This window comes from Myodes glareolus, chromosome 27 (assembly GCF_982192425.1).
Source record: "Myodes glareolus chromosome 27, mMyoGla1.1, whole genome shotgun sequence".
Taxonomy (NCBI): Eukaryota; Metazoa; Chordata; class Mammalia; order Rodentia; family Cricetidae; genus Myodes; species Myodes glareolus.
The window spans coordinates 28,224,453-28,277,769 of record NC_142052.1 but is presented as its reverse complement, the minus strand read 5'-3'; the positions used below and the strand labels follow the sequence as shown (position 1 = coordinate 28,277,769).

Here is a 53,317-nt window from a genome sequence, read left to right as displayed (position 1 = left end):
GATTTCCTGAATGTTTTGTGAAGAGAATTTGTTGGATTTGCCGTTTTCTTTGACCAGAGCATTTATTTTCTCTATGGTATCTTCAGATTTCGAGATTCGTTCTTCTATCTCTTGTATTCTATTGGTTATGCTTGATTCTGTAATCTCCGTTCGTTTACCTAGGTTTTCCATATCCAGCCGGTTCTCCGTTTGTGTTTTCTTCATTGCCTCCATTTCAGTTTTCAATTCTTGCACTGTTTCCTTTACTTGTTTGATTGTTTTTTCTTGGTTTCTCAGGGTCTCATTCATGGATTTACTTATTTCTTCAAACTTTTTGTTATATTTCTCATCAATTTCTATACTCATTTCTTCAAACTTTTTGTTATATTTCTCATCCAATTCTTTAAGGGAGTTATTCATATCCTGTTTAAGGGACTCTATTGCTTTCATAATGGCACTTTTTTCCACTTCTTCTGGGTTAAGGTGTTCAAACCCTTCTGTTGTAGGGTCCTTGGGATCTGGTGTTTTCATGTTGTTTTTCAGATAGTTGGATGAGGTCTTGCCTTGGCGTCTGCCCATCTCTTACTTCAAATGTTCTCTATTGGAACTTCTGTTACCGGGTCAGGTTCCCTTCTTGGGCAGGGACTTCACTGACAGAATGCCCACCTTTCCTCAGGCAGGCTATTGAAGTACAGGCACTCCCTCTTTCCTGGATGCGCTTACAATGCAGGCTCAGCTTGCAAGGCAGCTGAGCTGGGGAAAATTTTATGGCCCCAGGGGGAAGGGAGAAATATAGGAATTTGTACCTGGATGGGAGCTGGGATGGTAGGCGGGAGGGGGTAGCCAGCACTGCAGGGCGACCTGGGCGACTGTGGGGTCGGGGAACGCCAAAGCTCTTCCTCACCAGGACCCTGTCAAGGTCCGAAGCAAACTCACCCCTCCGATGGCCCTCTGCTAGAAGTCAGGGCCCCTGCTGGTCAGGAATGTGGCTGAGCTGGCACCTGGTCCACCTGTCCTCAGGCAGGCCTTTAAGACCCAGGAACTGCCTCCAGCCGGGCTGCGCCTACAGCCAAGGCCCAGCTCGCAAGGCAGCTGAGCTGGGGGAATTTTATGGCCCCAGGGGGAAGAGAGAAATATAGGAATTCGTACCTGGATGGGAGCTGGGATGGCAGGCGTGAGGGGGTAGCCAGCACTGCAGGGCGACCTGGGCGTCTATGGGGTCGGGGAACACCCAAGCTCCTCCTCACCGGGACCCTGCCACCCGAAGGAAACTCACCCCACCGATGGTCCTCTGCTAGAAGTCAGGGCCCCTGCTGAATGGGAGCCGGGATGGCAGGCGGGAGGGGGTAGCCAGCACTGCAGGGCGACCTGGGCGTCTATGGGGTCAGGGAACGCCCAAGCTCCTCCACGCCGGGACCCTGCCACGGGCCCGAAGCCAGCTCACCCCACAGAAGACCCTCTGCTAGAAGTCAGGGCCCCTGCTGCTCAGGAATGTGGCTGAGCTGTCACCTGGTCCACCTGTCCTCAGGGAGGCCTTTAAGACCCCGCAAACCTCTTTCAAAGAACAATTAGAAGAGAAGTCCCCATATAGAGTATACTTGTTGAATTTGGTTCAAGTATACCCATAATTGGCTTTCTACTATCATTGTTTAGATATGAACAAAGTCACACTGCAAAAAAAGCCCTATGAGTTCTAGAACTGTGCATGTTCATGCTAGGTATCAATGTTAGGCCCTGTGGATGAGTCACCAATGTTCTAAGTGCTGAGTCTTCTATTCAGCCTCATGAACACATCATTTATAACAGTGAGGTGGGAAAGAATGATATAATAAGTCCATCTATTCCTCAGCCTTGATGACTCAGAAGAAATAAAAGACTGACAGTACCAGAAACTAACTTATACTTGGTTCTATTTGAATTTCTTATCATCATACATGATCAAAAAGATAGTTTTGCTCTATAAATCGCCATCTGCCTAAGTGATAAGGTGTGCCTTCTTTTGTCCTTTTTGTATGTTTATTTGTTTTTTGTTTTGTTTTGTATTTTGAGACAGAATTTCTCTGTAGCTTTAGTTCCTGCCCTGATCTAGCTCTTGTAGACCAGGCTGGTCTTGAAGTCACAGAGATCCAACTGCCTCTGCCTCCTGGGTGCTGGGATTAAAGACATGTGCCACCACTGTCTGGGTTCTCCCATCCCTTTTTTTAAAAATTTACTTATTTATTTATTTATAAAAATTTCCACTTTCTCCCCTCCTCCCAATACCCTCCCATTCCCCCCACTCCCTTTTTAAAATTGTTTACAGTATAGCCTTGGGCCTGAACTCAAAAGAGACTTCAAGATGACAGCTTATGTGGAATGAAAATCTTTTCCAGGATGACTCATCTTTTTAAAATTAACCACCCCATATGCATGCTGTAGTTACAGAGTTTTTGTTTGTTAAACTTAAGTTTGTGGAATGATTTATGCATAAAAAAATCTCCAGTTTGTAGGAAAATATTTCTGAATCCAAATTGCTTACATTGGATCATGTAGCCTTGATCTCACTCTGTAGAAGGCCGCAGCCACATTCTCCATTATCAAGATGGCGCTGACATCCGGCTTCACTGCCAGGTGAACGCACATGTGCTCGGTAATTTCCCACTGAGTCCCCGCCTACTCCCGAGGCATTCACCTGGGATTATGGACAATTGACCTATCCAAGAGTGACACGTCCGAAGCAGGGTCTGTTTCCTTTATAAGGGATGGGTTCCATCTTATCTGGGTCCCCGGCCATGTTGGCTTATGCTCTAGCTCCCAAGAGACATAAAGCTTTACTACAGAAGGATCCTATGTGTACCGCGTGGTTCTTGCTGGCGAGACGGTAGCGCGGGACATCTGGTGCCGAAACCCGGGAAGAAGAAGAAAAAGAAGAACTTTGCACCGCCGGAGACCCCTTGGACACAAGGAGGATTCAGAACTGTAGGCATGCGTGCTCAGAGAGGTACGTTCTAAAGTCCAGAGAGCATATCAGAAACTGAGCAGCAATGGGAGGTTGTGCGCGCACACTCAGATAAGTTAAAAAGGACCCTCCGGTAAAGAATGGGGGAGACAGAAAAGAAAATAAGTTAAAAAGGACCTCCCAGTGATTTTAAAAAAAGTAAAAATGGGGGAGAAGGCTGATTTACAAGGTCAAAAGCTTTATGTTATGTTATATGTGTTGTCTTTTGTGTACTGGATAGGAGAAAGATATTTAAATTTAAAAACTGCTAAGGATATGATGTTTTGGAAAAGAGGTTCTGTTTTCGTCTCCACAGAAAAGGAGAGCCTAAGGGTGTGCTTGAGATCCACGTGGTTTAAATCACCGAGACCTCCTGAAATGTTGTAGTGTATACCCCTGAAATTCAGCGGCCCAATAACAGCAGGAAGCAGCCAAAGAGACTAAACGACGCCCAAATTCCCTAAAAGATTAAATGAGGTCCTTCAGTGATCGCAGATCTGCAAACCTGCTTCTCTGAGTTCCGCTTTGCTCCGTACACCGGTTTGGGCGCGGAGTGGGTGCAGCTGGGGCTGGAGGGCGGCTGAAACGGAGCTTTGCTCTGTGGCTATGGTGGGGAGCACTTTGCGCCGGCTCAATTGGTGCGGCTTGGTTGGTGCCTGGCCTGGAGGATGTCACAGCGGTGCCACAGGCAGCCGGGCCAGAAGGCTTACAATGTACCTAAAACTGTGCTGGTCTCTGAGGGTAAAATGACTCTGATTCCATTTGGCTATGCTAAACAATGCTAACTTCAGGCAGGGCTGGTCGTATTTATCATAATAAAAGCGCAATTAAGGTTTAAATGCAGTAAACAGGCAGTACCGTATTACATCTACATAATGTGACTTAAGTTTTTAAGAACTGCTTAGCATTTTAAGAACTCAAGTCCTCCTAAAAGATTGCTATGTATACGCTTGGCTTGTCTGGTGTTTCAGGATCCGCAGGGAGGTGGATGCGAAGGGCCCTTGGATTTTGGGGTGATTGGGTCGTTGGCTGGATCTGTGAGAGTTTACAGCCACTTTTGCTGTGGCACAGGTGTTGAGAGTTTGCTAGTAGGGAAGCGGCCCTGTTCGCCGCCTCTCCCATCAGCCCCTTGAGCCACAGCGGCTCTGGCACGGACCTTGAGATGTTGCCGCCTGTGCCGCCTTGGTCTGGGTGTCGGCTCCCGCCACACTCCGCCACCAACACAGCCTCAGACCTCAGAAAACGAGGCTAGCCCCGCGGGGAAGGCAGGGGCGCCTGGGTGTGGAGCCACCACTTCCTGGCTTGGGACACAGGGAGCTGCGCAGCGAACAGGCCCAGGGCCGCACACAGCCCTTGGATGACGGGCGGGCTCTGGAGCCCGAGGCCACCGTACCGACAAGAAATACAGGAGCCAATAAATCTTAAATCTAATATCAACAAACAGGTCCTGGGTTTTTCCTAGGCGCCACTGGGGCAACACGGCCCATACCGTAAAAAACAGAGATCCCCATATGGGTTCCCCAATGGCCACGTCATCTTAGGACTCCAGGCTAAAAACAGGAAAACGGTTTTCTCATATTTTTAAAACAATAATCTCATCTGTGCCAGATTTAAAATGGTTTAATTCTAAGGCCTACTATAATGACACAGACAAACAAGATTGCTCTTTAGAACAGAGACCTATAGGTCTCTAAGTTCAAGACCAGCCTACTTCCAGTACTGACTATGCTAAATTTTTACACTGAGTTTTTTAATACTCTTAAATGTTATTTTGGGAGATGTTTTTTTCTAGAAATGCTGACATACATCTACTGACATTCATGCTATGGATTCATCTGTCCAAAGGCCTAAGGACAAAGCCTCTACTATGGAGCTGTCTGGCCTGATTGCTGCGGAGCTGACGGGTTCCTGAGGGATGGTCCAGCTCCTGCCCTTGGTCTGTCAGTTATTGCTGTGCTGTTGTTGCGGTACATTGCTGTGCTGCTGGATTTCCCCTTGTTTTGTCAGTTATTGCTTGCTATCAGTTTCCCTTATCCTGTCAATTATTTCTGCTAAACACTATGGGTATCTTCAAGACAGGTTACAAAATGCCATGGTTATTTAAATTAAAAATTAAATAAATATCTATTTAAACAAAAAGGGGGGGAATAATAAAGGAACTGCCCCCGATGCCAAGAATGGCCATCGCCATGGCTCTGTTCACCATAAATTTTTTAAATCTGGATGATAATGGCCAAAATGCTACAACACGACATTGTTCGGATCCGCAGCGGCCCAAAGATTTGGTTAAGTGGAAAGATGTGCTTTCTAATGAATGGAAAGGCCCGGATCCCATCTTATTGAGATCCAGGGGAGCTGTTTATGTTTTCCCACAGGATCAAAAAAGCCCATTCTGGCTGCCAGAGCGATTAACCCGAACAGTGAAGAATGATCCACAACACACGGATTCGCCTGAGGACCTGGCTACTGTTCCTCCTGCCATTTTGCGGATGGATGACAGAGCACCGATGGAGGACACTCTTAGCCTTCCTGAAGTTGTTACCAGTCAACCATAGGATGGCGGTGTCTCCCCGATTTTTTACAACCAATAAGACTCTGGGCCCCCTCCCTACCATCCTAGAGATGATTTATAAGCTTGGCCGTAGGACTTCAGTCCTGGGCCATGTCTCTCATTCTCCTACTTCAAAGAATGGGTGGGGGTGGAAATGTTTTGGAACAGTCCTATGCTATGGATTAGTGTTTCTCCTCTGGATGGTCTGCTGACTCAAATCCCAAAATCGTAGGGACAAAATGGTTATTACACAAGCGCTGGCTGCCCTGGAACAGGGGGCCTCTACTGATGTATGGTTATTTATGTTAAAGCAGTAAGGTTTAAGCCAACCAGCTCCTGCACCCCTAGGACTGTGGTCCATTGCACAGGGTGGAATGCTTGGCTTAGCTAGCCCTGAAGGTTGTCGAGCTGAAAAGCATCGCACAGAGAATGGCCCTCTCTGAGAGATAAGTCACTCTGCATAAGGGTTTCCTGCCATATATTCCCTTTCCCAGAAAAATTGGCAGAGGGCAGGCCGGATAGGTTCCAGGTGTCATGAGCCTAGGGACAGATTCCGTGTAAGCCCATTTTAATGTTTTCATTTTGGGAAGTGCGACCTCTATCTTTACCTTCCTAGGGAGTTGCCTTTCTGCAAAGAAGTAAAATTAGGGGGAGATGTAGAAGGCCGCAGCCACATTCTCCATTATCAAGATGGCGCTGACATCCGGCTTCACCGCCAGGTGAACGCACATGTGCTCGGTAATTTCCCACTGAGTCCCCGCCTACTCCCGAGGCATTCACCTGGGATTATGGACAATTGACCTATCCAAGAGTGACACGTCCGAAGCAGGGTCTGTTTCCTTTATAAGGGATGGGTTCCATCTTATCTGGGTCCCCGGCCATGTTGGCTTATGCTCTAGCTCCCAAGAGACATAAAGCTTTACTACAAAAGGATTATTAATTTTTAATCTAATGAATTATTAGATTAAACAACTCAATTACCATTCAGTGATAAAATTACAAATTTCAGTCATGTAGTCAACTGTCCATTTCAGTAATAAAAAAAGAATTCGTGTGTGGAGCAAATATGGTCTAAAGGTTTTTTGCCTTTAGACCATATTAGGTGGAATAGTTTACTTTGTAGACTATAGTGGAAACACTGTAGGCAACAGTTGAGGAGTCAACATTATGAAATAAGGCAAGATTGTAGATGGATAAGTGATTTTGTTGTTTCCCAGCATATATTGATCCATGTCATGTAAATGAAGTCAGGCCAGATTTCTGTATACAATGTGGGAAGGCTTATTGAGCCAATGAATATGGAATTTCCAAAAATTTGCCCTCATATACAGATATGTTCAATCTTTCTGTCATTATATCCATTAGCTGTAACAGCGTGTGTCAGGTGACAGGTTGCAACAGCTAATATTACATATAAGTGCAGGGTGAAGTAATACCTTATTAATGCCATTCCCTCTGCCAGGGAATGATTTTCTCTTTGGCAAAGTCAATGTAGCTGTGTGGTTTTTTTTTCCAGTTATACTTGCTTTAAAAAAAAACAATTATCAATTATGAGTTTCAATTTTTAATGTCAGGGTAGCACTGAGAAAAAGAAATGAGTCATGAGTAACTGTCTGCCTTCAGTAGCTTCTGGATCTAAGTTTGTATATTGTAACAGGGCTTTAGTGAGGCATTCAAAAACTGCAGAAGGATTTTTTTCTTCATATCCTGAATGACCTTTGAGAGCTTATTATAATTTATTGGCTTGAGGGCAATCTTGTGGAAACCTGCCAGGAGGCAAGTAAAAAACCGGTCTCTAGCTAAAATCCCACCTGGATTGTTATAGTCCCAGTGAGGTTCCTGCGCGGGGACTGCCTCTGCCCCTGGAGGGCGTGTTGCACATGTTTGGAGAATCTCCTCTGCATGCAGTCTGGCCTGCTCCCAAACTCACCTGCACTATTCAAGAACTAGGTTATTAGATGGAATCACATAGATGTCAGGAAAAGTGAGATTATAAGACAGGGTAACATATTGGAATTGTTTCATGAAAGTTTTATAATTAGACATATAGGACCCCAGTTTTTGTTCTATATGGGAAAGTTCTGAGAATGAGAAAGGAATGTGTATCTTAATCAATCCATCTATGCTGGCCACCTCTCACAATGGGAGAACTGCAGCTGGCGTGGCTTGGTCAGGGTTAGGTTCCATAGCAGCACCATGAGCGTGTGAGAAGAGGGGTAAAGGTGGGTGCCAGAGCTGGGTGGCTGCTGCATACAGGCACTGGAGAGGAAGAATGATCCAGTGGGGCTGATGGAGTAGTTCCTGGGAGCAGAGAGAGAGAGAGCTGAAGAGCGAGTGGAGGGAAGTGGTAAGGCAGCAGAAAGTAAATGAGTGGTAGTACCTGTCTGTTGAGATTGGGAAGGTGTGAATTCCTTAGCATGGTTCAGAGCAGTAGCTGAAAGATCAGGGGTAGGAGCTGAAGATATGGTGATAGAAACTAAATGAACAGGAGGAATGGTGGTAGGAGCTGAAGGAACAGGGCTGACCTACAAAGTATTGGTACAGAATGGGCTATTGAGTGTTCCTTGTGGGAAGATAGTCTATTAATTTCTCCTAGAGGGCTGAGAATTATTATAAGTAGGCACTGTGAAGGCAAATTTCTACCACAATTAAAATATTTTTCATTTTGATGTCTCCTTATTCCTTTGGGGATTGCTTCTCCTACCCAAGATTTAGTATTATAGTCAAATGTCTCAGTGCTCATTGCATGTCGGATCCATTCATCCATAGGTGCTGATCTAACCTTTAAAGGCCCAAGTATCTTTTTGAATTCTATTTTGGCATTTTCAAAAGCCAGAGATTCAATAAGTACTCATTGAGCATCTCTGTCTGTTACTCCTATTTGTACAGCTTAAGTTAATCTTTGTATAAAAAAAGTCACTAAAGGGTTCTCTCTGACCCTGTTAACTCAGTATATGATTCAATTAGTTTTGCTGGTTCTGGAATTCTTAAATCCTTGAAGCATTTAAGGCTGTTTTGTGACATAGGAACAAGAGTTGTTCATCATAAAGAACTTGAACCTGTGGGTCAGCATAAGTACCCTCCCAAAAATTTGATCTTGGGAAGTCTCAAGTCCTTTTGCTTTTCCCTGTTGTTCTAAAAGTTTTGCCTCTTCCCTGAAATAGCATTTAAATATCAACTGGGGCCTATCATCCAGGACTGCTGAAACTGTGTAAATCCAGTCATGCAGTGTTGTCTTGATGCTAGAAGCCCATGTCTTTATCATCTTCTTAACAAATGAGGAGTGCAAGCCATAAGTTACAACAGTTTGCTTAATTGTTTTAGATCATTCATTCCTATAGGTATCCATCTACCTTCTTTGGATCCTTTGGGCCTTTAGAACTTGATTCTTATCAGAGTAGATTACAGGGTAGGAAGCTAGAACCCTGGGTAAGTCATCTCTGTCAGCTACTGGAAATGTCAAACCCTGTCCTTGTGCCTTCTTTCCCTGTTCATCAGCTCCAATAATTTTCTCAGTCATTTCAAATCTTTTTACTACTATCTTTTGTAAAGCCTGAATCTTCTGGCCTGTGATTTCATTGAGGCACCTAGCCTCTGGTCCTCATTCTGCACACATGATTCCAAGGTCTGATATTTCTCCTTTAAAGATAACAACTCATCCTTGGACATTACTTGGATAGTGTGCCTTTTGTTCTTTTAAAAGAATATGATGATGGGATGACCCGGGCAGCTCGCGGAGTCCGGCAAGGCTGGCCGGGAGTCCCTGCAATGCCATGCGGCTGGGGGAGTCAGGCGGGGTGTTACAGCGGATAAAAGGCTCACAAGACATAGTAAATAAACATAAGGGAAAACATTTATTACTTAAAAAGAAATAGAAAAACAGAGAGACAGAGATAGACAAATATAAAGACATAAAGACACAGAGACAGAGAAAAACGTGTGCACACGACAGGGGACAACCACACAAGAGAGAGAGAAAGATGGTGAAGCGGGAGGTCAGAAGTGGCTGGGTGGGCGTGGTTAGTTCTTAAAGTGGCAGCAGAAGACTAACAGTGCCAATTTCCATCCTGGAGAAATACACTATCTGCTAACCTATCATAACTTTTTAGCAAATTTTGATTGTCAAATTTAGCAGTATGAAGTCTTTTAGATAATTTCTCAGTACCCATACATACGGATTCAATTTTGTCTGTCAAATTAATGTTACTCTTTTTAATAGTATTAATTTTTTCAGGTAATTTTTCATTTTCAATGGTATTAATCCTGTCAACTAGCTGTTCATTATTAGTCTGTAAGACTGTACTATTCCTAAAAGTGTCACATTCTTTCTTAATGATATAATATGAAGAAAAATACTGAGTCCCAATATCCAATAAATTGAAATATTGCCATAACCATAGAAATCTCGCAGAATACAATCCATAGTATTAGCAAAAAAGTTACTAAAAGTTTCGATACTAATGTAGTCTGCCATATTGATTTATTAATTACCGGCTATGAGATCCATTAAATTGTTTTAGGTGTAATAATCTTTATTGTCCAGCAGATGTCGTGGTTGCAGAGTCGTGACGACAGAAACAGTCCTGAGCCTCTTTAGTTTCCTGCATTGGTACTGGTTAAATTTGGAGAAATATGCTTTGCTTGACAAATTGAAAGCAATGAAATCAATTCTACACATTGAGGAAGAAATCCAGAACTCACAGGCAGAGAGTACAAACCAGACGCTGCATAAGTGGCCATGCGGCAATGAAACACACCAGGGAACTGCACCTGGGAACAATGCAGTTGTGTTTGCTTCTGGGAAATTTTCAAGTTGCTGCACACAGTAAGCTCTGCTGTGGTGGGAGTTGTACAAAACACCACTTAGGTAAAAGCAAACCAAGCGGGCAGGGTTGGGAGACTTTCTGGGCCATTGTTCACCTAGGCATTTAGGTTGTTCATCTGGTAAGTGTGGAGTCTGAATCCATGTGGGCACCAGAGGAAGAAGGATGTTTAAAGAAAATCCCACACTAGCTCAGAATTGAGACTATTAGATGGTTATTTATTTAAGAGTAGACTCACAAATCAGTATCCGCTGCTGGAACAGAGAACAACTGAATCCTGCAGTGGGGAAAGAGCTGGATGCACTCTTTACATCAGCATAAATAGTATAAGAGGCCACACCCCAGTGGGCAGGTAACTTAAGGGCCACTAGCTGGAGGATTTCCTACAACAGTATGGTGTTTTTCGCAAATATGAACAGAGCTGAATGAAGTTCATAGAAGGTCTAGACCTCTGGAAGATACCAGCAGAAGTAGAAGTTTGGTCTGTCCAGAAGTACAAGAGCCCAGACCTGTCTGGTCATAGAAACCAAACACCCTGAACAATTTTAAGCTGGGGTTCCCCTCCAAACCCACCCAACAACAACTGCATTTTCCAATACTCCTGATTCATCTGAGCATAATTGCTCTACCCCTCATCACCTCATCCTTGTGATATCCACATCTGTCCCAGATGACTGCCCAGTCTCCCCATTTTGCTCCTTTCTGAGAGCTTATGGGCATATGAAGTTATAGAGACACTGAGTGTATCCACTGCCCTCCCACAATGGCCTCAGTGGCAGGCATTATTGATGTGGGATTTTTGTATGCTATAAATATCATTTATTACCATTGTTTAATAAAGAATCTGCTTTGGCCTAAGGCAGGGAAGAATAAAGCAAGGCATAAAAACTAAACTGAGCATAGGGAGAAAGAAGGCAGCATCATGTAGCCACCTGAGAATCACAATATGAGGTACCAAACCACGAGCCATGTGGTCAAATATAAAATAATAGAAATGGATCAAATTAAGGTGTAAAAACTGGCTAGGAATATGACTGAGCTGTTGGCAAAATAGTGTGGTAATTAATATAGTTTTATGTGATTATTCAGTTCTGGGTGGCCAGAAAACCAAACTTCAATCTCCATTTCCACATAATCCATACCATATTGAGCTAGGCCTGACCTCCAGCAGTGGTCTCCTGATGTTGAATATTATTTTAACTGTGTAAAGGTGTGTTACCATTTTTTGCTGCTTCTTTAAATGATGCAAACACGTGTTGCAGTTTTTGATTAGAGTTAACCTGGGGTCAAGAGGCTGCATCAGTAAGCAGCTGATTGGAAGTTGTAGGGAGTAACTAAGTGTAGTGAGAGTTCTTAACTGGGGGTTGACTAGAAGGGCATCACTTTGGGGGGAAATGCAAGCAATGAAAACACATTAGCAACTTGCTATTTCAACGTCTTTGAAAAAGCAGTACTCCACTTCAACTTTTACATCCCGAGATCCATTGAAGGATAGAGATTTAGATAGCTAGTCTCTTAGTGGCCTTAATAGCATCCCCTATATTATATCTCCATGAATGTGAGGCCAGAGCCTGAGGGAACAGAATTACTTCATTGCTACAGCCCATGACTTAACCAAAAAAAATTTCATATAAGACATATACTCTTTAGGCTAGGTTAACTATTGAAACATTTAGCAGATGTTTCTTGTTTGATGTTTATCAAGCTGGTTGTAGTTCAAATTTTATGTTTATTTTGCTTCTTCTTTTCCGTGGACAATACTTGATATTTGTTCTTATTGTATATAGTCTTGTATGTATTAGGTCTTCTTGGCTGCTGGATTCTGTTCTAGTTGCCAGCACACACAGAAGACTGTGGATCACGACTCTTTCTGTGAGTTTATCCCCGTATAAATAAAACTTTGTTATAGCCCATTCCAGAATATTGTGGAACTCATTTTTATGATCACATGTTTGAGAATACACTGATCATGGTCTCAGATCTGCTTGATTCAAGTGAATCCAAGGCAGTAAAAAGACCTAGAGCTAACCATAGGCAGAAAGAAAAACAGAGATAAATATTATTTTGACTTGTATTCATGATAAGAGATATATCATGGCATAGTATACAAAGTTATAATTACTACTGTCTTATTTACAGCTGTATTTTAATATCAAAATTGTGACTAGTGTCTTTATTGTAAAAAGCATGGAAGAGAAGTGAAAATCCTGATAAAGTTCATGTGGCTGAAGTGAGCATGTAAAATATCCCTTACATGCATTTGGGGAATCTCATGCCCTTCCAAGTAAGCAGCCTTTTGTAAAGTTAGGTAGATGGATGGAGGGATCAAAGGCTATCCAGCAACACTGGAAGGAGATAACTCATTTTTCAGTGTAGGCAGTCAGGACTAGTAAAAGACCAAACCTGCCCCACAGTCTGTGGCATGCAAATGGCAAAGATACAAGGCATAATCCTTTCAGTCATCACATCTGCAGGACCCCCATGGGACAGGGCAAGGAACATGGATTCTCAAGTGGACAAGTCCCTCAGGGAGGCCCCTCAGCTTGACCCACCTTAGGATATTGTGCTGCTAGTTTTGAACTCAGTACTACTACCCCACCAGCTCCCACAATCTTCAGAACAGCTAGCTTGATTCCAAACACCCAAATATTCTTCTACCATTGCATCAGTAAGTGTGTTGTTAGGAATTCATCTGGTATGCTATTTTAAGTAACCCTTCTTCAAGGCATTTAAAGGTTAAAGTGCTTATTACATGATAATAATAATATTCACATTCAATGAAAAATTACCATGAGTCAGACTCTTTACTGTAATGCAAGGCATTCCTAAAATATCTCCATTTGGAAAGGAAGCACTATGCTGTGCAAGGAAGCTGAGGTTAAAAAAGAGTTAGCAAAGAGAGCAAGGTGGTGCATAATTGAAATTTCCAATTAGGTGACAGAGGCAGGAGGATTACCATGAAGTTAAGGACAGCCTGCTGGTCTATATAGCAAGTTCTAGACGAGTCAATGGCCCTGTCTCAAACAAATGAAATCTCTCTCTCTCTCTCTCTCTCTCTCTCTCTCTCTCTCTCTCTCTCTCACACACACACACACACACACACACACACACCTTGTTGGGGAAAGAGGAGAAATGCGAGCAATTAGGAAAGCTGAGTGTAGACCCGGGACCGCCTGACTCCAAGACCCCTCTCAGTACCCTGTCACATGGTGGGGGTGGAAAAGATGATGCAGAAATCCCAAATTCAAGCATTTAAAAGAATGGGATTGCTCTATTTATTAAGTCCTATTCCTATGAAAATAATTTTTGAAATCTGCAGGTTGTTAAAGTATGCTAACTAATGTGAATAATTACTTACTGAGAACGCTATCATTTAAAATGTTTAAGATTCCCATTATAGGCAAAACTATACCATGCCTTTTGCTCACTTCCAAGGGTTTGCTCAAATAATACTTTGGGTCATTTACATTATATTTCTAGTTACCAGGTCTAGAAGCAATTTGCCTTGTTATTAAATTCTCAATAAAGGGCAACTCAACAAATACATTTCAAAATAAATTTATTTTTATTGATTTTTGTTGAACACTACATTTTTCTCTGATTCCCTTCCTATCTCCCCTCCCCTTCAACCCTCTCCCAAGACCCCCATGCTTCCAATTTACTCAAGAGATCTTGTTTTTTTTTCTATTTCTCATGTAGATTATGTCTATGTATGTCTCTCTTAGAGGCCTCATTGTTTTCTAGGTTCTCTGGGATTATGATTTGTAGGCTGGTTTCTTTGCATTATGTTTAAAAACATTTATGAGTGAGTACATGTGATGCTTGTCTTTCTGTGTCTGAGTTACCTCACTCAAAATGATGATTTCTGGCTCCATTTATTTTCCTGCAAAACATGCCTTCTTGGTAGTAATAGAACTGTATCAGGTGGACTCTGTTTGCTAGAGGCAGAGAAAGGTGTCCTTTAAGAGAGGCCTCCCTCTCTGGCAGGCAGATCTCTGTATCTCTGTGAGTTCGAGGCCAGCCTGGTCTACAAGAGCTAGTTCCAGGACAGGCACCAAAAACTACAGAGAAACCCTGTCTCGAAAATCAAAAAGAGAGAGAGAGAGAGAGAGAGAGAGAGAGAGAGAGAGAGAGAGAGAGGCCTCCTGACTCAGCATTAAAAGCAGAAACCTTGTAGCTCTTAAAAAGATCTGCCATCAAACACTTAAATTGTGTTTATGAGCAGACAGGTGTAGGCTTCATGGTGGCTACATGTACCTAGAAACTCGAGAGTTGTGATAATAACATGTTGGTCTCCAGTACCCACTCAATGAAGCTAGACTCTCAGAAATCTACCAATTGCTGTGGAGTCAGTCACCAATGATACAGCATTAATCTTAGACATGCTGCCCAGCAGATTAAAAACTCATATGCAAAATTCAGACTTAAAGTACAGGCTGAGATCACACAGAGTGGCATAAGAGGTGAGTGAGCGCCTACCCAGCCTACCCTACCTGACTCTCCAGGCCCTTGGCACCAGGACAGAACCCTGGGCCCCTCCCTGACCTGCATCAGGTTTTCTAGCCAGCCTGCCGGTAAGATTCCTACAGGTAGGCTGCTCCAAAACCACCACCCTCTCTATTGCACCTTGTAAGCTACAAGTCCCACTCCACCCCCTTTAAGAGACAAGCCACACCTACTCCCTCCCCCATCTGCCAAGGCAAGCTGATCTTCAGTTTCCAACCTGAGTCCCATCTTCTCTCTCTCTCTCTCTCACTCTCTCTCTCTCTCTCTCTTTTTCTCTCTCTCTCTCCCTCTCTCTGTCTCTCTCTCAAGCCTGGGACTTGTTCCTTGCCTGAAATTGGCTGCCTCCAAGGCCTGCTGTGGTTTCAGGACCTGCTGCCCATTGTCTGCCACCACTTGGGGAGCTGTGGCGCCATCTCATGGCCTGCTGACCACTGCAGCCACTTGGGGGATCTGTAGCATTTTACGTAAACCACTACACTTGTGCCTTCCGGAGCAGCTTGGTCCTGATCTCTTATATACCACTTCCATTTGATAACAGATTACAGGTGTACATGTCCTACTTTATAACTTGATGGATCTGATAATACCCAGCTCATGATGGGCATTATAGTTCACATGGTAAAGTGTTCACCCACTGTCAAATATTCAGTTTCTCCCAGTGACTGGAATTAATGGCACGCACACACATGCCTGACTATAATTATTTTTCAATATAATTATATGGGCAGCAGTAGCAGACTCTTGGAATGGATTTAAGAGGTACTATATGGTTCCAATTCTCCAGTGCTCCTTTTCTTGCATGTTTTTTAGTTTTCTTCTTTCCATGTGTGTTTGTGTGTGTGTGTGTGTGTGTGTGTGTGTGTAGACCATGTAGCATAAACTATAAAGTGTGGTGATCCTCCTGCAACTGTGTTCAGATTAATATTACTAAAAGAATGTACTACCACACTCAGCATGAGAAATAATTTTTGTGGCACAAGTCTCCTCTTTTTATGGTAGCCAGGGAATCCAGGAAATCATAACCCCTGATATTGGAAGAACAGATATTAGTGAGATTCTGTCGGTACTGGGAATGGAGGCTGGATTCTGCGAAAGAATATTCAGCACCCTTAACTGCTAAGGTACTTTCCACTCTAATTTTTCTATTCTTGATTATGATTCCAGTCCAAGACTGCCTAATCGGGGTCAGAAACCTAATGTTGATTAAAAAGTAGTATTCTCCCTCATTTGAGAAAATTAGTCTTAGGAAGGGATGAGCTCCCTGTTTATCAAATTAGAAATAGTCAGTCCATTATCCTTTATGTATACAATCAGCAAAAATGGAGGCAGGAGGTTGTATTCATGTATTTCAACATACTTATTCACCCACACTTAACAAGGATGAAGTTGGAAGGGATTTGTGGCAGGGATGGCATGAAAAGATAAAAACAAAAAGTGATCTATTGTCTTTTAACTAACCATTTTTGAAGACTAATTTTAAATTAAAACGAACAGCTACATAGATGGCTTAGCAATTAGAGCACTGAATGTTTTTAAGGAGGACCTTGATTCCATTTCTGGACCCTGCATGCTAGGTCACCATTTCTTCTAATTCCAGTCCCATCCCTACTTCTGCCCTCTGTAGGTATTGTGAACAGGCACATGCAGGTGAAACACCATATAACTAAATATTTTTTTTAAGTTAGAAAAAAGAAAGAAATTCTCCTCAGTGATGTCAGAACCCTGAGGCAGACAGCTAACCAGGACTAGTTAAAATGGACTTCTTCTTGTCTTGCATTGAAGCGGCTGTGGTCTTCTTCCTAGTCACTCTGCTCAGAGCAAAAACAGTTTTGCTCTGAGATTAATAGAGATCAGTATAACCATTTATGCAGGAGCACTGTATTTAGGGCTTTTTCTTGAAGTTTTCTGGTTTTGTGTTCTCTATCTTCTGTGTCTATGAGAATTATGGTGTTGGTACAGTTATCTTTTAGATCAAACATCAAGATTGATAATCTACTTTTACACTGTCATTACTTGATTTTCAACTAAGACCTTGTGGTAGAATATGAACACGTAAGAGACAATTTTTCCATCATTTTTGTTATTTATATATGTTCCTTCATGACTTCGAGGTAAGAATGTCCCTAAATATCTCTGTTTTTACATTGTGATAATGTTCAGAAGTGGATTTGTTAACTGAACATGCTTAAGAAAAAGGAGGACATTTCATGAGCATGTCCAGACTCCCTCAGTAAAATGCCCATGCTTCCTTTGGTGAGAAAAGCACTGTTTTGAAAATAATTCTCATATACTTCATGCCTCCTGCAGGCAATAATTTTTTTCTCATTTCTTCTGTGTTGGCTGTTGAGATGGCTATTTTTGGTAGTCAAACTGACTACCTCTGGGATTAACTACTACACAAAGAATTGATTATACCTGAGAGAGATTTTACTTAAAGGTTTTTAAATGGGAAAATCCTATATTAACCTGGATAATTTGAGATGATAGAATCCAACTTAACGTCTTGGTGTCAGTGCACACTTTTCATAATGTCACTCAAGAGTCAGAAGTCATGGGATTTTCTGAGTTTGAGACCAGTCTGACCTACAGAATGAGTTCCACAACTACACAGATAAATCTTGTCTTTAAATCACCAAAAAAAAAAATCTGAATCAAACAAAGACTGTGATTGAATTTAACCTTCTCACCTGGTATCAGCAGTCACATATAAAATATATAGAAGAAGAAAAGTGGTTTTTTCTTGCCTCCCTGCTCTAGTTCCGGCTATTATACACATTTCCTTACTACCCTTAGAGCCAACTTCTTTGAAATATTGGTGAATACTTAAAACCAGCTAAGACATCGAGGCTCATGGGCTTAACAACTACTGGATTCTTCACTTGATCTTTGACAAAAGGCTGAGAAGCAATCTGCTGAAGTCTGCAGTTCTCCTTGGTAGGCAGCTACTTTTAGATGTCTTGGACCATGGCTTGTCAGAAATTCTAATAAGCCCACTTTTTATGTAAATGGTGAGATTCATCCTACCTGTCCTGTTCATGTAGAGAATCTTGAAAACTGCAGTTGTATATTTTATTCGCGTCACCACGGAGGGAGATGTGCTGGCTGACAGTAGTACTCATGAAGACATTCTTCCTGGCTCTATCATTCCCTACATATCCAAATTTCCATGAAGAGTACTCTTTTTTTTTAATTATTCATTTGCTTGAAGTTTGCTTTGGATTTCAGGAATAAAACCCATAAAGCACTGGATACGTCATCCAGCCTTCTGATGGGAGAAAGACCTATCATCTTGCTTGAGATCTGGTTCCTGCTGTTGTCTTCTGTGTTGTGTGAAATCCCTGCGAAAACATTGTAAAAAATTGCCTTCAGTTCATCTGACCTCAGCATGAAGTCACAGAACAAACATCTCCTTTTGTGACCTTAAAACTCTCTTTAGCTGTTAATATTCTGTGCACCCTTCCCTGTGTGGAAGGTGCACCCACCTAGCACAGTGCACTGTACAAGCTAGCTGGCCATGTTGTGTCCTGGAGGGAAAAGGGAAAGTTCCTATGGAGTGCAAGATTATGACAGTGTCTGCTTTTGTAGCCAGGGGCAAGTGCTATTGAAATGCATATCTTGGCCGATATGGAAAATATCATTCCCTGGGGTGGAAGAAATGAAGAGGAACCCCTACGCTATGTCTTTAAGCACGCTACAGCCCTATCGGAGGTGATCTTGTCACTCAGACCTCAGTAGCCAATCAGGCTCTCCAGGTGACCTGCCAGTCAGAAGCGCTGCCGGACTCTTCCGGGCACCTTCAGACTTTGCAGAGTCGCTGGCACCCCCGGTTTCTTGTGCTGCGGTAAAGTTGCTGCTGCAGGGAGATGATGAACTGAGGGCTTTGGCGATCTGGGGAACCACAACATGGTGAGCGGGGTAATGCTGTCTCCAGATGGGGAGGAGCAGAGGGTGAGGTGCGGGAGACAGCATGGTGCGTCTTCCCGGGATCCGTGTGGAAACCTGCGGCAAGATTCCCTGTGTTCCATGCGGTCCTTATTAATTCGTAGACCTAGGGACAGAACTTTGAATAACTTTGCGCTGTGGGCTTAATCTGCTTAGAGAAGTGGGAGCATACTGCTGTGTGTACAAACATCTTTCTTTCAACTTCAATATGCCAAACTCGAAGAGGCTTAGTATTTCATGTATCTTCTCGATATCGAGCATTTTGCATTTAACCTTTACATACAATCTCCATTCATATTTAACTATGTGGAGGTTATCAGGGCATCTCACCTGTTAGGCAGCACTGCACTTCTTAGCTGCAACGTAGAAGAGTAGAATTGGTTATATGAAGGATTTGCCAATGCTTTGGAAATAGTTCAGTCTCACAAAGTAGAATTTAGCTGAGGGAGGACTGCCTCTAAAACATCCAAAAGATAAATGTGTTTTAATCAGGGCTGTTAGAGTTTAGGATGCTAGGGTACACATTGTTCAACTGGATTGTCCGGATACTTGGCTCCAAACCATTACAAAGAAGCCACCACTGATTTCAAAACAGACACCAGCCACATCCCCATATCAAAGTACAAACCTCTAACAAGCTTTTTAACGAGGCATTACAGGGTCCCAACCAACCTTAAGGCCTGACAGGTCTTAAAGTTCCAGTTTTCTTCTTGAGAAAAGAAAGCACAGTTCTTCCATATGGGCAATATGACACTAAGAGACATATATTTGAAATGAGAAGCATTGTCGTGTGAAGAAGTTACCGATCAATCAAGGCTTTCATTTAGGACCTCACGCAGGGAGGAAGGACATTCTTGGGAGACCTAGAAACAGCCTGGGGTCTAAGCCTTGTGAGTTTCCCTTGTATTATCAATACAATCCGATGTATTGATAATAAAACAGAGCTCCTTCTCTGAAACCAGAAATAAGGTTTGAAGAACTGGTAATGGTCTGGTGCCAAGGTCTTTGTTGCTTCAGATCCTAAGAACCCAATTCTTCCCACCATATGGAGCTATGGTTATCAGTCCCATGACCACTCTGCACTTATAAAGTTTTTGAGATACCCTATGTTTTCCTTGTGTAGAATTGTTTGACTAGCCTCCTCCTAAATTTGTTTAATAGTTTCTACTGACTTCTTATAAATCTTCCATTTCCCCCTGGAAGTATACATGATGCTAGTTTTCTTCTTTTTCTTTTTTTTAATTTTAATTTCAATTTTTTTAAATCAGTATTTCTCTGTAGGACTGCCCTGACTATCCTGAAACTCACTCTGCAGACCAGGCAGTCCTTGAACTCACAGAGATCACTTGGTTTTGCCTCCTGGATCTCTGAAAATTAAGGGCATGGGCCACCAACAGCAAGATGCTATTTTTTCTTAGAAAGCTTACCAGGCATCTGCAAGACCTCCCCACCCTAGCTTTTTATCTTTTTTATGTTTTACTTTTCCTATCTTTTTCATTCCCTGTGACCTTCACCTCAGGACCCTGTGACTGAAGAAAGACCTGCTGATTCAGGTTACCAGTGTACTTAAGAAATTATCCTGGGAATATCTTTGCTCTGTAACTCTCCTTTCTGCCTAAATGTCTAGCCTGGCAAGTTGCCTGTTTCTATTTCAGTTGTTCAAAGTGTAACCTGGAGCCTGAACCTAAAGGACACTTAAGGACAACAGCCTATGTGGAATCTGTCTAGCTGGCTCTTCTCTGAGCATTAGCCAGAGATTGATGTATGCCATCATTAAGGAGTTTTTTCTTTATTAATCTCCTAATTCTGTGAAGTGATTTCTCAATGGAAAGGCATAATTCTAGAAGAGCTGCATTTCTGTCCTGTTAGAAAAATAGGTTCTGAGACAACTTCACTAATGTTGACTTAGGTGGCCTTGCTCGCTTGCTGTCCAGGGCAATGACCTTGCTGTCCTCTATACTACAATTTCAAAATTCTTTAAAAAGATGACTGTACTATAGTTTTAAAATTATGCATTTGAGTCATGTAGTTGACTATCCAATGCAGTCACAGGAAAAGGATGTGCATCTGGAGAATTCTTTCTGTCTTCAGATCACAATAGAGGAAAATTTGTTGTGTACACGACAGGGAAAACAGCATAGGCAGTCAGCTGTTGTCACCATTATGAAAAAGGGCCCAATTGTAGTAGGGGGAGTAAATTTGTAATTTCCCAGCATGTTTTATTTTTATTAATGTCATGTGAATGAACAAAGACCAGATTGTGTGGGTGTGCAGATTGGGAAGGTTATCTTGAGCCAATGAACATTGAATTTGCAATTAGGCAACTGTCCTTTGCAGATATGATTGGTCTTGTTTGACACAGTTATGTAAGCTCAGAGATTTGAGAAATAGGCCATTGACTAACTCTATGTGACAGATTGATGTTGCCCATATTGATATGTTGGCTGCTGAGATCTGTAACCTATCTCTTATTAATTACATTCACTTTCCTATAGAATGGCCTATTCCTTTTCAAAGTCAATATAGAAAGTTTTATTCAATCTTAAGAGTGCATTATTTTATCATTTTAAAAATCCTTTTGGGTATCATTTTCAAATACTTTTCTAAGTGTATTGCTGTGCTTCTCTCTATTTGTTTCTGTTCTCCAATGTTCCAAAGTCATTAAGAGTTGCATTTTATTTCTTTCAAGTGATGTTGGTTGTTCTTTTCTGTGTAGAGCAATGTCTCCTATAGTTTAGGCTTGCCTCATGCTATGTAATTGAGAAACATTTTAAACACCTCTGCTGCCCAGTGCTGGGAAAACAGTCCTGCAACTCCTTCCAGGTTTGGCCTTGACAAGTCAGTGAGAAAGACAAATAAAGCAGTTAATAAATATCTGTTAATTTTCCTGTCTTTTGTTAAAAGCAGAGGGACCTGTACAAGGTTGAGCTCATTGACCAACTTGAGGCTGGTGGAGACACAGTGTAGAAAAGGAGAGGTTGTCCTGGGGGTGAGAGCTTTCCCCATTCAACAGTAGTTGAAATTAGCTATGTGGAATCAGGTAGTCAATTGTAGATGCTTGATGAAATGTCCTGATTGACCATTGTTTGCAGTCCACAGACCAGGGCAATCAAGAATCTGTGAAAGGGACTGATCTAGTTGCTATATTTATAGAAGTTCATCTAAAATAGAAGATCTGGGTAAAATGTTGTGGCCCTGCTTAACAGGACTATTACTTATCTGAATTAAGATATTCATGTTTAGAGAAAATATATGAGACATTTTTATTGTGCTCTAATACAAATCCCTAGTGTCTGGAGCACATGGCCATAAAGTCTGTTTCAACTTTTCAAAATTATTCTTGAGATCAAAACTGCATCATATTCTCATTCTCTATGCTGCCTCCAAGCCCTAACAAGATTCTGATTGTTGTCTAATTCCTTGTCTGTTTTTCTTTAACAATTACAAAGTAACAAAAGTTATACAGTAACAGTAATTACTTTTTGAAAGTCTGCAGGATTTCACAGTTCTAAACAAATGGGGATGTCTGCACTAGAAATTGAGTGTGTAATGGAATGTGCACACAAAGGACCCTGTGCTGTGGATGGGGAACAGGATGTGCTTTAGGAGAGTGGAATTTATGTGTACTAAATACAAACTTTCTAAGCCTGACTGGAAGGGCAGTAATAGAAGGACTATGCTGTCTGAGTCATTTGATCTCTGATCCTCTAGTAGGGGAGCTGCTAATTTTGTGAAGCCCAGCTGGGAAGTCCTAGCCAGTGAGGGATTCTGGGAAGGGTTAGCAATGGGGAGTACTAGTGGCAGACAGCTTGTGGGTTCTTTCCATGATTCTCTTCTGCCTGTGCTGTAGGGAGTGGTAAGGAAGACCACATAGTGAGTGTTGGGTATTCAGTGCAGGTCTGCTGAACTGTCATCTCTGCTGTGAATTGGAAGTACCAAGAGCAAGACTGTAGTTTTGTTGGTCCATGTGGTTCATGTTGGCAGTGGCCCTTGTTCCCTGAGTCTCCTTATGTATGAATTTACTGGGGTGGGGGAGCCTCTGCAGCCCTGAAATGGAAGGATGTTGGTTGTATCTCTGTCCAGAGTATACACATGGGCACTGCTTTAGCTGTGCAGTGGGAAGAGAGATTAGAAAACTGAAGGTCTTCATTCCAGAAGATCTGAATATTGAATTCCAATTTCAGGTTTGTGTTATAAAGATTACAAATAGCTTAGGATCTGGCAGAGCAATGCATGATTAGAATGCTTATAACATGATGCTGCCACTAGCTGCAATGGTGTGATCCAGTGAAGCTTAGTTCCAGGGGACAAAAGGAATTTCTGATGTGCAGAGATTTCCCAGGTGTGCATTGTATTAGACAGGTAGATAGGGCACAATTCACATCTTCTGCATTATTCCATGTAGTAGGAAGCAAATTTTAAATCATTTTTCTAGGTTGTTTTAGGATTGGCCATCAGTGGGACTGCATTTACCTGAAACTAGAAGAAAGCCCAAAGATCTGGAAAGCCATAGAAAGAGATCTCCATTTACAAAGAGAACATCTATATCATGAGGTTCCTGTCTTTGAAAGACATATCAATAACTGAGGGTCAGAAACAAGAGTTTAAGGGTCACTTTGAGATATCTTTGTGAAAGTTGTAAAGTTTGTGTTTATTTAATTTCTGTACAAATACATTCAAAGGCAGCTGGGTAACATTGCTCAAGATGACACTTTTCCTTGCCTAAGTTTACTTTCATCTTTTGATTAAAAGTTGCCTATATTTTCCTCTTTTGTTTTTGGCTTTTTCTCTTCAACATCTTTATTCTTTCACAAACATTGTACACATTCTTGATTGAATGATTTTTGTGGAAAATATGCAAAGTATATTATGTGAATCTGTATACTATTTTTTACTGTAATCTACAACTGAAATCTAATTATATTATTCATTTTCTTTTTTTAATATTTATTCATTTATTATGCATTCAATATCTGCCTACATGTGTGCCTGCAGGCCAGAGAGGATACCAGATCTCATTACGGATGGTTGTGAGCCACCATATGGTTGCTGGGAATTCAACTCCAGACCTTTGGAAGAGCAGGCAATGCTCTTAACCACTGAGCCATCTCTCCAGTCCCCCTATTATTCATTTTCTTGAAATTAATGGACCTTCACCAATTTTATTCAGAAAATTTCTTACATCATCAGTTCCTTAAATTTTGGGTTTTTGGAAAGTTTTGTAGAGAGACAGTTTTGTTCATCTTAGTAGATGCATGCCTCTTTCCATTTTCTGAAATATCTGGGTGTTCCAGTTGATGGTATCTTCACGTTTGAGTCTTTGCTACTTAAGTGTTGATATAATTAATACATAATCCCAATGAGCATTCTGAGTGTTTCCACACTGAATGTAACTGTGTGATTAACTTTTTTCTTATAAATTGTTGGGCAAAGTGATTGGATTGTACTTATTTAATGGTGCAAATTTACCTTCCAGACCATCTTAGTTTTCATGCATCATGTTCCCAAAGATAAATTTTTTACTTATTTATTTATATTTTGTTTTCTTGTTTTTATTAATATGAGAAAGACTTGGCTTATTGGATAAAAGGTATTATGTATCTTGGCAGGTGGCTCAGCAATATTCTTTTTTTGGATCACCAGAGTTCAAAACTCTATTTAAGTTGGGAGGTTAATAAATCTCTAATATTTCCAATCCAGGGGATCTGACATTCTCTTTTTTTATATATTGCATGTACACATATGTAAGGCATTCTGTCTTGTGCACAAACATACTCAAAAAATAGCAGTAACCTTGTTTTCAAAAAGTTTTGTGACTTATAAAGCAGTCAGAGTAAAGCAAGTTACTTTATATGTACATTTATTCTTTAAAAATCTGTCTACTTGAAATTTCTTTTCAAAAGTTCTCAGTTCCTCACTGTGATATTTTAGCCTCAATCCTATGTGAAAATTTTCATGTCCCAAGAATAAAAGCAGTAGGTAGTTTTAGATGGTAATTCAGTGGTGAAAAACAGACATTGATTTTCAGAGACCATTAAAGGAAGGCACTTGCTCTGCATTTATAGTCGAGGAAGGTGCCCTAAGTCTAAGACTCTATCCAACTACGCCCTTAATTTATGGAAGGAGTATGCAACTTAATTCCTTGTCTCAGCAGCAACATCATAGAGAAACAGCAATAAGGTTAGTCCAACCTTGGCAGTGTCCATCAAATCTTGGCAGCATCCCCTATATTTCACTGATTCTGGAAATAAAAGAGATGCAAAATGTAAAGGTCATGGATTCTTCTTCTGTGGTCAGTTCATCACAATTGTAGCCATGTATGATTTTGAGATTCCGAGCCCCAATTAAAAGACTGTGGGAGTTTGTTGCATTAAGTGTTGAAGATGAAGGTGTGTTACATTTGAGAATACAGGATGTTGAAATTTCCAAGCTATGAGACAGCTGTCACAGAGGCCTGCATATGAGGAATGGAAGTAGCAATGGAGGGAGATCTATGAGAAGTTGCAAGGGGTTGTGTAATAGTTTGACCTTATTTTGATAATAAACTTTGTTCGTAGTCAGAGATCAGAGCTAGCCAATAGCTGAATAAAAATATCATAGAGGCTTTGAGGACTGTGAACTGCAGGAATAGACGGGTGGGGCTGAGGGAGGATGTTTCTCTCATTTAGATGGAGGAGGTCGGAGTCACTGGTGGTGCTCTGCTGCTTCTCTGATCTCTCAGGTTCAGACCCCCATATCTGACTCCTGATTTTTATTGATAAAGATTAATTAGATTAACACTTCATCAGGCATCTTAAAAAATCTGCTCAGTGAACAGAAAGGCATAATTAAGACCCCCCCCCCAGACGTAGGTTACAGAATAGATTCTTAACTTTAAAATTTTTAAATGCTAATGGAAAGGAAACAACAGCTGTGGGGAGACATTAGATAATAAAATAAACCCTGCTAAATTAAATCAACCTGGTTGCTTCAAAGATATGTTGACTTCAGAATAAAAGCCAAGATATGTGTTAAATTGAGAAATAAACTATAGAGACCATTAAAGTTTTTAAAGATTAGATTCAAACAAAAAGATCTCTTGATTAGAAAAGACAATAGTTCATCAGAGAGCATTACCATTCAGCCTAAATGAATTCATAACACTAACAGATGTTTTTCTTTTGAATAAATATAATTGCCAAAAATAGACATCCATAAAGTTAGGGTTGAGGCAGAGTTTTGTTTTGTCTTTACAAAAGCATGAAAACATCCACCTAAAGAATGTAAAAAGCACTGGACAACAGAGACATATAAAAAAACCACATCATCAGATTAAAATATGCCCCCCAAAAGGAATAAATTGGCCTAACAATCACTTATTATAATTATGCTTATAGTCATGTTAGGTATGTTTTCAACATGAAACAAAAAGACATTTTGTTTCCTTTTTTCATTTTTTTAGGACAGATTCCTCTGCATTGCTCGGGCTTTTCTGGAACTCACTTTGCAGAACAGGCTGGCCTCTAACTCAATGAGATACACCTGCCTCTGCTGGAAAAGTGCTGGGATTGAAGCCCTGCACTACCACAGCCTGGCAAAGATTTATTTTAAAAGCACAGGTGATGTTTTTTCATTTTAAATGTTTTTTTGCTTTACACTTCCATTTTACTCAGGTAATATTATTCCTTCTGATTTCTCTAATGGAGCTAAAGGCTCAATAATTGTAATTTTGCATGTTACCAAATTGAAAAAAAGAACTCAAAAATGTATAAAGTATCTAAGTTTAAGAGACATAAAAAGATTATTTAAGGTTGGTAATACAAATTAGGATAAAAAGTAATTTAGTTACAACACCTCAGACTTACCAAGACAGGACAGATGATAAAAACATTTTCTCTAGATTTACCAAATGCAAATGGATTGAACATTGTTAATATAATTCTTCCCTGTATGTATTATATATAGTTATTGGATGTAGTGTATGTAATTTTATTGTGTTAGTTAAAACCTTCACGTTTTAATTAGACAAAAGGGGGAAATATGTGATATTTTGATTATATTCTGATAATAAAGCTTGCTTGGAGTCAGGGCAGAGCTAATCACTACCTGACCAAAAATTACCATAGAAGTATGGAGTACTCTGGACAGATAGGAGTCAGGATTACTAAAGCAGGCCTGCGAGGATATTAGCACCCTACTTGCATGGACAAAGTGAAGACATAGTAGTCACTGGTGGCTGGTCAGCTGCTTCTCTGATCTTTCCGTTTCTTACCCTGCTCTCTGACTCCTGATTTCTTATTGTTAAATATCAATTATATTAATGCATCAGCACGGACACAGTTTTCTACCCACTCTGAAAATGAAGTACCTGAGATAGAGCCACAGGATTTGTCATTTGCCCTGTTGAATTTTCATCTTTTCTTGATCCAGTCTTCCCTCAGTTTTCCTCATTTCTCTCTTTCATTTATCTTTTACTATTCTTCTTTCATCTTGACTGCAGTGTTTCCTCCCTCCCCCGCCATTGCTCTCAGTCACAAACTTCTCCAAAATCTCTTCTTTGTTTAACTTTAGAAAAGATAAGGAAGGTCTCTCATATATAGCAACCAAACATAACATCTTAATTAGGGTTGCTGTTGTGATGAAACATCGTAACCAAAAACCAGGATGAAGAGAAAAGAGTTTATTTGGGGTACAATTCTATATTGTTGTTCACTATTAAAGGATGTCAGACCTGGGCCTCAAACAGGGCAGAGTTCTAGAGGCAGGAGCTGATGTAGATGCCATGGAGGAGTGCTTCTCTCTTGCTTTTTTCACAATGACTTGCTCAGCTTCATTTCTTTTTTCTTTAATTGATTTCTATTGAGCTCTACATTTTTCCCTGCTCCCCTTCCTGCCTCTCCTCTCCTCCTTCAACCCTCCCCCAAGATGCCCATGCTCCCAATTTACTCAGGAGATCTTGTCTTTTTCTACTTTCCATGTAGATTTGATCTATGTAAGTGTCTCTTAGGGTTCCCATTGTTGTCCAAAATCTATGGGATTGTGATTTATAGGCTGGTTTTCTTTGCTTTATGTTTTAAAACCACTTATGAGTGAGTATATGTGATAATTGTCTTTCTATGTTTGAGTTACCTCACTCAAAATAATGTTTTTTAGCTCCATCCATTTTCCTGAAAAATTCAAGATGTCATTATTATTTTCTGCTGTGTAGTACTCCATTGTGTAAACGTACCACATTTTCCATATCCATTCTTCGGTCGAGGGCCATTTATGTTGTTTCCAGGTTCTGGCTATCACAAATAATGCTGCTGTGGACATAGTTGAGCACATATCTTTGTGGAACAATTGAGCATCCTTTGGATATATACCCAAAAGTGGTATTAATGGTTCCCGAGGAAGGTTGTTTGCTAATTTTCTTTGATATTGCCACACTGACATCCAAAGGGGATGTACCAGCTTGCATTTCCACCAGCAATGCAGAAGTGTTCCCTTTACCCCACAATCTCTCCAGCATAAGTTGTCATCAGTGTTTTTGATCTTGGCCATTCTTACAGGTGTAAGATGGAATCTCAGAGTTGTTTTTATTTGCATTTCTCTGATGACTAAGAATGTCAAGCATTTCCTTAAGTGTTTCAGCCATTTTAGATTCCTCTGTTGAGAGTTCTCTGTCTGGGTCTGTACTTCATTTTTTATTGGATTATTTGTTCTTTTGATGACCAATTTCTTGAGTTCTTTGTATGTTTTGTAGATGAGACTTCTGTCTGATGTGGGATTAGTGAAGACCTCTTCCCATTTCGTAGGCTCTCATTTTGTCTTGTTGACTGTGTCCTTTGATTTACAGACGTTTCAGTTTTAGATGTCCAATTTATTAATTGTTTCTCTCAGTGTCTGTGCTGCTAGGGTTATATTTAGGAAGTGGTCTCCTGTGCCAAAGAGTTCATGTATACTTCCCACTTTCTCTTCTATAAGGTTCAGTGTGGCTGGCTTTATGTTGAGGTCTTTGATCCATTTGGATCTTGAGTTTTGTGCATGGTGATAGATATGGGTCTAGCTTCATTCTTCTACATGTTGGTATCCAGTTATGCCAGCACCATTTGTTAAATATGCTTTCCTTTTTCCATTTTTTGCTTCTTTGTCAAAAATCAGGTGTTCAAAGGTGTGTGGATTGATATCTGGATCTTCTGTTAAGTTTCGTTTGTCCTCCTGTCTGTTTTTATGTCAATACCAAGCTGTTTTCAGTACTGTTGCTCTGTAGTAGAATTTGACATCAAGGATTGTGATGCTTCAAGAAGTTCTTTTATTGTCCAGGATTGTTTTGGCTATCTTGGGTTTTTTGCTTTTTCATATGAAGTTGAGTACTGTTCTTTCAAGGTCTGTGGAGAATTTTGCTGGGATTTGATGGGCATTGCATTGAATCTGTAGATTGCTTTTGGTAATATTGCCATTTTTACTATGTTAATTCTGCCATCCCAAGAGCATGGGAGATCTTTTCACTTTTTGGTGTCTTCTTGAATTTCTCTCTTCAAAGATTTAAAGTTCTTGTCATGCAAGTCTTTCACTTGTTTAGTTAGAGTTACTCTGAGATATATTATGCTATTTGTGGCTATTGCGTGTAGACCAAGTTCTCAGGCCAAGGTTGGTTTCCAAGTGAGTTACTAACCTGCCTGACGAAAGGCTCAGAATGTACTGCTCCTTCTCTTTTGTTATTATGTAGATCATCTGGGAAGAGATGTGAATTCCAAACTGGTGACAGACAGAGTGGCAGATATGACTGTGCTCCCAGATCCCCTGAAAGAGAATATTAATGAGCTTCCACCTTGGTTCACATGGGGGAATAAAAGGTGTTTGAATAATAAAGGCATGGTGACCTTCAGGAATGGATGAATCCTGAAACTCCCTTCTGATATTGCTGGTGAACAGTGTCTCATTTTTTCCTGCACCTCTGCACCAGTCCATTTAGGAAAAAGTAGTTTTATGTTGGGGCATTGGACCCTGACAATTGTGAAGGGTGTTGATTCTCTGATTTCTTTCCCAGCCCTTTTATTATCTATGTACAGGAGGGCTACTGATTTTTTTTTTTTTGAGCTAATCTTGTATCCTGAGTTTCTGGGTGCATCAGCTTCACTTCTTATAGAACCCAGGACCACCATCCTAGGGATGGCAGCACTCTCAATGTGCTGTGCCCCATGCCCTTGGTCAATAATTGAGAGATTGTTACATTTCTGGAACTTGTGGAGGCATTTCCTCTCCCAAGGCTCCCTCCTCTCTTACGTTTCTAGCTTGTAGTCAAGTAGGTAGGCAAAACCAGCCTATACACATGACATGGTACAAGTTAAAATAAAGCCAGGCAGAAACCATATCAAGCTTGGATAAAGTAACTCTGTAAGAGAAAAAAGTCCCAAGAGCTGTCAAATGTGTCAAAGTCAAACCCACCTCCCCCAAACACTGTTAGGAGTTTCTCAAAACAGCAAAGAATAAAATCATAACATACACACACACCTTCCCCCATATATATATATATATAAAGACTTAGAACAAAGCCCTACAGAATCATGATGCTCACTTTAGTCTTTGAGCACCATTGATTCCTGCTTACTTGTTCCTGTGGGCTGTGTTATAGCAGTGTCCTCAACCACTTTGGGAGGTGGCTGCCAAGCTTCTTCTTCCCTCTTACCAGCAGGGGCTCCCGAGCTCCTCCTATTGCTTGGCTGTGGATCTCTACATGTGCTGCCTTCAGTTCCTTGCTCAGATCTTTTTAATACGACCATGAAATATGCATGTTGTGCTTTGGAAAAATAGAATAACATACGTGGTCTAAAAATTTTTGGTCAGGCTTACTTATTTTGCTACCTGGTCTTTAATAGGCCTGGGTGGCCTTGACTTCCATGTGGACCCGAGGATGGCCCTGTCTTGATGGCCTTACCCTCACACAGTCACTGTCCAGGTCAGGATTTTTACATGAAAAATGTGGCAGTGTTGCACCTTTTTTCATACTGCGTAGGTTTAGATTCAGAATTGAAGGGTGGTTGTGCTTTTCTTTCAGATCTGTGTGATTTTTGATTGTTTTTGGTCCTTTATGGCCCATGTCTATAGAAAATAGTTCGAAGTCATCATTATTACTCAGCTTACCTTTTTAAAAGTTCATTCGCTTTTACATCTATGAGGTTTTTGGATATCTTTTATTTTCCATTATTCTAGGTAATTCTTGCATTGGGAGTGAAACCCAGCAGGGCTTCTGCTAGCACTTGTTCTACCACTGAGCTGCTACCTCCCTAGAAATACTTCTTTAATATTGGAAAATGTGTTTTCTTTACTATGGTTTCAGTGTGTTTAAAAAATCTTTTATATTGTTTTTTGTATTGTGTTTTCTCACAGTAGGGTAATTCTGCTATTAAAGTAATTTTGAATTTTTTTTTTTAATTCATGTATCTTACCTTTGAAAAAAGACTCAAGCTTTTCTTATGGATGCTATCCGGGCTGTATGAAAATAAGTGTATTACTTTTTGTCACGCTGTCTAAAGCATCATTTAGCTAAATAATATTTACACTGTTGTTAAATTTTTAATTAATAAATTTATTGCTATATTTGAGCTAGTTTTCTGAGTAAATTTCATGGAATTCATTTTGTAACTCTGCCTGTTTGAACACTTGGACTAATCCTGTTCACTTCTAAGAGCTGGGATTATAGGTCATGATCAGGAAAATATCATTTTTCTTCCAGTTATTTTCTCAATTTCTATATGTCTAAATAAATGCTGTGTGTTGTAATAAATGTGAAATCTGCTAAAAAAAAAAATGGTGCTTTTTCCTGACTTCTTTTAGGACTGGAGAGTGAGGGGAGGAGAGGAGAAGGTGGAAATTTTTAATAAATAAATAAATATATTTTTAAAAAAGAAAAAAGAATAATGTGTAAAGAAAAAAAGAGATTAAAGGTGCTTAAATGTTAAAAAAAAAAAAGGAGAAATGATGCTTTTGCTTACTAGACAGTTATTGGGAAGGATGTTTCCTATTCTTTCATTGGAGTAAGATTTTTTTCAGTTTGGATTACTTTAATTAAGGTTACATTTTTAGTCCTATAGAAGTATAGCTAGCTACATTACCTATGTTTAAGTGAAGCTATTATTACTTTTCTATAGCAACTACTGTGTATCAAGAAGGTTAAGACAATTACAAATTAGGGAATAAAGTTTTGCTGTAGTCCTAGAGTATGTTCTTCGAGGCCCCTGAGAACACATTGATCTCCTTGTAGGGAAACTTTATTGCCCTTTTTTTTCCCACAACATTAGACTTGCTTAGCCAACTTGGCTTTCAGGATCAGTTTGGTGTTTGCTGTGGATGCAGGGGCTCTGGATTAAAAATGAAGTGAGCAAGACATTAAGCATAGCCAGAATCCTGGAGTTTCCTTGTCTTTATTTCAGCAGATTTATATGGAATCCTGGTGCCGACATATATGTCTGTGTACTACTTGAATTTCTCCTACCATTGAGTTCCGAATTAAATGTCAGATTCCCCACAACTGGAATTAAAGATGGTTGTTAGTTTCTATGTGGATGTCAGAAGTCATACGCAGGTCCTTTAGAAAAGTAACCAGTGTTCTTTCTTGCTGAGTCTTTGCTCCTGTCCCTCATTTTCTTGTCCCATCATAAAAAAAAAATCTCTGATCTTGTCTGTGATGATATTATTGTTATTGTTTGCTTAGTGTTTTGAGACAGGCTCTCAGGCAGCCCAGACTAATTGTGACTTCCTGTGAATCCTTGAACTTCTGATCCTTCTAAATTTCCAGAATTGCTGGATTACAAGTGTACACCACTACCACAGCTGCTACACATGTTTTATGGTAATGTGAATGCAGGGGAAACACTCCACCACCTAAGTGAGCTTTATCTGCAGCACCTGTTATATAGAGCCTTTTCACTGAAACATGGTAAACCAAGTTGTCTTCTATATCACAATATTTTCATTGAGTTCACTGATTTCAGTAGTTAAGACCTGTCCTTAGTGAGAAATGAATTAGAATTTATTTGAGTGAATGTTAGAGGCTCTTAAATGGATTCCTTTGAAGGAATACAAAATATTTTAAGAACTTGTGTCATTATTCATACTGTCATTTATTTCTGGTTTTCCACTCCTGTTTGAATCTTAGTTTTGTAATAATACTTCTGAAAATCAGCCCACTGTCACCTTTCCAGCACTTTCCTGTACAGCTGCTTATAAACTGTTTTCTGTGTTTGAGCAACTATCATTTAGTTAATAGATGTAGTGATATTTCATTTGTATTTTAATAACTAAAACTTGCCCGGAAATCAGTAAAGCAGTTGCACTGGTCAGCCATTCAGACCATGTAGTGGTGGCACACACCTCTAGTCCTAGTAACCACACTAGTTTGCCATAGAAATTGGGCAGCAGTGGTGCATACCTTTAATCCCAGCACTAGAGAGGACTGTAAGATGGGAACACAATGGTGATTTCAGGCTCAATATTATTTTCATGATACCTAGAGGCAGGATTGCCATTTTCAAACTGAGGTAGAGATAAGAGCCTGTGCCTGGCTGCTTTGCTTTACTGGTCTGCAGGATGAACCCCCAGATCTGTCTGTGGGTTTTTAATAATTGTACTACAAACAGGTGTTAGGATGATATATTATGTTACAGTTACTTTTCTTCTGTCTAGGCTCATAACTGATCAGAATCGTGTTAAGGAGTTCAGGGTTTTTGACTGTTTTGCTTGGTTAGCCTTACATTTGCCACCCTTTCTTATTTTACAATTTCATACATAAGTTTAATGTACCATGATCAATCCCATCCCTCATTTCAACTCTTTCTGTATCCCTGTCTCTTTGTGTTTCCTCTTTTCCGGTTCACTGGACCCTTTTAGATTCACTGAATTCACTTAATTCTTAGGGGAGGATAGGGTTTATTTGGCATATACAGTTATCATGAATATAAGTCAGTCAGGAGCTCAAGGCAGAAGCCTAGATGCAGGAACGTAAATAGAGACCCTGGAGAAATACTGCTTCCTGGCTTCCTCAGTTTTCTTTCTTTATTCTTTTCTTTTTAAATTAAAAATAGATTTTCATACACTATATTTTGATTATGATTTCCATATCCCCAATTCCTCTCAGATCTTCCCATAGAACCTATATCTACCCCCCTTTTCCTTCTCTCTCATTCGAAAAGAAACACATATCTAAAACTTCTGTTTGCTTTATTTTTTCTTTTTTTACTGATTTTTATTGAGGTCTTCATTTTTCTCTGCTCCTCTCCCTGCCTCTCTCTTCCCCTTCAAACCTCCCCAAAGGTCCCCATGATCCCAATTTACTCAGGAGATCTTGTCTTTTTCTACTTGTCATGTAGATTAGATCTATGTATGTCTCTTGAGAATGGTAACTGAGAAATGACACCCAAATTTTCCTCTTGACCTCTCAAGAACATTGTAACTTATGGTTACATGTGCACCTATGTATGAATATTCATGCAAAATAAAAAGAAAAGTTAACAATTAGGAATAGTGAGAAGTGGAGATGTCTAGGAGTTCATTAATATGATAGACTTTTGTTGATAGAGGGCAACTTGAATATTGGAACATTAGAGGGCAGATTGAAATTCTAGAGAATAAGATTCAGAAGAGTCATTTCAGGTAAGAGAGTGATCAGGAATTATTAAGAGTAAACTAGTTTAGTAAGGGTAGTGTCTATAGGGTACCAGAGAGTATCCTATCATTAGGGGAATGAAAGAACAAAAGCATACTACCTGTCTTGTTAATGTGAACACATGTGTTCAATATTCAACTGTTTGTACAGACACAGATTCCACAGTGCTTCTGTGAATGCCAGTGATAAAGTATAGGGAATTAATTTATCCTCTGATCTTCAGGTGAGCTTTATTTATCAGAAAACAGAATATCAGGCCATGAATTTCCTAGTTTAATTTTTCTGTGTCTCAATAATGTTATCATGTATGACTATAACAATTTTCATTATTCATTTATCAGCCGATACAAATCTAGGGTGCTTACATTTCTTGGCTATTGCAAATATAATTATAATGAAAATGAGTTAGCAGATATCTACCCTACATGATATAGACTTCTGTATGTTTATGCCACTGGTACTGCTGGGTCACATGGTAGATATAGTGTTTTAACAAACCTCCATTCTGAGCTTAAAAATGATTGAACTAGTTTTCATTTCCTCAAGCACTGAAATGGAGTTCAGTTTTCTGAACATCATTGCTAGGATTTGTCATTTTTCTTTAATTTTGGGCATTTTGACTTTAGTGAGATCAAATCAGAGAAATAGTAGTTAATTTACATTTCCCCAATAATTATCTTAAACTCTTAACTGTTTGTCAGCCATTTGTATTTCATTTTCTGAGAATTCTCCATTTAGCTTTCTTCTTCATCTTTAATGTTTAAAATATAAACACAGAAGAACTTCTTTCCTCTTCCTCTCTCCAGTCACTTCATGCCCCTGCCCCTGTTGTGGAATGATACTTTCACAATGTAAGTATGTTTTACATTTGTTTATGCTATGGAATATTACTTTAACTATGTGATTGTGGTGCATTTGTTTAATTATGTAAAGAGGTGTTGTTTCACCTAGCCTGACTAAGGCACCTGATTGGTCCAAAAATCTGCACAGTAAATAGCTAGCAGAAGGCAGGGCTGGCTGGTAGAAGGAATAAATTGGAGGAGGAATCTAGAGAGAACAAGGCGAGAATGAACGAGAATGAAAGCAACATGCCCAGGACCTGAAGCAAGGCAGCAGGCAGCCAGCCAGATATCAGAAGCAGAAATGTAGGACAGGAAGAGGGAAAGGTAAAAAGCCTTGAGGCAAAAATTAAAGAGAAACGGGGAGGTTATAAGAGCTAGCAAGGAATGAGCCAAAGGAAAAAAGTCAGCATTTCATGTTCTTGGAACTGGTTTATGACTCAGAAGAAAGCATGCTACATGCCACCAGCTACTTTCCCTCAAATTAGCTGTTTCTCTTTTATTGTTATTAAAGCATGTATATTTCTATGTCTATGCATATGAGCTGCTGAGTCCATTTAGTATTTCTTCTATTTATATGATTTCAGTGTGGACCTGTTTTGGATAGCCAATGAGAACACTCATCCCTGGGAAAGAACAATTCTTCCTCCCAATAGTCATTAGGTTCCTGGAGTACTTTGTCTAATGCGAGGGTCTCATTAGACTCATCCAAATCTTCTGTGTTGGTATGTGTACTGGGCATGTTTCCTTCTTCATCTGAGATCTTCTTGCAGAGCTCGGGGCCTGTCAACATTGCTAACTTGGCTTTATGTTCCCAGCTCCTGTGTGATTCCTTCTCTGGAGGTCCAGGTCTCCTCTTCAGGACCCTGTGGTTGCAGTGAATGGGCTGTCCCACTGTCTTCACTGACCTTGGTCTTAGAGCAGATCTCCAGTTTAGCTGCTGAGCAATACCCACTATGCATCTTTCCTCAGAACTGAGGTCACCACAGGGTTCCTAGGTCCTCCGAGTTATGCTGGAAGAATGTTTGAAAGGGAATTTCCAATGAGGGAGACATGTTGTGTGGGTCTGTCTCTGAGGGACTTGCCTGGGTGTGCATCTGAATATTACTATGTTTGTAAGGAGATCAATGGAGTAATTTCTGCTGTGTTTGCCTTAGGGAGCGGGTGTGTTTAGTCACCCGCTAGTGACTAAACTAGTGTCATCATGCTAGTGATGGCAGACTTGGCCCAGGAAGGCAGGAGGGAGGAATAGCATAAGCTCACAGGCCTTATTCACCAACCCAGCTCCTGTCTTGCCTGTCTCAAATATCTGTGGAGCTGAAGGATACACTCATGGGATGTCATCTCAGCTGATCACTTGCAGCTCTGAAATTAGTCCCTGGGGATCCCCGGGATATGAATTTCCCCTGGCAAAAAGTCAACCAGGACTGATGATAAAGCCCTGGGAGGTAGAGGTCATAGTGCTGCTGCTGTAGCATTTAAGAACAGCAGGATGCTGGGGTCAGTTCAGGAACAGCTTGCCATTGACATATAGGTGAGAACCTGATGCAGGAAGGTGAAGCACAAATCTACCTACGCTTTGGAAGACACTCCTGCCACTAGGATTCTGTGGTCTTTGTGCCATACTTCAGACCTTTATTTGAGCCCAAATGCCTTCCAAACACTTTCTAGTGCCCAGCTGTTTTAAAGAACTTTCCATGATGCCCCCATTGCCTTCTGAGACTTCAGATATTGCTAGAGTCTTGGAATATTCCTGAAACAGCATGTGTGATCAGATCCTTACAGCTGAGCTCTTTGGTAAGACTGGAAATATTATATGGTAAACAAACCCAACTGTTGTCTTGAGGCATTTGCTATTTTGTATGTAAAAATATAATTATACTGGCTATTGTCAGAATTATGTTGTTTGCTGGTATTATAAATTATTCCTATTTCTATAAATTGTGGTTTTTGTCTGTTGGCAAGAGTTGTGGTAATTGAAGTCAGAATAGCAAAGACCCACCAAAAATTGACAACAAATACTGGAGAGGAAGTAGGGGGAAAATGTAATATCATGAGCAAGAAGGGAGACATATGGAGTTAGTGTAACAAATGTTATATTTTATTATGCTGATGGTCATCACACACGGTTCACACACTCAATTCCTAACTAAGGTCCTAAGCCTCCTCCATCCAGGCTGCTCACCTGTGCTACGTATGTTAGCTGAAGGTCAAGTGAATCTAACAGAAATCTGTACATCTCTCCATATGTACAGGGCAGAGCATTGTTCTTGCTTTCTGCTTATATACAGTCTAGTGTGTGTCATGACATTCTAGGACTGTGTTTGCTTGTCGTGAGTGAGGGAGTGATGTCACAGGCTTCTGTTTATCAGGTGTAATGTTGGGTGTAGTATTGCTATTGACTAAACTATTTTACATATCTAAAAGACATGTTTTTTTACTATGCTCATTAGAATTAGGTTTCTGATTCACATATGTATTTGACCATGAATAACAAAAATACACTAGAACGCTTTGGAATTTATAATGGTATGACATATTTTAGGCACATAAATATGGGGAAATTTTAAATGTACAAGAAGCAAAGTTCTTAAAACAGGCATCTCAAAAGCATAACTGGTATTGAAGGAGTGCTTCCTAGCCTCCCTGTCCTTTTCGAGGATAAGGAATAACCCTGTCATTATTCCCACATCAGTATGTAAGATGGATACTTCCTGTAGTCTATCAGAGGATCTTAGATGGACCCCACCAAAATTTCATGGTTTATTAAATTATGGTGTGGGAACAAACTTATAATTTTAGCCTTTTTAAATATTATGGGTTCATTGTTTCCTCACACAGGACGACATAAATACTTAGTACCTGTATTCATATAATTAGCCCACATAGACTCATAGGGAGTAGCACTATTAGAAGGCTGTCTTTGATTCTGTAGCTGTGGACTTGTTGGAAAGAAGTGTGTCGCTGTGGGGGTGGTCGTTGAGGTGTCATGTATGCTCAAGGAATGTCCAGTGTCCCAGACCACTTTGTGTTGCCAGTGAGTCTAGATGTACAATGCTTTGATTCTTCTAGAGAAACATGTCTGCCTGCATCCCACCATGTACCATGATGACAATTTCCAGACCTGAAAATGTGAGAAACCCCAATTGAATGTTTTTCCTTTATATGAGTTACCATGTTCATGGTGTCTCTTAACAGCAATTGAAACTCTAAGTCAGTGCAGGATATATTTCCTTTAGAAAGGAAATATGAGAAACTCTGCTATTTCCTTTTGATAGCATCATATTATACATTGACTGTGTACCTGCTCCTCATGTGATGTGGGATTTCCCTCTGTATGCTGTGATTAGCATTAATGAACAAAGAAACTGCTTTGGACCAATAACAGGGCAAAATTTAGCTAGGTGGGGAAAACTAAGCTGAATGCTGGGAGGAAGAAGAGCAGAGTCAGAGAGAAGCCATGGAGCCACCACCAGAGACAGACATGCTGGAACTTTTTATTAATTTAGTTTGGTGGTTGGTATTGATTTTCAACATGGTGAGACCCAGATTCAGGCAAAGGAAACTCTTCCAAGCCCACCTTTGAGGGCTTATCTAGATTATGTTACTCTCTGGGGTGTGCTTATGAGAGATTAGCTTATATATTAAGTTCTTTGATATGAGAAGTCCCTTCTCTTTTCCAGCATTGATAGCATTACATGGTCTTGGTACTGGATTTTGTAATAAGGACCAACATTTATCATTCTCTGCCTCCTGACTATGGATACAGTATGATCATGTTAATAGTAGAATCAACAACAATTAGGTTGAAGAAATAGAAACTATGCTGGCTTGCTGTCTGGTTAGAGCACAGACTCTTCGGGAGTTTGCTGGGGATTCTTCTGCCTTGCTGTCTTTACTGGCAACCCAAGACTGAAGGACTCCTGGAGTGCTGATGACCTTGAAACAGATTTGAAACACCTGCAGAGAGGACACTAATTACAGTGCACACCTGATGGTGTGGTAGATCCTAAGACCATAGGATAGCCGAGGACAGTTCCATTTGTGGAACAGACCTAGTGTAGTAGGAAAGTTGTGTGTGCTAGGGATGGCAAAGCCTGAAATATTGAACTTCTCCAGTCCGTGAGAGTCCAGAATATGATTAAGAACAGGAGCATAGCTTCCTGTTTGGGTTTCCTTAAATGTCTTTGATTATTTGCTATGCCCTTTTTCTTCCTTTTTTTTTTGTGTGTGTAAACAGGGAACTTTTACTCATGTTTTTCAAATAATACACATTTTAGACATTGTTGACTTTTTAAATGTTGGAATTTTTAAAGAGAGTGGGATTTAAGAATTTGAAAGAATTTCATCTTATTAATCATAATAAGACTTGAGGGACATTGGCTTAAAAACACCTTGTTTGATAGTTATATACTATAAAATGAGGAATTAAATGAATATTTTCCCCAAAGGTTGCTTTAAGTCAGGTTATTTTATCCATTTAATATAAGATTATTCTACTGCCCTGTTTGCTACTCAAAATGAAAAGAACCTGGATATCAATTCACGGACATCTCTAAGGCCTCCCAGAAAACTCACTTTTAATAGTGATTTTCTTTATACAAGTTTGAACTCTCCTCTGTACCACTAATGAATAATTTCTTATGTCCTAATGCATCATCAGCTCTATAATCATATACATGCAGCCAACAAAGAATTGACTCATCAGCTGTCTTCATATATTTCAGCATACTTATTCAAATCCACTTTTCAAGGAATAAGTTGGCATGAAGTATACGAGAAGGGATGAAGAGAAAAAAAGGGGGAATGTGGTGTAATATCTATGAAAGAAAACCTATAGTAATGAATCTTAAATGAAAAGAGGCGCTAGTCTCCTACTGTTAGTTTGTAGGGTTTGATATGCAATTTAAGTTTAGTAATGTTTCTTTTAAATATGTGGGTGCTCTTGTATTAGGGGCATAGATGTTCAGGATTAAGACTGTATCTTGATGAATTGTTCCTGTTATGAGTATAAAGTATCCTCCATCTCTTCTGACTGATTTAAGTTTGAAATCTATTTTGTTAGATATTAGGATCGGCCCTTCCTTTTCTGTCTCCCTCTTGAAGAAGCATCTTCTGCCTTTCCCTACTTCTCCCCTTTCTCCTTCTGTCTCTGTCTCTGTCTCTGCCCTTCTTCCCTTCTTCCTTTCTCCTCCATTACCCACTGAATAAATATCCAACCTCAAAAAAAAAACATATTAGGATAGTTACACCCACTTGTTTTTAGGTCCATTTGATTGAAAAAACTTTTCCCAACCCTTTACTATGAGGTAGTGCCTGTCTTTATGGTTGAGATGTGTTTCTTGTATACAGTAGAAGGCTGGATTCTGTTTTCATATCCATTCTCTTAGCCTGTGTCTTTTTATAGGTGAATTGATTCCATTGATATGAAGTGATATTAATGAGCAGTGGATTTTAATTCTGGACATATTTTGGTAGTAGTGTTTGTGTATTTCCCTTCTTTGAGTTATGCTGGTGGGGGGGGGGGTTATCAGATGCCTGTGTTTTGTGGCTGCAGTTAGCTTCCCTGGGTTGGGTTTTCCTTCTAGTACTTTCTGTTAGGCTGGGTTTGTGGATACATGTTGTTTAAATCTGTTTTTGTCACGAAATATCTTGTTTTCTCCATCGATGGTGAATGAAAGCTTTGCTGGGTATAGTAGTCTGGGCTTGCATCTGGTTTCTTAGTGTCTGCAGCACATCTATTCAGGACCTTCTGGCTTACATGGTTTCCACTGAGAATTTCTGTGTAGTTCTGATAGGTGTACCTTTATGTGTTACTTGTCCCTTTTCCTTTGCAGCTCTTAATATTCTTTCTTTATTCTGTATGCTTTGTGTTTTGATTATTATATTGTGAGGGGGTGTTTTGTTGTTGTTTTATCCAGTCTCTTTGGTGTTCTGTAAGCTTCTTGTAGTGTCATAGGGATATTTTTTAGGTTGGGAAAGTTTTCTTTCATTATTTTTTTTGAATATATATTCTGTGCTTTTGACCCGAACTTCTTTTTCCTCTTCTACCCTATTATTCTTAGGTTTGGTCTTTTTATGGTGTCCCAGACTTCCAGGATGATTTGTGTTAAGAATTTGTTGGATTTAATGGGGGTTTTTTGACCAATGAGTCCATTTCCTCTATAGTATCATCAGTCCCTGAGATTCTTTCTTCTATCTCTTGTATTCTATAGGTTATACTTGTCTCTGTAGTTTCTGTTCATTTTCCCAGATTTTCCATATTCATAATTTCCTTGGTTTGTGTTTTCTTTATTGCTTATATTTCAGTTTTCAAGTTTTGAACTCTTTTTCTTCACCTGTTTGTTTTTTCTTGGTTTTTTTGGAGGGATTTGTTAATTTCTTCCAGTTATTTGTTTGTCTTCTCCATTTCTTTAAGGGAGTTTTTTATTTCATCTTTAAAGGTCTCCATCATTTTCATAAGGATATGTTTTCAGTCATTTTCTTCTGCTTCTTCTGGGTTAGAATGATCAAGTCTGTCTGTTGTGTGACCGCTGGGTTCTGGTGTTACTATGTTGCATTTTAAGTTGTTCAAGGAATTCTTGAATTGGCACCTATCCATCTTTTCCTTCAAATGAGGCCTGCAGTGTCTTTGTGTCTTGGTCCAATCTTTGCAGTCGCTGTCTGAGTGTTTGGGAGTTTTTCTTTGTCTACTCTGTACTGTCAATTTCTGTCTAAGAAAGCCTCTGAAGCCTCCATAACCTTGCTCTCTTGATCTCCTCTCTTAGTTTGCTCTCTTAATCCTCTCAGTATTGTAGCAGGTTCTTGGTCACCTCATTGTTATAGCAAGCGTTAACAATGCTTGCTCTTAGGTCAGCTCTTAGGTGGGGTGTGGCTAGTAACTTTGGGGTTCCAGTGGATGGGCTTGGATGTTGGGGGAGCCTGTCCACAGAAAACTCCCTGCTGGCTGGCCAGAAAAAGCAAAGGATGTTGGGGGAGGGTCCAGGGTTTTATCCCACTGAGGAGGACCTAGAGAGTGGGGTTTCATGCCTTGTGGCTGTTCATTCACCTCCTAAGTCCCTGCAGTATTGGAGGTTTCAGGAAGATAGACAGGTTTTGGGGTTGGGTGAGGCTAGTACCCTGGATGGGTTTGTGTTTGGGGGCAGCCTGGCCAGACCGAAATCCCTGCTGACTGGCTAAAAAAGCTGAGGGAGTTTGGGGGAGGGGCCCGGGGGTTTTTCCCCCACTGAGGAGGACCTAGAGAGTGGAGTGTCCCACCATGTGGCTATTCACTCACCTCTTAAGTCCCTTCAGTATTGGAGCAGGCTGTGTGTCAGAGTTCCACTGAAGCTGCAGGAGAAATGGCAGGTTTAGGGGTGGTTATCAGGCTGGATGGGTTTGTGTTTTGGGGCAGCCTAGCCAAAAAGAACTCCCTGCTGGGTGGCTAGGAAAGCCTAGGGAGTTGGGGGAGGAGCCAGGGGTTTTGCCACACTGTGAAGGACCTAGAGAGTGGGGCATCCCACCGCGTGGCTCTTCACTTATCTCTTAGGTCCCCTCAGTATTGGTGTAAGCTGTGTTTCAGAGTTCTACTGAAACTGCAGTAGGATTGGCAGGTTTCCCAGTTTCTCCATCCTACTTTTCCTTTTAGTATTTACTAGTTCTTCCGACAGTTTTCTTATGTGTACTATGTACGTTGATCTGCTTCCTTGTCCCTCTCTGTTAATAGACATTTCTCTTGTAAGGTGATATGTCATTCAAAAAATACAGATAGAAACCTGAACATAAATAACTGTTCTTGTAGGACCAGGGAAATGGAAATGTTAAGACTAATGCAGAAAGTGGGTACTGAGATCATAGGATTTCAGTTGGAAATAGATAAACCCCAGAAAAGAAAAATTAATCCTGAGGTCATTTGTGTGATATTTTGGCTCCAAGATTTTTCTTGTTCTGCCTACACTCTGGAAATTTAGTATGACAGAATTAAAATATTCTGAATTAATTTCTTAAATGGAATATTGAATTTGTTCAGTGGTTATCAGTGATGACTCATTCAGGTGTACAGTGGAAAAGGGAACAAGTGGGACAGAAATAATTGAAAATGAAAAGGTAGTTTCAGTCCTGTGTGAAACAGCCAGAATTATCAAGATGCTTATTACCATTACAGAGAAGGCCATTGCTATGGAATGAAAGCTTATCAAGATGCCTTAGAGATAAGACTTCATCCATATAAACCTTCACTTTAGGGAAGGTATGAGCAAAATGATTAATAGTCTCAGGAAGCTACTTCATTCAAAACCTTCTTCACCTGTGTTCCAAGTTCATTAGTATCCTTCACAACTAAGAAATTAAACTTTTCAGCATCACCCATCATGGTTGGGCTTGGAAACAAGAAAGAATAAACCAGAAGCAAACTTTATTCAAGAAACCAGAAATCAGAATCCAGAAATAAAAATAAAAAATAAATAAATAATCTCCATGGAGCAAAAAAAGCTTATCAGCTAGCTGAGACCACAGCCAGAGATGGTGTTTGTTAGGCTGTGGCAAAAGGCAGGTTTCTGAACCCATCTTTTTATAGTAGGGGCACCAAGCATTAGGTCTGAACAAAGAAATTTTTACATGTCAAGGTAAAACTCAGATATAGATTGCCTTATTTTACAGTCTCTATTAACAGAGGTCTTTGGTTAAACTAGTAATCTGCTCTCTCTCTTGGTACTTTTAGGCAATGTTTACTGAAGCCCTGTGGTCTCCCCTTTTAGGCTGCCAGTTTTCCATAGCAGGGATAATGCATAACCCAGAGGTCATATATCTATTTCCTAAAAGTTGACTCACCTCATATCCGTAGGTTAGCTCTCAGTTTGCAGGGAGATGCTTTGGCCTTGTAAATAGAGTTATGGGTTGTAAAGCAAAAAATCCCATTGTTAATAGCTAATCCTCAAGCTTCTGAGCAAACTGCTGACAGCCTGCTCTCATTCTCCTAGGCTTACAAGTTTATATTTCTATATTCTTATTTTTGGAATCTACAGTTTTGTATTCTTATTCTTAGACTCTTCATTTCCCCCTTTGATTTGTAGCTAGAATCAAATCTTTGATTCATTTTTGATTAATGTCTCTGACTTGACCTTTTTTTCAGCCTGGTCTGGGGACAGGGAAAATGTATTCTTTTCTGTAGCTGCTTCAAGCTGAAACAAGGCATCAAATGTTAGGGACCAGGAAGGCTGGAAGGCCACTCAAAGATAAACAGGGAATAATGGGCACTAAACAGGAAGGTCTGATCTGACCCAGCTGGAGACAAACTGCATTCTTGTCAACTGAATCAGTCCATGTCAGCTTTTAGCAATTCCGGGGTCATAGGTTGTAGTCAGCAGCTGATGCCTAGACGAGTCTGTCAGCCAAATGGAACCCAGCTAGGACAAATATAGACCAGAGACAAGCATTAAAATTGAGGAATTTAAAGGAAACCTTACAATTGAAGCTTTCAGGAAAGGAGCACAGTCTCAGAACAGGAGAGGAAGAGAAACATCCTTAGGAACAGACAGGTAGGGAACTTATGATGTACTTATCTGGAGTTCTTTTGGTCTGTGAGAAGTGGATTGAAGTCTCAGGACTTCTTCAGTACTCTGAAACTTGCATGAATTTTTAAGTTTATGGAACGATATTAGTTTTAGACATATTAGCATCCTCTTGTATATAATCTTTACTGATATTTACATTGTGGAAGTGCCAGTATACTCATGCCAGAAATGAATCTGGTTGAAAACGCTATTTTTTTTTTATATCCAGAAAGCTGTGAAAGATTTCTGGACAATGGAAAGCATCTTTGAGGCCTGTAGTTAGGAAAATACCAAAGTAAATGTGAAATCTTGAGCTTGTGGCTCTGATGACAGTGGTAGTATTCTGCCAGAGCTCAGTTAATAGCTTATTAGAATTTTTCCAATTAATGCTAAGACTATAAAATTTTGAAGTCTTAAATGTTACAGCAGCATAATGAGAGAAATCTGAAACATGCTTTATTTTCTTAAACACTTTAAAATATTTTTTTAACATTTAAGCCTTTTTGTTCTCAGACCTTTATAACTTGCGTTTACAGATCTCAAGTCACTTTCTCGTACCCTGGAACTTTCTTGTTTACACACCTTAAGTCACTTTTTTTTCGCACTTTAAAATATTTTCTTGGATCCTCAAACTCTTTTAGATCCTCCTATCTTAAGATTTGTATCATAAAACAACTTTTATTTACTTTACTAGTATGTACAGGTCGCTGACTACTGAGAGCAGTCATGGTAAAGTTCCTTTAAACAAACGAATGGTAAGAAGTTACACTAAAATGTGTTTTGTGAGTTTGCGCTCTCTCTCTCTCTCTCTCTCTGTGTCTTTTTGTCTCTCTCTGTCTTTTTCTCTGTCTATCTCTCTATGTGTCTCTCCCTATCTCTCTTTCTCTCTGTCTCTTGGTCTCTCTGTCTCTTTCTCTCTCTCTCTCTCTCTCTCTCTCTCTCTCTCTCTCTCTCTCTCTCTCTCTCTGAGTCTGGTAGCAAGGTGAACTGTGTGTAGACTTTGTATTGGCTCAAAGAGAGAAAGACCTGTGACCTGAATCTTACAGAGAATTGAGAAGGCAGCTGAAGCCTTGGTTGCTGCTTCTAAGCTGGCAAAGCTATTAGTCATCAAACAGCATCAGAGTTCTGAGAGGAATAAATTTTACCTGAGGTATCTATTTAAAAAAACAACAGAGACTCACTTTCTGTCTGCCTAGACAGCTACCCCAGGGTCCTCCATGGTCCTTGAGGGCAGGTGATAGGGCAACATTCATCTTTAGGCTGGCAAAGATAGGCTCACAAGGTCGCAGAAGATTCCATAGGTTTCTGTGGAGTAAGGACTCATGGGAGAAATGGCCTACCTCTTGCCTTAGAAAACTTGAGGCAATCGATTTCCAGTGTCCTTTTTTCTTCACCTAATGAAGAGAGTCTTTGCGGTAGTTGAGGTGAAAGGCAGGTTTGCTCAGTGGCTAGTGCTGCCACTTTTGAGCCAGTTTTGAGTTGATATCTTCTCTGTGCATCTCTCTTCTTTGGAGGAAATAGAGAAGCTCTCTAGAGCTGGCATTATAATAAAACTTTCTAGTAAAACAGTAGATTTTCTGCAGATCTCTAAGCATTTGAGGACTGTCTTCCATTAGTTATATCTGAGTAGACAGACAGCCCTTTCCACCAGGATTTGCCCTAAGCACACAGGGGACTAACAAGGTAAGGCTTATCTCTGCAGTTAATCATATCAGTACTTAGGATGACTATGAGAAACAGCTTGTCATTTGTAAGTTAACTCTTGTATTTCTTAACAGTCTGTAACATGTTAGCAGCAGTTGTAAGACCAGGACTTTATATTACATTCCTGTCAGATTTAGTCAATTGAAGTTTTTTAGTATCAAAATAAAACCCTTTAATCATATTTGTTAAGTTTAGTATAGAAATTAAGATAACCATTCTTTGGGTAATAGCAGAACAAGTTTGTACCAAACTGAGACTGTGTCCTGAGAAGGCAAAAAAAAAGCGATTATATATCAAACTCAATAACCAGAACATTTAGAGGTAAATTTTAAGCTTGGGCAGTCAGTAAGGGTTGCAGCCAGTAACTCATAAATTTAGAAATAAACAGTTAGTGGCCATGTTTATGCATTTAAACCAGATGAAATTTTCTTAAGCTTTTTTAGCTGAATTTTTAGGTGGGGGAGGGACTGCAGGCCATTTGCTCTTTCCTGGTAGGTCTGCTCCTACAGATCCAATGCTCTGATGTTTCCAGCTGTGTGTCTTTGGAGCAGGTGTCATTTTGTGACGCCTAAACCAATTATCATCCAGGAGAAGTGGATAGTGACCTTCCTTGGTACCTGGCCTTTCAGTCCTTCCTGCTTGCCTCAGTCCTGCTGGTTGCTTCTGGGCATTGGTTCTGAGACCAATCACAGTACCTGTGGGGGAGGGGCAGTCCCATCGCTGGCTGCCAGAGGTGCTAGCACAGACAGGAGCCTGCTGAAGCCTGGACTTTTGAGGCAGAGAGGGGCAGGGAAGGCTGACAAAATCTACTGTTAGATTCCTGAAATCCTAGAAGTGAGAGAATAGGATTCAAAAGGGCCTGAGGCCCAGAGGAACCTCCAGCTTCACATGTGCTGCAGAGACTACAGTGGCCTCCTCAAAATCCTGAAAATGAGAAAGGACAAGATCCAAGGGAGTCTTAGGTTTGGAAGAAGCTTTTCCCATACATTTTTGTATTTTTATTCTTGAACTCATCAGTAAAATGTTATTGGTATTATACATGAATACAGAACTGGAATGAATGCATAACTCTTTGTATAACTTCAGTAAAAGCCTCCGAATTCTTTCTATCTGATGTTTGTTTCACTGATTTTTGTAATGGAGACGGGGTCTTAATGTGTACTTCCGCTTGTCCTGGGCATGATTCTATAGACTTGACTGGCATTCAACTCAGAGACAAATATACCCACCTGTGCTTTCTGAGTGCTGAGCTTAAAGGCATGAGTCAATACACCCAGTTTGTCCATTGTATTTTTCTTTTTTTAATTAGTAATTCTTCATAAAATTTTCTGATGTGCATTATGTACTGTTGATCTGTTTTCTTGTCTCTCTCTGTTAATTGACTGATCTTTTGTGAGGTGATATCACATTCAAAGGGCACAGAAATGACAAAAGTGACTCTCTTACTCCATTTCCTTCTTAAGTGATTGTTTATGTCATGGAATAAGAGTTTGGAACACCAGAATTATATGACTATGCTGTCAAAGGAGTATACATTTACAATGTTGTCACCATTATGCTCTTTATTATACACATAAATGAAATATTTTAGAGGGCAGTGACCTATGATGATGTGAACATCAACTTCACTTTGGAAGAGTGGAATTTGCTGGATCATTCTCAGAAGAATCTCTACAAAGATGTAATGTTGGAGACCTACAGGAACCTCACTACTGTAGGTAAAGATATATTTCCTTCTTGTTTCAAAATAAGGGGACAGCTTTTCCTTGGTTAATAATGTTCTTCTGTAATTTGACTTAGAAAGAAGAAGAAGGTGAATAAAGAAGTCATAGTTCTAAGGTCCCTTAAGATAATAGCTTAAACATTGCACAGTTTTCAATAATATAATATACATTTTCTGGTGTTATATTTTAGGATTCGTTTGGGAAGATCATAATACTGAAGAACATTGTCAAAATTTTAGAAGATTTGAAAGGTAATTATCATGTGCAAGCTAATTAAAACATATCTCTGATAAAATTGTAATGTGTCCTGGAATTTTTAGATAAAGGCAACAGTGTAGATAAGCACAACTTTAAATGCTTTTATGAGTATTAAATTCTCATAAATCCATATTTCATGTAAGTGATTGACATTTGCTTGACATTTTTTTTAAAGAAAGAAGTCAAGGAAATAATACCTAAACAGATATCACCATTTGAGGCATAGCATCATGAAAGCTTTGTTGTAGATCTCCAAATCCATTTGTTTCTTACTTCTCATAGTACAAAATTTATACACACTGAAGAGAAGATAAGTATATCTGAAAATTTTTCTACTGAACCAATAGCCCATAGTAAATCTTGTATTACTCATATACTTCTTGTGACCATGCTAAGTTTAGTGAGAGAATCAGTTAGAGTCGAGAGTCAAGGGGCAGTTGTTGTGGAGAAATCATAGTTCCTAAATACCACAAGTCTGTGAGGAACAGCAAGTCAAATCCTAAGAACTTAATGGGGAAATCACTTATTTGTTATTTTTCTTTACTATGTATACCATACATTACTCTTGATACATGCAAATGAGCATAGGGATATAGAGAGATGCAGCATACTTCTCTCTAAGAACAATGAGATCAGCATTCGTCCCCATGTAAAATATACTTGTGGAATTTGATTCAAGTATACAAGTAATTGGTTTTCTACCATCATTGTTAATACATGAACAAACTAACACTGCAAAATAGCCCTATGAGTTCTAGAACTATGCAAATACTTCTGGGTGTGCTAGTTCACATAGAAAATATAATATGATTAACAGAATAGGAAAATTTATGAATGCAAAAGAGGTGGTAAAGCTCTGAGTTTATCCACATCTGTTCACATATGTGTAAAATATCATATAGAAAAAAAATCTGTATAGGTAAAAAGGTAAGTCAAGAAAGAAAGAAATTTACCACCAGAGGTATCTTCAAAGTTGCAAGACAACCCCTAATTAAAGAGCAAGAAATAAGCTTAAACACAGTTATAAAAACTCAGTATCTGATTTCTCTTTACATTTAGAATATATTGAAAAACTAATTCATACAAATGTGTAGATACAAAAGTGTATTGAATGTGGTAAAGCTTTTAAATGTGCCAATTATCCTTGCAGGACTGAAAGAATTCAAACTGGAGAGAATCTTTCCGTATATATTCAGTGTTGTAAACTTTTGGCATATGACAGTTACCTTAAATGGAATGAAAGACCACACACTGGAGAAAAGCCCTATGAATGTAATCAGTGTGGTAAGGCCTTTGCACAGCACAGTTATCTTCAAATGCATAAAAGAACACATACTGGAGAGAAACCCTATAAATGTAATCAGTGTGGGAAGGCCTTTGCATATCGAAATAGTCTTCAAATGCATAAAAGAACACATACTGGAGAAAAACCCTATGGATGTAATCAGTGTGGTAAAGCCTTTGCACAATACAGTGCTCTTCAATACCATGAAAGAACACACACTGGAGAGAAACCCTATGGATGTAATCAGTGTGGGAAGGCCTTTGCACAGTATAGTGCTCTTCAATACCATAAAAGAAAACATACTGGAGAGAAACCCTATGGATGTAATCTGTGCAGTAAGGCCTTTGCACAGCACAGTCATCTTCAATTGCATAAAAGAACACATACGGGAGAGAAACCTTATGAATGTAATCAGTGTGGTAAGGGCTTTGCACAGCACAGTCATCTTCAATTGCATAAAAGAACACACACTGGAGAGAAACCCTATGAATGTAATGAGTGTGGTAAGGCCTTTGCATGTCACAGGAATCTTAAAAGGCATAAAGGAACACATACTAGAGAGAAACCCTATGAATGTAATCAATGTGGTAAAGCCTTTGCAGACCACAGTAATCTTCAAAGGCATAAAAGAACACATGCTGGAGAGAAGTCCTATGAATGTAATCAGTGTAGTAAGACCTTTGCAGCTCACAGGAATCTTCAAAGGCATAAAAGAACACATGCTGGAGAGAAACAGTATGAATGAGATCAGTGTAATAAAGCCTTTTCATGTTTTATTCATCTTTAAATGCATAAAAGTACACATACCAGAGAGAAACAATGAATGGATTCTATGTGGTAAATCCTTTGTCACAAAAATCTCCAAATATATAAAATAAACCATCCTGGAAAGAAACTCCATGAATTTCATGAGTGTAGTCTTCAAATCAAGTGTAGTCTTTCAAAATCACAAGAAAAATCATACTGCAATAAAACTCTATAAATAAAATCAGTGTGGCAATGTTTTGCACTTTATGTGTGTAATCAATCTGATAAAGCTTTTCCATATTACAATAGTCTTTTGTTACCTGAAGAAGAAACTGAGGGCTTCTTCTAAATTATTTTTCAAGCTCTTAAGCCAATGCACTTACAGTCAGTTAACCAATAGCATTTATTCTGTAGAAAAAAAAATTTGATAGTGTCAATAATCTCTTCAAGCATTATGATACCTCTTTATTTTGTTTGCACTAGCAAACTGATGGACAAAACCTAATTATGAATTTCTGAAGTCCCATGGGTAAGAGAGCCAGTCAAAGAAACACATCCTGCTTCTGAAATGAGATCCAAAGGAAACCACGTTCTACCTGAATCTAGAGCAACTTAAAGAAACATCACCCTGAAAACAAAGCCAAAAAGTCAAATAGGGCCAGTGAAGGAAACACACTCTACGCTTGTCCAACTGAGCACAAAACTAATCAATCCATGAGCCAAAATCCAGTCCATCTCTGAGCTTGTTCAAGATCAGGGATTAAAATCCAACCAATTTCCACCTTCAAAATCTTTTTAAAAGACCTCTGCTTCTAAGAAGGCCTATGTGAGCCATATGCTCAGTCAGTACTCTGCTGCCCCTTTCCTCCCTGGCAGTCATACTCCTAGATTCTTCCATTTTAAGTAAATCTCTGGATTGAGTTTCTGTGAAGACCTCTTTTCACCGGAGTCAATGAGAAACTCCATAGTGAAGTTGAGTCTAGATACAACTGATACCTCTGCTCAGAAACGCACTTAGCCCAGAAGAAAACAGAAGCAGTGGACACTTTTTATGGGACACTCCCTTAGGGAGCAGATCACCAACAGATATTTCTTCTGGGAAACTCTCTTAGAAGAAGTGTCAGACATGGCACCTAAAGCAGTAGTTTAAGAACTCACATCCTTAATCTCCTGCATGAAGCAGAGAGTGGGAACTGGAACTGGTGTATGGATGTAAATTCTTATAGCCTACCCTCAGTGACATATTTCTTTCAGCAGGACAACTTGTCCTATATCTTCCCAAATGATAACACCAACTTAGAAGGGTTAAATTCTCTTTCTTCAAGCTTAAATTTGCTTTCTCTTTACATGAACCAATTCATGATGAATAAAATCTCTGTAAGTCAGCGATAAGATGCCTCAACTTCCCTTTTACAGTAATAAAAGCTTACAGGAGGAAATGTTCATGAGTGATAAACTGTTTGACTAAAAAGTTGTTTTAACTGTAATTCTATGATGTATGTGTGTCTCTGGGAATGTGTGTTATGTATCTTGAGATAATTGATACCTTGGATCTTCTTGTAGCAGGAATTACAGGAAGCTGTTAAAAATTTGACCTTCTTCCTGGGAATGAACATTTCTTAGTCACCTAGCCATGACTTCAGTGCTGTGAATACTTTAAAGTCTATGTATTCCACTTTGAAGTCTGAAATAGGAGCAAACTCATAAAGAAGAAATCCCTATTCATGAGAAGAATTTGTTAATGACTTTAGCTATCACAGTTCTCTTAACTTCAAGAAAAAATATTTTTCATCATAGCCTTGAAAGAAATAAATTATGTACCATGTTCACTCAAGACTGAGGGAGAAGATAATTGCAGCGTGGTTTCTATTTTGAAACATTTGAGATAGTAACAAAAGTGTGCTATATGTATAGCCAATCCATTTACTAATGTTTATTTTGTAGTCCTTATATTCTTTCTATGACTTTTGTTCATCTTATATTGTGCCTATACCTAGTAGTAGGTATTTTTCTTTTGTAATATATAAAAATTGTGTACCCATCATATAACTGTCCTATTGGTTATTGAAATATCAAGCCATGTTTGATCATACTTTTCATGTAAGTGTAGTGGTTCTTTTCCTGGTTTTGATTCTCAGCTTTTCACAAATTCCCTTGTGATTTTGTTGTTATACATCCTAGCTTGGATGTCAGTAATGATTCAGGGACACATTTGAACTCATGATCCTCATTTGTCTTACTCTTGAGTACAAGTCCAAGGGTAGATGATAAACTCCCAATATGCGATGTTTTTCAAGAGAATTTAACAATGTTAATGTTAAAATGACTGATAAAAATTGTAAGAAACATTAAATACCTCCTGTGTATTCAAACAAATATTTTATTTATCTGATATAGGTGTAATAATATAGGATAATCAGCAATCAACTGTATGTCTAATACCATAGCTTGATGTTCTCTAGGGGTTGATGTTAGGTTTCAAGTCTTGCACACAACAGTCCTTTCCCACTGAGTCATTTCACTGGTGCTCAAATTCAATTTGAAATAATATTTACAACAGTAAAATTTGTTTATTTTAAAGGCTTTTGTTCATGTTGTTCATTCATCTATAACACTTTGTCAGAACCAAAATTATATGCCAGAGAATTGCCTCATTTAGTTGCTGCTAAGTCTGATGACCTGGGATCTATCTCTGGGTTATGCATAATACTTCTACAAATTTTCTCGTATTTGTTTACTCCAGCAGTTACACATACTCACTCCTCCAACAACTCATTCACAACTAATTTTTAAACCCAGAGAAGTGTCATTGAGATCATTTGCAGTC

The 53,317-nt window shown here is 39.6% G+C and overlaps 1 protein-coding gene across 5 annotated transcripts; it reads left to right on the top strand.

Annotated features, from left to right (window-relative positions):
- The first annotated feature begins 18,611 nt into the window (after positions 1–18,611).
- Positions 18,612–53,070, top strand: LOC125400996 (zinc finger protein 120-like). 5 transcript variants are annotated; one of them, XM_087902447.1, is made up of 5 exons: positions 18,612–18,742; positions 35,210–35,254; positions 48,068–48,190; positions 48,391–48,451; positions 49,609–53,070. In XM_087902447.1, the coding sequence occupies exon 5, from the start codon at positions 49,775–49,777 to the stop codon at positions 50,486–50,488; it is 714 nt and encodes a 237-aa protein (XP_087758573.1). In that variant the 5' UTR covers positions 18,612–18,742; positions 35,210–35,254; positions 48,068–48,190; positions 48,391–48,451; positions 49,609–49,774; the 3' UTR covers positions 50,489–53,070. The 5 variants fall into 5 exon arrangements, with proteins under 5 accessions (XP_087758573.1, XP_048291171.1, XP_048291167.1 ...); XM_048435214.3 differs by lacking the exon at positions 35,210–35,254 and having other exon boundaries at positions 18,618–18,742; positions 48,068–48,194; positions 49,609–49,742; positions 50,974–53,070; XM_048435210.3 differs by lacking the exon at positions 35,210–35,254 and having other exon boundaries at positions 18,618–18,742; positions 48,068–48,194.
- The last annotated feature ends 247 nt before the right edge of the window (positions 53,071–53,317 follow it).

Excerpts from the sequence above, each read along its gene's own strand:
- LOC125400996 (XM_048435210.3), top strand. Across the intron at positions 48,195-48,390 it reads CAGGAACCTCACTACTGTAG|GATTCGTTTGGGAAGATCAT; the intron begins GTAAAGATATAT and ends GTTATATTTTAG. Across the intron at positions 48,452-49,608 it reads AATTTTAGAAGATTTGAAAG|GACTGAAAGAATTCAAACTG; the intron begins GTAATTATCATG and ends TTATCCTTGCAG.